Below are 72089 nucleotides of genomic sequence, written 5' to 3'. Positions count from 1 at the left end.
AATGGTTATCTTGGTGAAGATGAAAATGGATTACACCTAGAAGTTGAGTGAGTGCATAGATTTTTCAAAGGACTAGCCTCCAACTACACATGGGTTCCGCCTACATCACTAAGATTTGGAATCTATTACCATCATTAGAGGACACCTCACCCTAGTATACAAGTCAATATCCACATCATGGTGTCATTTGGATCTTACACAAAAGCTTGCAAGCATGGACCCCTTATGTCACATGCTTATATATATATATATATATATATATATATATATATATATATATATATATATATATATATATATATATATATATATATATATATATATATATATATATATAAGGAACTAAATTCAAAGCAGCTTTTGGAAGCCATTTTTTTATAATCTCAATAACTCCCAAGGAAAAGAGAATTTCAAGAAAATTCCCGTATTGCCCGATTGGTTTTGACCTAGTCTACAAAGTTGCAGAAGAAACTTTTTTCAAATTCTTCACGGATTTGAAGTTAAGAAGGCGCAAACTGCTAGCTACATGCAATTTTCTTCTCTCTTTCACCACATCAACTTTCCATTCTATCCTTCGTGTAAATATATTATAATAATGTGCTTTGGACATCCACCTCTTGTAATCTAGCTCCCTTTCTCTATTTTGTCTACCACCACCCTTGGTTTCTTGCATGATGACCAAGGTGGGGACTTGTCCCATCCACTATTCTCCATATTTTTAAAGATGCCATACATCATCTAGCTAACAAATAGGTCCCAAGAGACCCTAGATTCAGAAACCACCACTTTGAGGTGGCTCCCGGCAAACACACCATTGATGGGACCACAAATGGGCCTGCACTAGCTATGGCACTAAGTCGGACCTCATGCATACAATAGACACCTCCACCACCACCTAACCTCGTGGTCCAAGAGCATCTGTAATAACTAAATGCACACTAGATACATCTAATATTGTGTTTGTAGCTGGATAAAAGTTCAACGGTACCTTTCCCAAAACCCCTCAGAGGGGGTATCCCACACATGTTGGCAATAAGTGCCATGTATCACACATGAAGGAGGCACCCCACTGGCTGATTGTCGTGACCCCACTACAGGTCTCCTACATCTTGGGGATTGGCCCCTAGATGCATTGCTTTTACATATAAACACATCTGCACAAGACTCCTCTCTTTGTTAGTGAGATCTAGGAGATACCATGCTTCTTACCAATAATTTTCCCCAAGAAACGAATGACTAACCTACGGCAAGGGGAGTCTCACCCTCTCAAGCGTGGGTCGAGTATAATTCAAACAATTGCTATGTATTTTCAAGAGTTAATACCATATGTATGATTAATGCAATAGTGGATGTCTCATCGTGCACAAACAGTTATGTTTCAAAATCAGCCTATGTGCTAGTATGCAAACAATCTTTCCATGAATTCCAACTAATACGCGTATCTGCTTCATTGCAAGAATCTAGCACTAAGGCGAACCTTATGCGACTAGATCTCTAATTTTCAAATAAACCGTTTCCTAAATACTATGCATAGAAAAATCAATCAGAATTTTGATTATTTCAACCTCAAACTGTTGCACAAAATCCTACTCCCCCTCAACATTTAAGTTTTCCTTCATTGCATAGGTGTATAGAGGTTGTTTTGTCATGATTTAGTATATAAATAGCAATAAATCACATACTATAATAAAATTATAGGGCAAACTGAGGCCAAACATCATGCTTTGCCCCACCATACATCCACAACAGCTTATTATATTTTTTTGTATTTTTCTAAGCCATATTCCTATTTTTTCTCTTATTTTCTTCTATTTTTCTCTATTTTCCTCTATTTTTTCAATTAACAATTGATATATTTTCAGAGCTATGGCTCTTGATTCTTAGAAGAGCAGAAATGTAGATTACATTAACATTTTATCCCATGTGTATTGGTTTATCCCACCCAAAACACACAAAAAACCCCATTTTCCTCATGAAAACCGTGTTTTACGGGTTTCTAAAAATTATTTCCAGCATTTTAACTTAATTGTTTCTGATTTTTTCATCATGGCATCATAGAAAAAATAGTGAACATCATTTCTACCAATTTTCACTCCATAAGAACAACATTGACTCAATCAAATGCCAAAAACAAGCAATTTTCCTTTGTAAAATAGAATTACCGGTTTTTTTTTCCTTCTTTGCGGGTCTTAAAATCCGATGTGGGACTGTAGATCAGCCCTCATTCAATGCTCATCCCATCTTTGAATAGCAAACTCTAACCCTCCACCAATCAGACCATACCGGTCTTCAATGGATCTTCAATCCTCTTCATGGGCATGAATTGCCTCTTAAGGGGAGAGAGAGGGAGGAGAGAGAAAGATTGAAACTGCATCTCCACAACCGGGAAGCCATTTGAGGATCGGAGACCGGCAATGAAGAGCGAAAAGAGAGTGTGGATCAGCCATGTAATTGATTGGGGGGTTGTTTGCAGCACCTCTAGCCCCTCCATCATCAAGCATGGAATATGGCACCTTCTCCCTGATCAGCATGCAAAAAATGGACCCCCCTCCCCCCCCACGAAATTGATTTTGTTAGGGGGCCCCCAAAAGGCATACCCTTTGGGACTTTTAAAGTCCATTTTCACGTGGTCTTGGGTCTTAGCCTCCCGATCGGCCTATCTCTTGCATTCGGTGTTCGATTTGAAGTCTAAAAAATTTTGGCAATTCATCTTGAAGTCCCCCACTATTGGGAATCTCCTAGGGTCTCGGCTGTCATGCCAAAAATTTATGAAAATTCATCGACCGCTGTCCAGTGGCTCTTTTAAGCACTTTTTGGGCATTACCGCTTAAAATCATACTGATTGCACTTGCTGTCTTTGACGAAGTCTATTTTTCCCCTGAAATTCAAAATTTTTGGATATTTTTAAGCACTTATCGGCGTCAAAAATCATCTTTCAATAAGGATAAACCAGTATATGGACAAAAGGATCCCATAGATATTCACTTTGTAAATATCTCAGATATTTAGAGATGAAGCTCACCTACCTCATTTAATGTACCATATATATATATACAACCACTAGCAATGAAATGTTCAAGTGCAGTTCACTCCATTTCTATATTGCCTCTATCTCTTTCCCTTATTGTGCACAATATCCTCTTATCTACAAGTTCCTGGTTTCCACTACACTCAGAAGAGCAAAAGGGAGCCAGTAAGTAAGTCGATTGCAACTAGAATGCATCAAACCAACCCTAGGGGTAAGCCTAACTCCTTAGAAACTGAGTCTATAGAAAAATCCAAACATCTAACCTTATACATAGACCCAAATGTAAGAATTGATGCCAAGATAAATGAACATATACAAAGCTATGATGGGATTTGAAAATCTTATTGCATGCAAAAGGGTACTAATCAATGGATTTGACTCCCAAATGTCCCCACAATGCTCCCTACTAGAAAAACCACAAAGACCGTGACCCCACAAGTGGTTGTACAACCATCTTGTGCAAACATCCTCCAAGCAAAGGAAGCACAAGTACGCTCAAAATAGTACTGAGTGTAAACCCTCTATTGTACTCATTCCCTCTAGCAAAAAACAATAAGCTATGATATCTAGTCTAGCACCACCCAAGAGTACTACAATGGCATCACAAATTGAAGATAAGAATGCCAATGGACCATCAATGTCCTAGGGGGTATCAGTGCTCTTTTGATCTCATCATTCTAAAGACGAGCTTCTTGAGACTTGTCCGTGAGATTGTGCAAGACATGCACCGCACATAAAGCAAGATGTGGTTTTCAGCACAAGGTCAAGATAGACTTGATCGTTTCACAAAAGAATGTCTTCATGCTCTACAGTGTGCTATACAAAGGCATTTTTGGTTGATTTGATGACACATTTATGAGCTCTTCAATTGGTTCTTCTCCCGTGTATGTGATAGCAACAACTTGTGGATTTGTATCTTCATTGCTCTCCTCCTCTAGGGGTGTATCCAATGTAAGGAGGTAAATTGCCAATGTGCAATCACACTCCACAAGATCCAAAGGTGTTGTAGTTGGTGCATTGCCCATGGGAATAGTGAATACTCTATGCAAAGGATCCACGTGGGCCAAACACCTATTCACTACTTTTTGGTTATTCTTTCCTGCTAAAATACCATGAGTTGTTCCAAAGGCATCCAAGTCATGTCGGATCCCTCGATTGAGTATGTGCAAGTAGCAATGGTACTCGCAAAGTCTTCCAAAACTTGAAGGGGAGGATCCAATGATGAGAGCACACTTTCAAGGTTGAAGTTCTTAGAGAAAACCTGAAATATCTCGTCACCCTGGCTAGCAAGATAGTCTTGCGGATCCACTCATCAAAGTGTGTGCAAGCATCCATTGTAGCATGTAGGAGGGACGCGGTGGATATAAAGAGATGAAGAGAGAAAGTGTGAAATGAAACAATGAAACAATGAAACAATGAAATAAGAACTAAACTAGTTCTACCTTAAAAACCTTAAGTTTTAAACCATTAAGGGCTGTTCATATACGATATTTAGTTATGGCTTTACTTATGTCTTTGTAAAGTTTACATACATACGTAAATGGGTTGATGTGGAAAGTGTATAGCAAGTGTATGATTTTGTATAAATACCATAATTTTTAAGTTTGCAAACGAAAATATTCTATTGGCCAAAAAAATCCAAAAATTTGCAAGTGTTGGATATTACAACTTGTGGTGTTGGAATTTTCAAGGAAACTCTACAATTTCTAAAATATGTGGAGCCACACACTTTCCACTAATAACAATATCCTCAACTCTTGGCTTCGAATTTTCCTACCATCTAGTTTAAAAGAGAAGCTAACAGGTGGATTCTGCATTAACATTGTAATTTCCTGGCGCATTATACTCAAGGGCCAATCATCCTCCATTTGCAACACTTGGGACTCATGGCCCTTACAAATGACAATAACATCCACAACTACACTTTCACACATGTCTTGATCAAGGCACAACTATTTACCCTTGAGCATCCTCCATCTATGATCCTCCATCTACGATACTTGAAAACTAGGCATAAAGTCTGTCATGTGACAAAGTACCTATAATTGGAAAGGAAAATTAGCCAATCCATCCCAAAATAAGATAATCGTCAACTAAGAGAGAAAAATTTTACTTGAAAGCCATGTCCCTTGTTGTGACTCGACACTCCACTATATGAAGAGGATTGTGAGTCATTTTTTATGTCTAATTTTTGCCTAGAATCCTTGTTACATAATCCTCCAATGCACTTTTTATTACATACGTGCTTCTAGTACACCTCAAACCCTTACATTCCTTGAACATATGTGCAAAAATTGCAATCGGTAGGAACCAACTTAGATGCACATTCTTTGAGCAGGTGCTCGGCTTCATAGAGCTTAATAAGTCTGCTAAGGGTTCCATATTCTCAACCCCCTTGGGGAATATGTACTTGGTCATAGATAAAAACAAGGTCCTTTGCAAGATGCTTAGCTATACACCCCTCAAAGAGAAATCTACCAATTTCGAGGTGGTAACACTTAAAAGAACCTGTGAAACTCTCAATATTTTGCCATTCACAGCAATTCAAAGGGTATACTTTTGTAAATACGAGACAAGTAGTTACATAGATATCATGAAATTTCTCATTCTCAATGAGTTGCAAATACTTACTGTTTGCAATGTTTTGTTAAAAGGGCATAGTGGGCGCAATATGTATTTGTTTTTTCATGAATACATGTTGTACAAACGCCTCTATTACAAGGTGAGAATCAACATTCCTTTATCTGAGAGCTAAAATTTTACCCTTCCAGTGCTTTCATACATCTGCAATTGCAGATGCTTTCATCCTGAAAGCTCCCTTCATACTTGGACGCATATGTACCCAAGAGAAGCAATGCTACGTATCAGTGATCCAATTCCCTTCTTCATCTTTTCTGTTACGTACTTCTATCGAGAGAATTCTTGTTCTTCTCTTAGGCATTATAACCTATGCATTAGATGTAAAGAAGTATGTATTAATTCCTAAATAATAAGCATTTTAAGTCTGTCTAGTAATCACCAATATGCCATACAAATCAACATGGCATTAAGAGATGTTTACACTTTTGTAAATAGACACAAACATCGATATTGAAACATATGTGGATAAGTATGTCAACACAAAGTATAAATTAAATTTCAAGGCATCACTTTAATCATACCATTTATATGAAATATAATGAAAAGAATAGCACAAGAATACTCATAGAATTTTGCCAAAATAAATTTTATTATAATGAATAGGAGTCTGATTTGACTCAATACATTGTATGAAACATGGGTATTATAGAGTAGTTGCTAGAAGAATAGTAACCATATGGCATGAAAATCTTAATAGGCACATTGGATTGACACCTAAGATATTCTATGACTCAACACATTGTGCGTTATATGGATGATATGATACAAGAGTTTCATGGATCATTGCCAATTGGAATGAAAATCTGAATGGACACATAGGACCAATAAAGCAGAGGATTTTTTAACCATCAACTTCTAGCAGATCCATATCATCCAGCACAAAGGAATCACTCACCACATCAAAATAGTCGATTTAGAATTATGTGCTTCACCTAAACCTTGTACAATATCTGCATATACAAAAAAATTCTTGCACGGATCCCTTTTAACAAAAAATATCTAGATAATTGCATGAATAGAAGTAACATAAAATAGGGCCAATTCACCTATAAGCTAATCTGTTGGAGATAAGATTGAATCGTTGTTGATCAAAACCCATTGCAAATCATGGACAAAAGAAAACATCAATCCCATCAAATATAAAAATCACTAATTAAATGAATAAGTTTTGGCACCACAAAATAATATGGCAAATTTACCCATAAATTGAGCTACATAACCTTTGCTCTACCTTGTGTTAAGTGCTGCAACAATAATTAATCCTTAAGTTAGAACTAGCATCAAACCCTATTGTAAAGATAGTAGAAAAGGGATAATGCAAAGAGGAAGAAAGAGAGAGTGTGTGAGTATGTGGGAGAAAGAAAGAAATGAGCACCTATCCAATCTTGCCTAAATTGTTCTCTGCAAAAGACAATAGCAAGAGTTAGTATTTACATGAAGGTATACACAAAAAACAATAGAAAAGAGGAAACATAGAGAGAGGAAGAGAGAGGAAGAGAGAGATGAACACTTATGCAATGTCACCCAAAATGATATCTACAATAAAACAACAACAAGGGTTAGAACTAACATCATGTTCTATTGAAAAGATAGTAGCAAAAAAAAACCAAACAAAGAGAGAGACAAACACCTTTGTCTCTTGCTCCAAATAAACTCTACAAGGAAAATGACATTTAGAACCAACATCAATTTCTATTGAAACACAACATAAAAGAGAAACAACCGTTGCTCAACTTTTGGGTCAAACTGATTTCGTGAGAGGGAAAAAAACCAAAATTGAAAATTCTCCAAAAAAGGGGGAAAAATATGAGGTGAGAGAAACTCAAATTTTGTGTACCATTCATGCTCCCTTTTTTTTAATCCCCCACTACCACTTTTTTAATAAAAAACCCAAGATTTGGAGAGAGAAGATTCACTCTCCATGGATGTCTACATCTAGCCTTCCTAATGGACAATCCAAAAGGCCCACATCTTAAACTATATTATTTTTAAGGGCCCATTTGTGAGTTTATTTTTTTCCTAATGATAAAATGGCAAACATTAAAAGAAACTATCCTTGGGGTCAAATGGGTAACCATGAAAGAGATCATCACAACCATAATATCCATGTGTGCCATCCATAAAAGCATGCACTTCAACACTAGTGCTACTCGGATCTAATGGAAAGCCCTCCATTGGATCAGAGGAATCTTCATGGTTGGTATGCTCCATTTTTGGGTTAGCATCAATATGAAATGAATTTCCTTCATGATATTCTTGTTCATCTACATCTTTAATGACCAACATATACTATTCCAAGAGTTACAACTCTTTAAAAGTAGTATCTTGCTATCCAAACCTTTAAAAGTAGTAATCAACTCATCAAACCTATTGTCCATCTTTACCATATATTTATTTAGTAAATGTATGCCCTCAAGAATCCCCATATTCATGTGATTTAACTCATTGGATAATTGTTGGTAGTTATTTGATCCTTAAGACACATGCAATGCTTCATCCTCTTGTGCTGACTATTTTGAGTATTTATTGCAATTTCACCTTTATCCTCTTGGTGTTGGTTTAGTCCAATATTTTATCCATTTGGATTTAGATGATACGTCTCATATTCTCATTTATGATTTTCAAAATTTGATCCTTTCATTTGTCTTTAGCCATGTTTTCTATTTGCTATCCACTTTGACTAGCAGATAGAAAATTTGCAATATCTTTTGATACAGTTATCCATTTAAATATATTTTTGGATCTATATCTCCATGATGAAGTCCCCTATTCACTTATAATTTTTTTCTTTAGAATATGTTGGGGGTAAAGGCGCCTCTGCCTAGCCGCCCATGTAATACTACACTGACAGTCACCGCCACTGCACACTGCAGGTGGCGGGCACCCGTCACTGTCACTTTATTCTTTATTCTTTTAGTGACAGTTTGAATAAAGGAAGGCCCAGTCACACATTGTGACTGTTGGAGTTCCCATTTCTAGTCTCTCCCTTTCTTGCTCTTGCTCTCCCGCCATAGCTCTCGAGTCCAACCTTCGATCCGTCGCTCCCTTTCAACTGGTATCAAAGCTTTGCTTTCCGACTCTTGAGCTTGGTTCATGGCATTCTCAACATCCCATCAACTCCCTACTTGCATTGGGTCTCCTTCCCGGCAGCCATATTCGACTCCTTCGAGCTCCCGTCACTCCTCGGCTTCCTAAGCACCTTCTCGGCATTGTTGGGAACCTTCAGGGCATTACATCAAAGGTATTTGATCATTTTCTTCAAGGTTTACTTCAAATCTCAGGTCTCACAAGCTGTACACAAGTTGTGGGCAGTCATAGCTCACACCTCTTTGAGCTTCCTTCACCTGGATCTTCCTTCCATCATATCAAGGCTTGCTGAGACTTGGTGTAGGCCTTCTTTGGCCCTCATTTGTGCCCCCTTTGGGCCCCATTGTTGACACGTGGGACAGCAGACCCCCTAGCCAGCTCACGTTTTTTTTTTTTTTTTGCGCCTATTTCAAAATCTAGCCCAAAAATCACTCTTTTTGTCATATCTCAAGCATTCGGAACCCGATTCATGCAAGGTAAGAGTCTAAGTTGGGATTTTGGCACGCTCCAAATGAGATGGTGATGTCGGATTTGCCAAATTCTGATGACATAATATTTTGCAACAGATTTCAGGTCTGAGACAGCATGTATTTGTTGATTGGGGGATTGAAACTACATGTAATGCTATGATTTTGGCCTAATTTTGGGGCTAGAAATACATAGTTTATAACAGTAAATGCATACTGAATACTCTTGGGCTGAAGCTATCTTTCATGCTTTGGCATATGCCTATTGGTTCCCGATGTATGTCTTGGGTTATTCTATGATGTATTGATCATCGAGGGATGACTTTGAGCTTATCATTGAATCCGGATGCTTTTGGAAGCTTGAGCTTATTTCAGCCTGCACTTATTGACATTGGTATATGCTTTGACAATGATACTTCTTGGGTTTATGCATACTCGTTGCCTATGGCTTGATGCTCATGTCACGGTTGATTACCCTATGCATACGTTGAGCTTGAGTGCTCATTGAAGCTCCACCTTGGATGCATTTTGGATTATCTGGAGTAGTCTTAGATGTTACTTGGCTTGTCAGAGTTTGGATTGGGATGTATTTGATATCTTACATGCTTACGGATGCTACATACGAATGCTACATATGGATGCTCTACTGCCTACATGTTCAGGATGTACTATTGATGTATTGTATTAGACTTATGTCATTGGCACTATGTCTTGCCTTGGCTTGAGATCTTGAGCTCATACATATGGCTTTTTGTGCCAGTGGGAGCATTCTTGAATGCTTATCAGACATTGAGCAAGTGGTACTTTTATGCATTGAGCCGTTACATGCTATTGAGCAGTTACAGACACTTGAGACTTTGGGACTTTTTACCTTTTGGGATGATACATCATATGTCTTGGTTCAGTGTATGCTTATGAGCTAAGTCTCAGTTTTGGATCTGTACCTTTGTGAACTGACACCTACTTGCGTCAAGTTTTGGTAGTGGCAGGAACACTTTGCCCCGTTGCCTGGGGAATGTGCCTACTCATTGGCAGATGTTTGTATGACATACTTGGGTGTTGGATTCATGCTTATCGACCTCCATATGCTTATTCTATGCCCACATGATACCGGCTTTGATCTTGGTAGTATCTGATTGCCTTGGGATCCGATTTTGGCACTGTTAGCTCTCTTTTACTAAAATCTGAAATTTATTACAGCAAGCATATATGTATGGATTGACATGGATTTTTCATGTTGAAACACTCTAAAATGATGTACTTTCACTAGTACTTGGTGGGCAGCAGCTTTGGTTCCACTTTCTTCACCATTTTTCCTCGATTTTGATGATTTTTTTGTCATTTTCTGCAGTAAACAGCAAATAATTTTGAATTGTCTACAGTCTTCCAACCTGCATTATGGCGAGTTTGTCCAACTGATCATGCTATTTTCAACATCACTAAGCTTGATGGTATGAATTACTCTTATTGGAAGAGCCAGATTTGCCAGGTGTTGGTGAAGAAATCGCAGATCAAACCTTTAAGGTTAAGCGGGTATCCACCTGCAACTATGCCAGATGAGGAATGGCTTGAGCTTGATGAGTTATGCAAGTCCACTATTGTATTGTCTCTCACAGAACAGGTTCACTATAATGTCTTTGAGGAAGAACAGAGTGCATGGCAGTTGTGGAAAAAGATCAAAAATCTCTATGACAAGAAAAGTCCAGCGAGTCAGATGTATTGGCTGAAGCAGCTTATGGATCTGCGCATGAAGAAGAATGTGACTATGTCTGCTCACTTGAGCCAGTTCCATGCTATACTCAAGAACTTAACTTCGTAGGACATCACTTTTGCAGAGGATGTCACTCCTCTTTTCTTGCTTGGTACTCTTAATGAGTCATGGGATGTATTCCGCACTGCATTATGTGCCTCTACTACTACCTTGAAATTATCTGATGTTGAGAGTGCTCTTTTGCAGGAAGAGGTTAACCGTAAGAATTTGGATGCCTCTCATGTGTCTCATGCTACGATAGTTAGAGGCAGGAATGATGGATATGGAAAGCATGGAAGTGGTAGTGGCCGTGGACGGGATTCTCAAAAATCTCGGTCTAAGTCTCGTGGGAAGTCACGTAGCAAATTCCGTGGCAGGAATGCAGATGTTACTTATCACCATTGTGGGAAAAAGGGCCATATTAGGCCACAATGCCATGAATTGTGCAATGAAAGGCGCAAAGATAAGGGGAAAGACAAAGTGCAGGATAAGTCTTCTGATCGCAGCATAGTACCTGTAAAGTCCAGTGTTAAAATTGAAGAGATCAATGTTATGCAGCCTGAGAATGTTGATGATGATAATTATATCCTAGCAGCTTCTTCTAGTGCTTCGCAGATGGCAGAGATACACTCTATGTATACATAGTGTTGGCTCTTAGACTCAGGTGCATCCTTTCATATGACACCTTGCCGAGAGTGGTTTCATTCATACTGTACTATTTTGGGTTCTGTGCGCGTGGGTGATGACAACTCTCTTGATATTGTGGGCATTGGTGATGTTAGGCTGCAGTTTCCTTCTGGCAGCAGTTTTGTTATGCGCGATGTACTTCATGTACTTGCTTTGACGCGCAGTCTCATGTCAGCTGGATAGCTTGATGACACAGGATATCATGTATGTTTTGGAGACTCTGCATGGAACATCACTCGTGGTAGACTTGTGATTGCGAGAGATGCCAAGGCTGGCAATCTCTACCCCTTAATTGTATCAGCTTCTTCCCTTGATCATGTTTTGTCTGTGGGTTCTATCCCACATGTATCTCTTTGGCATGCCCATTTGGGCCATATGTCTTTGAAGGGAATGAAAATGCTATGCTTTCTAGTTTACAGTACTTACCGCCCCTTGATTATGCATGTTTTGATTCATGTGAGCATTGTCTTTATGGCAGGCAGACTAGGTCTACGCATAAGAAGTCATGTAGGCCACACATGAGTGAGCCCTTGGCATTGGTACATTTGGATGTCTATGGGCCCATGCATTGTCAGTCTATGGGTGGTGCAAAGTATTTTGTTACGTTCATAGATGATTTTTCACTGAAAGTTTGGGCTTATCCCATTAAGCTGAAATTTGATGTCTTAGTTGTGTTTCAGAGATGGCTTGCATTGGTTGAGAACCAGTCTGGGTATAGGCTAAAATGCCTAAAGACAGATAATGGGGGTGAGTATGTCTCACATGATTTTGAGCAGTTATGTGATGAGAGGGGTATTAAGCATTAGTTGACCACCCCTTACACCCCCCCCCCCCAAGAATGGTTTGGCTGAGCGGATGAATAGAACCATCCAGGAGCGTATACGTAGTATACTTAGCCATGCAGGCCTACCACAGAGCTTTTGGGCTGAGGCAGTTAGTACAGTTGTGCATGTCATAAACAGATCACCCTCTAGTGATTTGGATTTCTAGGTTGCATAGGAGGCATGGACTGGAAAACCTCCCTCTTATGTGCATCTCCGTGTCTTTGGATGTGAGGCATTTTGCCATGTGCCCAGGGACAAGAGAAGTAAGCTGAATCCCAAGAGTGTCAAATGCATTTTCCTTGGTTATGGGGATGCAGGCGAGATGGGTTACCATCTCTGGGATCCGCAGGCACGAAAAGTCATCCGCAGTCATGATGTAGTCTTCCATGAAGACAAAATGCATAGGCAGCCTAAGAGAGTTATTGAGATCCACAGGGTCATATTTCAGGAGGAGCCGAGAGCTCCCGCACAGCCAGTTGGATAGCCTACAACTGCAACAAATGCTCATGGTCAGGGTATTGGACAGGCAGCTGGGCAGGTAGCAGAGCCTGCCGTGAGACAGTCTACTAGAGACAAACATCCACCTGATAGATTTCACCCCCCCTCGATGCATTATGTCTTGGTTACAGATGCAGGAGAGCCTTTCACCTATGATGAGGCTATGCGCAGGGGTGACAGTCACTCCTAGGAGAGGATTATGTAGTCTAAGATAGAATCCTTGCATAAGAATGACACTTGGGATTTGGTTTCCTTGCCTACGGGCAAGAAGGATTTACCATGCAAGTGGGTGTACAAGCTAAAAAGTACCCCTGGACACCCCAAGTCGGCATACAAGGCTAGATTGGTAGCAAAGGGTTTTAAGCAGGAGCATGGTGTGGACTTTGATTAGGTCTTTTCTCATGTGGTTAAGATGACCACCCTACGCTTAGTCTTGCCTTTGGTTGCTCAGCTTGACTTGGATTTATACCAGATGGATGTCAAGATGGCTTTCTTACATGGGGACTTGCATGATGAGATTTATATAGAGCAGCCTAAGGGCTTTGCAGAACTTGGCAGGGAGCACCTAGTGTGCGAATTGAAGAAAAGTCTTTATGGCTTGAAACAGGCACCTAGGGAGTGGTATCATAAGTTTGATGCCTTTATGCAGTCACAGGGCTACAGCCGGAGTGCTATGGATCCGTGTCTTTACACGAAGAAAGCTCGTGATGGTTCTTTATTGATTTTGGTACTCTATGTGGATGATATGTTGATAGTAGGGAAAGCTCATGATGAGCTAGATGCTCTTAAGGCTCAGCTTAAGAAGAGCTTTGAGATGAAAGATTTGGGATAGGCCGCTCACATACTTGGTATGCGTATTAGACGCGATAGGCATCAAGGACTCTTCTACTTGTCATAGAGGGAGTACATTCATAAAGTCCTTGAGCACTTTCGTATGCAGGACGTAAAGCCTATTGGCTATCCATTGCCTTCTTATGTGAAGGTATCACAGGCTGATTGTCCATAGACAGATGAGCAGAGGGTCGAGATGGCCAAGCTTCCCTATGCATCCGCAGTGGTGGGCAGTCTTATGTATACCATGATAGCCACTTGTCTAGATATTGCCTTTGCAGTTGGTATTGTGGCACGCTATATGGCTACACCTAGCAAGAAGCATTGGGATGCCGTGAAGGGTATCATGAGGTACCTGAAGGGCACTGTAGATATGTGCATATGCTATGGCAGCCAGGATACAAGAGTCATGGGGTACACTGACTCTGATTATGCAGGACTAGTAGGAAGTCCACTTCCGGCTATGTATTCACATATGCTGGAGGTGTTGTTTCTTGGATGTCCAGGGTGCAGAAATGCATAGCCCTTTCTACTACAGAGGTCAAGTATGTTGCAGCCACACTGAGGCTTGCAAGGAGGCCATTTGGTTGGGTCATTTAGTTGCTGACCTTGGTATTGATGCTATCCCTACACTGTATTCGGATTCTATGAGTGCTATTTAGTTAGCCAAGAATCCGGTCTTCCATGCAAAGACGAAACAAATTGAGGTGAGGTATCACTTCATACATGAGGTCGTTGAGGACAAGTCTGTTGATCTTGTCAAGATCTCGACTTACCAGAATCTTGCAGATCTGCTCACGAAAAGCCTCTCTATAGATTCCTCTGCCTTCCTCAGGAGGTTGATGGGCGTGGGATGAGATGATGTCTTTCCTCATCCTATTGTACATGTATACATGTTGTACTGCCTTTTTTCTTTTTCTTTTCACTCCTCAGTGGGGCAGATTCACCTTTAAGTGGGAGGTTGTTGGGGGTAAAGGCGCCTCTACCTAGCCGCCCGTGTATTACTACACTAACAGTCATCGCCACTGCACACTGCAGGTGGCGGGCGCCCCCGTCACCATCACTTTATTCTTTATTCTTTTAGTGACAGCTTGAATAAAGGAAGGCCCAATCACACATTGTGACTATTGGAGTTCCCATTTCTAGTCTCTCCCTTTCTTGCTCTTGCTCTCCCGCCATAGCTCTCAAGTCCAACCTTCAATCCGTCGCTCCCTTTCAGAATCATAATGACCTATTCTAGAACCATGATCTATCCAAAACTATCCATAACCCTATTTGATCTATGTTTTAGCCTGTAAATCTTATTGTAACCTAATAAGTCCTTGTAATAACTTGTAGTGCTTCTGGAACAAGGCTTTAACACCTATAAAACCTACTCTTGGTAGTATAAATATTGGTAATAAATGAAAAGAAGACTTTGGGACCTATATGACCTATTTGTTTGTCATGTTTTTAAATGAAAGATCCCTGTAAATGAGAGTATCCTATTGAATACCAATGAGTCATTGAATTAGCCCCAAATCAAAGGCAATTTCGGCCCCAATTTAGTGGTAATTTATTCATGCTTTTGGAACTCTAATGGTGTACACATAACTGAGAGTTTACAAAGTTTCTCTTGGGTTGAGATGGCACACCCATTCAAGGTCATAATTCATAAGGGAGGGTCACCTTTATTTTGGCTTATCAATGTCTCCTAACATCCCTATTCCTTGTAAGAATATACATGGAAAATATATGCTAAGTCTAAGCAAACATGTGTAAAATGTAGGGCTAAAAAGAGTCTTTATGATCTTCAATAATATGCAATTGTTGATTAGTACAAAAGGGCTAAAATAAAATGTAAAAGGTGTAGGGAATTACACTTTAGTAATGACTCACTACTTTACACCTTCTCCTACTTACCATCGTGATTATTTTTCCAATCATAGTGATCAATGAATCACACAAACAAAGTAAGACCCATGCTAGGCATTAAAATGATGCCAATGAATCAATAGAGCACTGAAATTAGTGGGGTAGGATAGATGAATGCAATCATAACCACAATCAATCCTAGGAGAGGTGATATATGCTATCCAATGTGAATTTTGATTATGGATGCCTCTTAATCCCTCTTTTTTGGCAAGTGGATAGGCTTAAAAAATGGATGGAAAGAGAGTTTGAAGAGAATAGACACAAATGTACCTCTTAATGAGCAATGAAGAGTGTTGAGAGTCAATCAATCAATTATACTTCTTCAAAGAATCCAAGTCTTCAATTATTGATTTGATAATACCCTCTTACCAAGTTTGACCTATATTTTGATAAAATACCCTATTCTTAAAGTACTATTAGATGCTATGTGTTATCCATTTTTGTCCACAATAGGAGAAAACTCCAAATCTTGATAGGATGAACCAATGTTGTGGTGAGTTAAGTGTTTCCTAGCCTTAATCACACTCCTAAAAGCATAGAAATGCTAAAAGCCCCATCAAATGCACAAGAATAGAAGATATTTCTGAGCTTCACTACTATCTATAGAGAAAGAAAGGGAGAAAATGATTTCATTCTTGTAAGAATGCCTCAATCTTGGTCCAATATTGATTGCTTAGCTTCATATGTATTCTCGGGAGTAAAATGAACCAAAAGTCCCTTGATTAGACCAAGATTTTTGTAAAAATTTTATGTTGCCTTACCTTTCTAATGAGTAATCCAACTTGAAGTATAAAGCTTATGGACCCCTTTTCATTGTTAATATCTTCAATGGATACAACGGAATCCTCAATGAGCCAAAACTCATGTTACAATGAGCATAGAGCTCAACGCATGACAAAATCTGAAGTAGACTATTGTTGCCCTATTATTACAAGTTCAAGAAAGGTTGAGCAGGATTCAAGTGGATAAGTAGGATCTTTAATTCTCAATATGGAGGCTTGCCAAGGCTATTAGTAGTGTATCCATGCTATCGAGCAAGAAGAAGGAGACATATTTAGAGACATGTCCATAGATTCATTCCTCCAATTCAACACAAATCACATTGTCCACAATAGTACTCCACACTTGTAGAGCTCGATAAGAATGGTATGCCATAGGCTCCAAATGATTCCTAGAGACTAACTCAAGGGTCCATTAGCAAATAAGAAGCCCTAGGAGCAAGGTATAAGCCACATACTCTCCATGGATGTGTTAAAGGAAAGATTGGAGAAGAAAGGGAAAACCCTACTTCAGAAAGTAGAAGAAAAGATAGTCTACACTAAGTCCATTGAGCCTTTATTTGTCCTCCAATCTTCAAAATTGGTCATGGCTTGCTAAAATGGCAAGAAAACCACCATTTCCTCTACAACTTATCCGTGTCCTTAAAAATTACCATGATTTACTATAGCATAGTGAGCCTAGTTAGGGTTACATGAAATAACCATGCAAAGACTAGATTTTCAACTATTGTAACCAATATTTCATGTATATGACTTCCCAATTAGATCCAAAACTTACTTTGATACCAATGTAAGGAAGGTAGTTTCTCATGAACAAGAAATACATAAAATGTTCCAAGAAATCATAGAATCACCATGACCAAGGTGGCCATAGTGCTAATCAACAAATTATCATATAAAAGGATTACAATGGGAAAATTGTGGATGGCAACAAGATACACACCTCTTGCACTGGTGAAGCAAGTTACTCACTCCTTAGCTATGGTGGGAGGTCCAAGAATGTCTTTTTGAAGAAGGGACATATGGAAAAATTTTGGACCATTAATTCTTTGTTTGACTAATTCAAGTAAGAGCTTTTTACATATAAATGAAGTATTATTTGGATATTTTTCCAAACCCATAATAAAAAAGTGAGAAATAAGTATATCAAAACAAAGGGATTCTTCATCTTCACAAGGATTTTGAGCAGTAATGAAAAATAGCTACCTACCTAAACTACTTAGGAGTAAGATTGGACTAGGTGAGGAAATACTTCACGACCCTATGATCACTTTGTACTCTAAATCAACTGCCATACGAATAATGATGTCATTTCTTTAATGCATATAAGATAGCCAACATCTCTTGGTCATAGATATTCATAGCCATTTTTGAAAGGCAAGAAGGATCGAAGCTTGCACTCAAGCTATGGCGGGAGAGCAAGAGCAAGAAAGAGAGAGACAAGAAATGGGAACTCCAACGGTCACAATGTGTGATCGGGCCTTCCTTTATTTACTAGTCACTAAAATGAATGTAAAGAATAAAGTGACATGACGGGCACCCGCCACCTGCAGTGTGCAGTGGCGGGTACTGTCACTGTAGTAATACACGGGGCGGCACGGCAGAGGCTCCTTTACCCCAATGTCAGTGTAGTAATACACAGGGCAGCACGACGGAGGCACCTTTACCCCAACAATCTCCCACTTAAAGGCGAATCTGCCCCAATGAGAGAGAAAAGAAAGGAAAAGACAGTACAACTATACATAGGTACAAGGGATGAGGAAAGGCAACATCTCATCCAAAGCCCATAAATCTCCTGAGGAAGGCAAAGCGCTCAGTAGTGAGGCTTTTCATGAGCAGATCTACAGGATTCTCATCAGTGGAGATCTTGACAAGGTCAATAGACTTGTCCTCCATCACACCACGTATGAAGTGATACCTCACCTCAATGTGTTTTGTCTTCGCATGAAAGATCGGATTCTTAGCCAATTGAATGGCACTCATATAATCCGAATGCAGTGTAGGTATAGCATCAATCCCAAGGTCGGCAACTAGACGGCCTAGCCATATGGCCTCCTTGCAAGCCTTGGTGGTGACTGCAACATACTCGGCCTCAGTGGTAGACAAAGCCGTACACTTTTGAACCCTGGACATCCAAGAGATAGCACCTCCAGCATAGGTGAATGCATAGCCAGAAGTGGACTTCCTACTATCTACATGTCGTGCATAATCGGAGTCACTGTACCCCACGACCCCTGTATCCTAGCTTCCATAAAAAATTCACATATCTGTTGTGCCCTTCAGGTACCTCATGATACCCTTCACGACATCCCAATGTTTCCTGCCAAGTGTAGCTATATATCGTGCCACAACACCATCTGCAAAGACAATATCTGGACGAGTGGCTATCATGGCATACATCAAACTGCCCACGGCTGATACATAAGGGATTTGGGCCATCTCGGCCCTCTGCTCATCTGTCTGCGGACAATCGGCCTGTGATACCTTCACATAAGAAGGCAATGGACATCCAATAGGCTTTACGTCCTGCATGCGGAAGCGCTCAAGGACTTTATGAATATACTCCCTCTGTGACAAGTAGAGGATTCTCTAATGCCTGTCACGTCTAATGTGCATACCAAGTATGTGAGAGGCATGTCCCAAATCCTTTATCTCAAAGCTCTTCTTAAGCTGAGATTTAAGAGCATCTAGCTCATCATGAGCTTTCCCTGCTATCAGCATATCATCCACATAGAGTACCAAAATAAGCAATGAACCATCACGGGCTTTCTTCGTGTAAAGACACGGATCCATAGCACTCCTGCTGTAGCCATGTGACTGTATAAAGGCATCAAACTTATGATACCATTCCCTAGGTGCCTGCTTCAAGCCATAAAGACTTTTCTTCAACTTGCACACTAGGTGCTCCCTGCCAGGTTTTGCAAAGCCCTTAGGCTCCTCCTGAAAGATCACTCTACGGATCTCAACCACCTTCTCAGGTTGCCTGTGCATCTTGTCTTCATGGAAGACTACATCATGGCTGCGTACTATTTTTTGTGCCTACGGATCCCATAGGTGATAGCCCATCTCTCCTAAATCACCATAACCAAGAAAGATGCATTTAATGCTCTTTGGATCCAACTTATTCCTCTTGTCCTTGGGCACATGGCAGAATGCCTCACATCCAAAGACATAGAGATGCGCATAAAAGGGTGGCTTACCAACCCAAACTTCCTCTACAACCTGGAAATCCAATCCACTAGAAGGCGATCGGTTTATGACATGCACTGCCGTACTAACTGCCTCAGCCCAAAAGCTCTGTGGTAGGCCTACATGGCTAAGCATAAAGCGGACACGCTCCTGAATAGTCCTGTTCATGCGCTCAGCCAAACCATTCTGGGGTGGGGTGTAAGGGGCGGTCAACTGACGCTTAATACCCCTGTCATCACAAAACTGCTCAAAAGCACGTGAGACATATTCTCCCCCATTTTCAGTCCTAAGGCATTTCAGCCTATACCTAGTCTGGTTTTCAACAAGAGCAAGCCAACGCTGAAAGACTGCCAAGACATCGAACTTTTTCTTTATGGGATAAGCCCACACTTTCCTAGAAAAATCATCAATGAAGGTAACAAAGTACTTCGGGCCACCCATAGGCATACACGGCATGGGCCCACAAACATCTGAATGCACCAAAGCCAAGGGCTCACTCATGCATGGCCTACCCAATTTCTTATGCGTAGACCTATTCTGCTTACCATAAAGACAATGATCACATGAGTCAAAACGTGCATAGTCCAAAGGCGGAAGATACTGCAAACCAGATAACATTTTCATTCCCTTCAAAGACATATGCCCCAAACGGGCATGCCAAAGTGATACATGTGGGATAGAACCCATTGCCAAAACATGGTCTACAGAAGACCCAAATACAACAAGAGGATAGAGGCTGCCAGCCTTGGCGCCTCTAGCAAGCACAAGTCTGCCTCTAGAAATCTTCCAGGCAGAATTCCCAAAACAGACATGAAACCCTGCATCATTCAACTATCCTACAGACATAAGACTGCGCGTAAGCGCAGTTACATTACGTTAGTACATCCCTGAGCAAAAAGGAACTGCCAGTGGAAAACTGCAATTGAATGTCTCCACAGCCCACAATATCAAGAGACCTATCATCTCCAAGTTTGACTGATCCAGATACAGTACGATAAGAGTGAAACCACTCATGGTAAGGCGTCACATGGAAGGACGCACCGGAATCCAATAACCAACACTGTGCATACATACTAGGTGTCTCAGTCAAGTGTGAGGCATTAGAAGAACTAGCTGCAAGTATGAACTCATCACCACCATCGGAATCCTCGGTCTGCGTGACATTAATTTTCTCAATCTTGACATTGGACTTCACAGGTACTATGCTGCGATCAGAGGACTTCTCCTGCACTTTCTCTTTCCCCTTATCCTTGCGCTTCTCATTGTGCAACTCATGACATTGTGGTCTGATATGGCCCTTTTTCCCACAATGATGACAAGTGACATTAGCGTTGCACCCATGTGACTTTCCACAAGATTTAGACCCGACCCTTCTGCAAGTCATAGCCACGGCCATGACCACGATCATTCCTGTCATTCCTGCCTCTAACTGTCAAAGCATGTGAAACACGAGAGGCATCCAAGTTTTTGCAATTAACCTCTTTCTGCAGAAGAGCACTCTCAACATCATTCAATTTCAGAGTAGCACTAGAGGCACATAGGGCAGTGCGGAATACATCCCATGACTCATTCAGAGTCCCAAGCAAGAAAAGAGGAGTTACTTCCTCTCCAAAGGTGATATCCTGTGAAGTCAAGTTCTTCAGTATAGCATGGAACTGGCTAAAGTGAGCAAACATAGTCTCATTATCCTTCATGCGCAGATCCATAAGCTCCTTCAACCAGTACATCTGACTCGCCGGACTTTTCTTATCATAAAGATTCTTGATCTTATTCCATAGATCCCATGCACTCTGTGCTTCCTCAAATACATTATAATGTACCTATTCAGTGAGAGACAATACAATCGTGGACTTGCATAGCTCATCAAGTTCAAGCCAGTCGTCATTGTTCATAGTTGCAGCCTGCTGCCCGCTCAATCGAAGTGGCTTAATCTAAGATTTTTGCACCAAGACCTGCCAAATTTGACTCTTCCAATAAGAGTAGTTGGTATCATCCAACTTTGTGATATTAAATATGGCATTATCAGTCGAAGAGGACGCCATAATGCAGGCTGGAAATGCACAGACAGTCTAAAACTGCTTGCTATTTTACTGCAGAAAATGCCCAAAATCCACTGAAATGAGCTCCAAATTGCGAGAAAAGTGTGCCAAAAGATGCTGCCCACTTAGTACTAGGTGTGGTACACCAAATCAGGATATTTCAGCATAAAAAATACTGCTCAGTCCACCAATAAATGCTTGCTATAATAAATTTCAGAACTCAAATAATGAGAGCAAATTGTCCCAAAACTGGATCTAATGTCAACTAAACAATGCTAGGTCCAAAGCTGGCATAAAGAGGACAAAGCAAAGCCAAATGATAGTGAAAATACATTAGCATAACACCGAGAGATGTCAAATAGCATCTGCCAGTAAGAGGCACACCCCCAGACAATCTAGGCAAAATGTACCTGCAACTACCAAAACCTGACACAAATAGGTGTCTGCTCAAAAGAAAGCGAATCCAAAACTAAGACTTAGCTCATAAGCATCCTGTGAACCAAGAAATATACTCAATGCAACATCCAATTGTTGGAGTATAATCCATATATTTCAATGCTCTTTGGCATATACTAAAGAACTAGTCCCTATTACTCAAGATTCAGAAATCGCCACTTATCAATGGCTCCTAGCAAATGCACCACCTGTCATGGGACCGAAAATGGACCGAAAACTAGATCTAGGACTCTAGTTGGGCCTCCTATGCTCACCAAACCATCCTCACGGTCTCGTGGTAGCTAAGAACCTCTAGAGGATATACACTAATCTAGCTAAATCATGCATTTGTAACATTTGTAGTCCAACAATTTTGCCCATCCTAACTCTAACAGAGGGAGTATCCCACACATATAGGTAATCAATACCTCGTTGCACAAATATACAAAGCATCTCTCATCCAATCCTTGTGGCTCCTATGGCTCTCCTACACCTCGAGGTTTGGCCCTAGGATACACCATTGTTGTGCTACTACGTGGACACAGTGTGAAAAATCCTAGAGTGCATCATCATCTGGCTTTCTTATTGATCTAGAGACTCAATGTGATATTGGTCATAAGTGTTAGTATCCATAGTATGGATAGTTCCAAAATACACAATTTTTTGTTAAATTTAGCCTATTTTTATATTTTAGATATTATTTCTTATAAATATCCTAAAAAAGTGTAGAAAACTTCTAGAATAGGGTGGCATACAAAAAGCAAGAGGCTTATCAACCATTTTTGAGAGATCTCATGCAAAAAGAAGGGGCTTCCGAATTCATGCGGCACGCAATCACAGTTTACAAACAACAAATAGCACTCCGAAGAACGAGGAGAAGAAGAGGGAGCAATCTAGGAGAATTTTGATCAAGTGTCTTAGGGTTTTACCCCCCTTTCGGAGGCAATGGAACTATCAAGTTTGTGATCTGAGCAACAGAGAAGAAGCTAGTGTTTGGTGCACATTTTTGGTCTACCAAGGAGCTCTGGGAGATCTAATGCTTGGCTAAGTAGTCCCAGACAAGGATTTTGTTTATCTTCTCAAGTTCTATCAATACATAGTTCTTTGATTCATTGAGCTTTATCTTTATCTTGTGTACCTCTTGTCTTTTCTTTTTCTTCTCTTCTATCTCATATTCTCTACTTCTTTCTCTCTCTAATCCCTAGTGGATATGACCTTTCGATTAAAACCCCTCTAGTACTGTCTAAACATAAAATACAAGCTTAACATTGTTCACTCTCTTGGTAAAGCATTTTAGGAGATATTTTTGTTTTCTCACCTAATTAGTCCCCAAAGGTAATCATTCTATCCTACATCTCGGGGATGCTCATACTCTTATCATTGGTCAATAGTTTGAGCAATCAAGTGCTATGCATCTAGGAGATTTTCTCTTAATACCATATTTAAATGTAGATGCAATGTACAATGCTATATAATGCTCAAACAAAGTAGCCATAAATCAGCACACATGTCATGTGAAAAATATTATTTTAATGATTTTTCTTCTAATGAATTGTTTTTTTACTTAGAAACAACACTGGGCTAATATGTGCTATTGTCCTCCCTTTAAAAATATTAAACAAACCCTATAGGATTCATTTCAATACACAAGCACTTATATTTCTATGTTAAATTCTTGATATAAAGCATCCTCTAAATGATCACTTTAATAACAAATGGATGTACATTAAGGCAAACCTCATGCTCTACAATCATTCTATACTGACGAATATTTTTCTCTAATTTTTCTCATCTTTAAACTAATTTTTCTATTAAAAATCCATTTTAATAATTTATTTTAATATTAATTATTGATTTTTTAATTTTTTATATTTTTAAATCTTGTCTAGATTGTGATTAGCATTATATTTAATATAACTTGATAGGAACACCATTTAAACTATAAAAACCCATGGAATTATCATTTTTCCAATTAAATCTCATGTTGAGGGCTTTACTGTTTTAATTACCATTACATGAAATGCTAGAAATTATTGATTAGTTTATGATTTCAAACATATTCAAGCATATTCAATCATTTTCCATAGCAAGAATGAAAGCTTCATCATAAAAACTCAATAAAATGTGCTTAGGCTATAATCTGCATATACATGTATCGCATTTCAAAAACTAGAAGCTGTTGATGCTTATTTACATTTGTTGACACCTCCTTTGCACTTCCTTAATCCATTTCTTGCATTTTGTCACCAATTGGTACCCATTCTCTCAACCTATATGAACCATGTCTATGGAGAGAGAGAAAGTGTCAAGTCCAAAACTGGGCCCAACACTGGCTCTAAGGCTCTAGCCAAGCCTCTATGCTAACCAAAACATCCCACAACCTCGACACTAGGAGCATATAGAGACTACATGCACTGATCTAACTTATACACGCATTTGTATCGTTTATACTCTAACAGGGATCCCTTCCCAACTCCTCATAGGGAGTACCCAAACAGATCAATGTGTAGCACCTCATAGCACATACACATGGAGCACCCCTCAATTGACTACCATGGCTCTAGTACGGCTCTCCTACACCTCAGGGATTGGCTCCAAAATGCACCATTCAAACATATAACAAATACGATACATAGTCCTCTCTTTTAATCGATCATTCCAGGAGATAGTTTGTATCCTCACTTTATTAGTCCCCAAAGGAAACGGATCACTAACCCTATAACTTGGGACTTCTCACACTCTCAACGTGGGTCAACGTTCATAAAAGCGAGTGCTATACATCCAGGATATATATTACCAATACCATGTCATGAATGCAATGTAAGAGTGGATGATATATCATGCTCAACCATTTTATTCATTCAAAACAACATTGTGACAGTGCACAAACAGTTCTCTTCATGCTTTTCATACTAACGCAATTGCTTCATTGCAAAATAGGGAACGACACTAAGTATACTTGTGCTACTGAACCCTTTAACTTTCAAAACAAACTTGTCCTATATGTAAAGTACATTAGAAAAAATCATATTTCAATCTATATTCAACACTCACAAATTCCCCTCTCCCTAGCATTTAATGTTATGCTTTACGATGGTAGGCGTAGAGAGTGTTTTATGTAATTTTCTTGTTTAAAAAGCAATAAAACACCCACTATAACAAGGAAATGGGGCTAAGTTGAGGCTAAACCTCGTGCCTTAGACCCATCATACATCCACACACACATTGGTATTTTTTGGCACATAAAATCTATTTTTTATTTAAAACTTTTTTTAGTTTTCTTTATTTATTTATTAATATATTGTTATTATTATCTAATTTTTTTATTAAAACTTATTAGGATTACTGATATTCACCATTATCTTTCATTTCATCCCACAAGAATATGATTTTCCCAAACGAAATGAAAAAACCCCTTTTTTTCACTTAAATACCACATTTTGGACTTTAAATTATTAATAACAACCACATTTAATTATGATTTCTATTTATTATCACTTGCAACCCTCAAAAACATTTCAAACAAGGTTCATACAAATTTTCATACCACATGCACTTCATTTGGATCATAAATTGTCAAAACAAGCAAATTTTCTTCATAAAATGGACATATTGCTAAATTGTGTGTTTCGAGTCACAAAATTGAATATGTGAACATCCATCCATCTCTACATAACAAGAAACATCAATTCTCAACATCCTCACAATCTTGCATCAATCCAGTGCATTGGTGGACAAGCATTCTTCATCCCATTCTTCTCTTTCTATTGCCCGCATGAATAGCCACTTGGAGGAGAGAGAAAGATTGAATTTTGATCTCCAAAATTGAGCATCCATTTCTCACATGAAGACCAGTGAATCAGAGCAAAAAAATGGACAATAAGGCTGGCATAACTTGATTAGGTGGTTGTTCTTCAACCCCAACCACCCTCATGATCAAAACATCGCCATGGTGTCATGTTTAGGGGGGGTTTCTCACATCAAAAAACAGTCCCCCCCCCCCTCCCCCCCCCCAAATCATGTGAAATTTTTGGGCCTTTGGGTCCCAAGTCCCATGCCTTTTCACATCTTGGCCATAATTTGATCTTCAAAGCGTCTTCCGACCTTTAGTTCCTCCCACGTTTAGTGCCCGATTTCGTGTCTGGAAAATTTTTTGCATCCATCTTGAAGTCTTGGATGGCCGAAAACTTATCTTGCTTTGATCTAACACCCATAAAAATTATGAAGAAATTGTAACCATTGCAAAAGTTGATATTTTAAAGTAATTTGAATTCCTATCTTCCACAGCTACTTAAAATTGTCGAATCCACATCTTCCGCTTCCGTCGGTCTTTAAATTTCACTTTAAATTTGCATCATTCAGTACTTATCCGACATTTTCTTTGTGTTTAAATCCTACTCTTAGAAAGAGAAGAGAGAAAGACTAAAATTTGACATTTTCATCCAATGCATCAAATTACATGCAGTCTGGAGTGATTGGGAGTGAAGAAATTGAGGAATCCATGGCTAAGACCATGAAGCCTAATTCCAAACAACCAAAAAAACCCATTTTTCATGATTTCAGGGGTAGTTGAAAAAATACCCTCCTCCCATTTGTTGAGTTTCTTGATTAGTTTCTTCTTCTAATCAACATTAACCATTAAACCTCAAAAAAGCCAATTCAATTATTCGCGTTTACACTATTTGACAAGTGATTTCGAGCCGAAATGGAGGGGCAAACGACCTTGAATTCACAATTCGACTCGACGGGAAGCTCTCTGGCATCATAATCAATCACCTTGGCCTCTGTCACTTTCTTTCTAGCTTTTGCTTCCAATAGCCACTTCATAATGTTAATCCTTACAACTTCTAAATGGGGGGTCAAATAGACTCCGATCGATCAAGGGACACTTATATTGGATTCCCAATAGTGTCGAAATGCATCTAGGAAAACACTAACTCCTTAATCCATGATCGTTCCATTTTTTTCCAAAAATGCCACTTTTACGGCTCTTGGCCCACTTTTGCGCTTTAAAGTTGGCTTTCAAATTCAGCTCTCAACTATGAATCTACACACAATCTCCATATCCAAGCAAGTTGCATGTCTTTCTATCTATAAAGGTGAAGATCCTTGGATGCACATCATAGAATACCAAAGACAATTAGTACAAAATAACAAGGTGAGCAGCACTGAGTAATAATAGAACTTAAGGTGAGCATTCCAAACCACCCAAAAACCCACCTAAGGTAGATATAATACAAATGGCCCACTACCAAACACACTGAAATAACCTTGAGCCCATGGAAAACATGGTTCTTAGTCACTTTGCTCCATCTTGAAACACCATCTCTACCTATTTATGCATCCATAGGAAAATCTGGTGCGCAGATCGGATGTTGTACGCTTGCGTAGTGAATGCCGGAAGGTCCCCAAGAACAATAGAACTCTACTTTTTGCACAAAATTCAATGTAAAAAGCATGAACGACATGAAAAAGAGACCAATTGGGTACAATCTCCCCCCATGCCTTCTATGAGCGCTCCACAAAGCATGTATTTTATGTATTAATCATGCCCAAATTACAAAATAGCAAGCTTTTAGCTTTTGAGTTTGCTTTTAGCACAAATAGAAATAAAGCTAACGGGCAGTGCCCAAAGAGTCTAGCATGCCCAATACAATGTCCAAGTACAAATAACATAATCGTGCGCCCATGCGCATACAAAATAATAAATAAATATCCAACGCCTCAATAAATAGGCGCGACAAAATATAAGCGCCATGCCTAAGGTATGCGCCCATCAAAATATAAGTAATAAATCGAATACTCGCTATCCTCCAATGCTTTCCTCCGCCACTGCTGCTATCTCTACACATCAACTGAAGCATTCACAATCGTTAGTAAAATAATACAATTAAACCGACAAAAGTGAATACCTAGCAGTCTTCAGCTACATAAATAAATCAACTAGTTAGAAATCAATCCTAACCTTAATTTATTACGAGTGCACACTCTAAACTCATAAACATTTATTAATTTAATATGCATTTTGAGGAATCACCCGCTATGGAATCACCCATGTACACACTAAATTAATGAAACATCCGAAAAGGATAGGCGTCCCCATCAACTTCTCGTACAAAGAATCCACTTTGTGTATGAGCCCCGGTCACCTTGATTAAATCTTCTAAAATTTGAGTTGAATTGCTTAGATCCATAGTTACCATTGGCTTGGAATTGCTGTGGACGACTGTCTCTTCCTCGCAGCTTGTCTTCAGTGTCATGAGCTAATGAAATTGCATCTTCAAGAGTTGTAGGCTTGAACATATTAACTTCAGCGTAGTAATGCCCAAGTAGTCCAGACATATACTTGTGCTTGTGTGTCGCCTCAGGTACGTCTTCAAGCATGCATAACTGGAGTAATGCATTCCAAAAGCGCTCGGTGTACTGAGGAATAGGCTCACGATCCCGTTGCTGAAGAAGGTCCCATTGCTTTATGGCTTTTTCATGGAATTGTGGAGAAAGGAAATTCTGCATAAACTTCTTCTTGAAATTCTCCCAGGTAGTGGGACAATCTATACTTTTGCGAACCACAGTCCACCAAAGAGATGCTCTATCCACTAAATGATTAGTGACACACTTGATTTTATCTTTTTCTACATAGGTTTCCTCATGAAAGTAGTCATCAAACTGATTAATGAATGCAAAAACAGTTTTTCCCTCTCGAGTGCCATTGAAAGTACAGAATTTGAAATTTCTTTTACTTATCTTTGATTCCTTGCGGATGGATTGAGCTTCGAGAGTCGCATCGATGGTACGTCGGATAAGGTCTTCAGATTGAGGTTCCTCTTTGTCGGTAGTTGATCTTTGTAAATTAGCCAATTGAACTTGCAATGCTTGCCTAGCCCGTTGATCTTCATCCAATTGCATCATAATTAAGTCCAACTTTTGCTCCATCGTAGGTGCAGGTAGGTCACCTTCAGCCATTAAATCATCCATATGTGGTTCCGTCATCCTGTAAAACTCAAAAGGCCTCTCACTCTCAAAATCACGTTAGCGGGATGAGCGTAGCTCAAGATCGGGAATACAAGGCTTATATATTTTTGGATGTGGCTTTCACAATCTTCATCTTCGACTATTGCGGGATTTGTAATCTTTGAAAAATCTTTGTTTTGATCTTCTGCATATGCTGAAAATGCTTCAGCAAACCTGCGTATGCGTAGAGTACCTTCCAATGAACAACTTTGCAGTTCGGAGTTTATGCGCAGGAACAGCCCTTCTATGAGTTTTGAACAGAAGTCAGTTTTGTCTTCAAGTGACTTGTCTGACTTGCAGAGTTGTAGACTTATGTGACTTGCAGAGTTTGAAGACTTGCAGAACTTGATTGCTTTATGTCACTTGCAGAATTTCGACTTGATAAATTTGCATAACTTGAACTTGAACTTGCAATACTTACTAAGTTGTAAGACTTAACTGACTTGGAGCTTAAGTGATTAAGCTTATAAGCTTAATGAGAAAAAACGTTGAATCGTGGGGGGGGGAGGGGGGGGGCGTTTTTGCAACACGGCAAAAATCATGGAAGCCTCCTCAGATACCTCGCGAAGAAATTTTGAAGCTTGAAGCTTCTTTAAGCTTTCTAAGCTTTACTACTAAGCTTAATAAGAATAAAATCTTTTAGGCTTTTAAGCTATGGAGTCTTATCTCTGTGTATGAAGACGACTTGATGTAGGAGACATCCACGTGGTCCTCAGCCTCTGCAAGCTGGTCCTTCGCAGTCTGATGATGGAAACAGAGGTTCTTGACCGCCAGGAATCCACCCGTATCGACCGTTCACGACGAGATTGACTGTAGAGCTCGATCATTCCAGGAGCTCTGCCTTTGCACAAGATGGGTAGCGATTGGAAGCTCTTGATCTCAGCTTCGCTCTGATACCACTGGTGCGCAGATCGGATGATGTACGCTTGCGTAGTGAATATCGGAAGGTCCCCAAGAACAATAGAACTCTACTTTTTGCACAAAATTCAATGTAAAAAGCATGAACGACATGAACAAGAGACCAATTGGGTACAATCTCCCCCCATGCCTTCTGTGAGTGCTCCACAAAGCATGTATTTTATGTATTAATCATCTTCAAGCTCAAATAATAGCCCAAATTACAAAATAGCAAGCTTTTAGCTTTTGAGTTTGCTTTTAGCACAAATAGAAATAAAGCTAACGGGCGGTGCCCAAAGAGTCTAGCATGCTCAATACAATGTCCAAGTACAAATAACATAATCGTGCGTCCATGCGCATACAAAATAATAAATAAATATCCAATGCCTCAATAAATAGGCGCGACAAAATATAAGTGCCATGCCTAAGGTATGCGCCCATCAAAATATAAGTAATAAATTGAATACTCGCTATCCTCCAATGCTTTCCTCCGCCACTGCTGCTATCTCTACACATCAACTGAAGAATTCACAACCGTTAGTAAAATAATACAATTAAACCGACAAAAGTGAATACCTAGCAGTCTTCAACTACATAAATAAATCAACTGGTTAGAAATCAATCCTAACCTTAATTTATTACAAGTGCGCACTCTAAACTCATAAACGTTTATTAATTTAATATGTATTTTGCGGAATCACCCGCTATGGAATCACCCATGTACACACTAAATTAATGAAATGCTCGAGAAGGATAGGCATCCCCATCAACTTCTCGCACAAAGAATCCACTTTGTGTATGAGCCCCGGTCATCAAAGTTTACGAAATCCACCGTAAAACCTCACGGAATCCACTGTGAAATATGCCTCCTGGCATCAAAATCTAGGAGAATGAAGTCAATGGCCCAAGCCATGGCACGTCTCCTCTTCTTATACTCAATGACAAGCTTCTCTGTGCCTACAAAGAAGCTATGAATCTTGCCAAAGCCCTCATTTCTGATAGAAGAAGATCCAAAATCTTTACCCATAGATATGTAATCACTGATGCCAAATGAGTAGAGAGTAGGATCACAATTGTGACTTGCATGTGGAGGAGAGGATTCAAGGGACACATGGTGGGATGTACCAAGGTGTACAAATTGGTCCCCTACATAAGCAAAAGAGAAAAGAACAATTCCAAAAGAAGTGGAGAGAATTACACTAGATAGTTACAAGAAATTTTTAGAAGTAAACGTCTATCAAGAAGCTCTCACAAAGGTAAATCTATCAAAGGCTAAACAAAGCCATCATGTACCCCAGCTCTGTCAATAAAAAATGCAACAATTCAAATTGAACTCCTTACATTTCAACCAAAAATAAAGGAATTCATTGAGTATCTACCAGTCTCTTTATGTTTCCCTTGTTGTGGAAACTTCTCCTTCCCTTTTGCAACCCTATCTCCCCTCCATACTCATCTATAAGGGAAAAAAGATGAAGGATCTTTTAACATATACATAATAGAGGTGCCACAAAAAAGTTCAAATGTCAAATTATTCTTATCTCGTACTTGAAAACCAAACCCATCACCAAGTCATTTGAACTCATCAAATTTATATCTCTCACTTGGCAAGACATTAGGTTTCGGCATATCCAATCACCATGGACAATTCTCAATCTCATTACTAGAAAGCCCATCCACATCATCTCCATAGATAGTGCATTCCTTATTTGTAATGTCAACCCATGGCTTACAAGCCAATGGTAATTTCACTATCAACTAAAGATCCCTCCATGCATGAAAATAGTAGCAAGGATTCACTCATTGTATTTTTATACGTGTAGAGAAATTGACAAGAGGTTGCATCTAACTGACGTTGCGTAGAATTGTCATCCCTCTTTTTGGTCATGTCCTTCAAGCCAACCTTCTTGATAGCTCCAAAGATGTATTTTTTGCCTTCATAACAAATTTCCAAGTAATCATGTAGAGAGGGCTCAGCAAGAAGGGCATACGGATTCCCCATAGTTGCTACCAATTTCACCTTATCCGCTAACATTCTCAATACATTTTTCTCTATCATATCCCGAGTAACACCTATCTAGATAGCCACCAATACTCAAACTAACTCTAAGCAAAAAATTCAAAGAATGCATTCATACTAACTATAATTTAGATTTCCAATCAAAGGAATGGGCAAGATCTTACGTTCTAAATTTAGAATTCGTGCTTGGCATCCCACAAGCACCCCGCACTACTCTTGAGCTCTCAAGCATCCTCGACCATTTGCTCTATTTTTCAATGGAAACTAAAGAGATTTCTATCAAGTTTAGCTTTTCAATGCCCATTATTGTCTCAAGGCCATCAAATATCAGGGAAAATAAAGTCTCTATCCACTCCTTCCCCAACAAAGGATCGATTATGTTGAGAACTTATGGATGCCAAATGATCCAAGCAAGCAAATAAGCACATGGAGGCTAGTCGGTGGCTTCTGCACACAAGTAAAAAGCTTTCATTTTGCATATGATCATTATATTTGTGCTTCAAATCTACCAAAATCTCATGTTCCTTGATCAACTTCTAGTCCTCGCACTAAGATTCTTTGTTGCCTCTCCAGTATTTATGCACAATTCTTTCTGGAACTCTACCTATAGACCTAAAGATTAAGACTATTCAATCCTTGAATTTTTAAAAGCTTAGTGTACAAAATAGGAATAGTTGATAAACTAATTTCCCTTGTCCAATGGATACCATGATGGGGACCTTTTTGCCTCAAGCTTCTTCTTTGCCTCCAATGTCCTAGCAACATATGATGGTTTTTCTTGCAAGTACACTTTTATGTCATAGTCATAGACATTGGCAACATTAACTAACGTGTCTTTGAGATTTGTAACTATGACTACATGCTCATTCAAGCTTGAAGACAGAAAAATTAGAGCCATTATACAAGTTATATAACCCAAAAGATATATGAACAATTCAACAATTATTCATGTGCAAAAGGTTAACAAACAATGCAACCTCATTTAGCCTAGTGGGATCAATCATGGTGCTTAAAACTCTCAAACGAGATGACCGCACATCTTGAAATTCTTGAAATAGGCTCTAACCAATCCGTTATGTCATTCAGTCAAGAAATGCACAAAAAATTCCAAGTGTTGGCACTTGGAGTATGTAGAATGAAGACCATGTTTATAATGAAGAACAAATTATCTACCCAAATGAGGTATTTAGCACAAGGCTAACAAGATAACCAATCAATTGGTCTATAAAGTCAAAACATATGGGGTATCCCCTAGTAATGTGCTAAAAAATCCAATGCATGTAAGGCACATAAAAATTTTCCTCTTAATCATGCGATGAGCCATTTCATTCTTCAAAATCACCTTCTTGTATCCTTTGTGATGTATCATCTACATCTCATATTTCCATGTGGCACTCTACTAACTTTTGGACACATCATGTAGCTACCATTTTATCTAGGATCTTTCTTTGAGTCCCCTCACACTTTGTTTTGAATCATGATTTGAAGTTTGGGAGTTTTTCTCTAAAGTAGCAACCCTTGGTATGATTAGCTGTTGGGTGACAAAATTCGCTAGCTCATTGAACCAACCTCCCTGGATCAATCAACCTATATCCGCCTCAAAAATCTTCATCACAATCAATTCTCTTTAGTCCCTCTTGCTATTGAATTATTTTCTTCTCTCTACTTCTAAGAAGGCTATTAGTGCTCTTCACCATTGTACTACTGAGGCAATGGCTTTAGGTGACAGCTCATAATCAACCTCGCATCAGCTAGCTAGCAAGGCCGATACTACGACCCTTTTCACAAGGCTAAGACCTATTGGCTAACAAGGCCTAGACAAGTATAGTTACATAGTCATGCAACTTGAGTCTTGCTCAATTTAAGGCCAAGCATCGGTGCTACATAGTCCTGCCCCCATCCACACACAAATATTGATATGTACACAAAGTACTATGCTCAAATGGATGATGTCAAATGACATGTCCCTTATATGCTCAAATGAATTATGTCAAATGACCTGTCCTTTATATGCACGATGCCATGGCCTTAGACCTTTTTATAAGAATCTTTAGTAAGCAAACCAAGGAAAGAGTATCATCAAACCAGTGTTGGTTTTGTTGTGATCCATGCATGCCTTTTGTCTAGCATTGTAGCTACGTAAGTCATTTTCTTGATTTGAGAAAATTTTCTTTTCTAATAGATCCTAATTTATGGCCAAGCACATATGCTTGGCATTGCAAGCACTAATTTAAATTATCTAACTAGAGATCAAGGCACATACCATGTAAACATATCATAAACTTTGAATTTTGTGGCTCCAAATTTTTTTCATCAAAGCAAGATTGTAATCCAAGAGCCTAACTCTTAATTGACCTGAAGTTCATCCTTGTCTATCCTTGCATCAATACTTCTAATTCCTTTGTGAGGATAATCAATATCTTCCTACTTTAAAAAAGAGTTCCCACTAGGTCCAAGCTCTCTGATTGTGCATGCTGATGATGCCCTTAGATGCATATTGGTTGACATTGTAGTGTCTTGCTCTCTACAACCAAGCTCTATTCTGACATGCTTTGGTTGAGAAATGCTAGCAAATGGTCCATCACTTGTTGCGATGACCCTAGATTCTTTTGTATGGTGTCCTCCACTACTACAAGAGGGTCCCTCCATACCATTTAGTCAATGTGCTTAAACCTTTAATGTTGCACTTCATGATTGCATTAATCTATAGTCCTAATCCTAATCTTAGAGGTAGATCAAGGCTTGTCCTAGGCATATGGGGTCTCAATCGAATAGAAAATTTTAAGCACAAAAACCATACGTCAAAGATGAGGAGAGACTGCAAACAATCATTTGGCACATTTCATAGATTGAAGCTCAATTAGCTTCACCTTCACATGAGTCCAACTGATCTAAGCTCCTACCTAGTTTGAGGCCAAGCACCAGTGCATGGAATTGCAAGCACTGAGCTAACTCTCAAATCAACATCTCTACAAGTGTGATGAAGTGAGGCAAGGCTGCCTTGATTGGAGCTGTGAGACCAAGTGTCGATGCTTAGCATTGCAAGCACTAATGTATCTTATCAAACTCATCAAATTAATCTAACTTATTTTATTGTGAGCTTACGTTAGTATCCCTATGATGATCTTTGTCTCTCAGCCATATCATGATCTCTGTCCGTGCAACCCTATCACAATCCTCTTGTCACAATCTTCGTTTCATCTCTATGACACCAAGTGCCAACACACAAGCAATCTGAGCCCTATGAGGCCAAGTGTCTGAACATGAGCATGAGTAGGGAGTCTACACAAACTCAAAACTGTATGTACACATACATAGGTGTTATTCCCATGCATACACTAAGCATTACACACACACACACACACACAATTTGCATACTTTAGCTAGACACAGTCTATTGCACCCACACACACTCCAATCCACACATTATTTCAAGATAGTCTGGAAGATCCTCTCTCATGGAAAGAGGAAATGTGTCAATGTTGTGTGAGAAAGTGTGTCAATGTACTGTGAGAGGCTAGAAGAGTAAAGGGTGCAAACCTTTACTCCAACAAGCTGAGGTAGAAGTGTAGCAAGTCAAGACTCTATATCTCTTCATGATTAAACAAAGTGTTAGTGCTTGAAAGTTTGAAGAAAAAAAATTTAGGCTTGAAATATTTGATACAAAGCTTGAGTATGCTAGTAGAGCACCTATCAGCTCAAGCGCAATGGCACTTTGTATGATTAGAGTAAAGTGGAGTATCTTCAATCGTGCTTGAGCATCCATGGGGGATTGCAAGCACTAGTACTTTGATCAAGTCTCGGTCATTGAGATAGCGATGAGACAAGGCAAAAATACCTAGCATTATATCTAATAAATGGCCTTGCTTGTGCATACCTAGTGACATTAATAATGGATTGGAGCCAAGATGAGTATTGCCATAGGGTAAGTTGGGAGAGTGGTGAAGGAGAAAGTGTGCAAAAGTGTGTCAAGAGAGGAAAATGAGAAAAAAGGGCCTTTGGGGAGTACTTACACACGATGAGATCCAAACCCACATCTCCTCTAAGCTCTATCCATGCATGTGTGAAAGTGTGTCTAGGCTCATAACTTCAAAGTGGTTAGCAAAGAGTGGAGACTTTATTCCTCTTTATTGGCAATTATGCCTCTTGGAAATATTGAAATGGGTTTGCATCTATTGGTGCATCATTTATTGGATATTTTCAAATGTATTTTCTCCTTTAACTCAATATTCGTATACCACCTAGGATTGTTTTGCTATGTATGTTCTTGTCATCTTGTACCTTGTGAGCCATATCCAACTACTAGAAATGGTGCACACAATAAACCTTAGGTGTGATACCTCTATTTGGTTTCTCTCTCTACATTTTGACTCAAATGAGATAACAATAATAGAGAAGGAGCTACATGAATGCTTTGACATCGGTGGTAGATGCTTGTCTTCACAATCCTACTATGAAAGAGTCCCTAGATTCGAACAAGCAAATAGTGAGTTTGCATTTCAATTAACCGCTTCCATACAAAGAAATTGTATTCTCTCCATCCCTACTTATAGCCCAACAAGCATAGACATGGGCAGTGTTGGAAATTACTTTTCCTTAACATGTACCTCCCAGTTTTCATTTGTGGACCCTCCATGCCATCCTCCATGGAGGGCAAGTAGAATAGTATCCTTGATCTCCTCAAAATGCTATCTTTGAATGACTCACTGCTTGTTGTAGTGATGAATGCCTCCACTATTATGCAAGTTGCTGGATTTCCTTCTCAATATGATGGAGATGTTGTCTTTGAGGTATCTACATCCCCAAAGGGAAAGCCATTGTCAAAGATGGAGCAAAGACATTATGGTCATGTTTGGGTGGAGTACAAGACTTGCACCAAATATAACTTTAAAGGCATGGTTCATCGACATAGCTCCTATGCAAGAGGATACTTGAGATGTTTTAATTTAGAGTGCCTATACTATTGACACACCAAGCAATACAATCAAACACAATGGAAGGGCAAGTTATGCCAAGTTCCCTCTATCGGTATTTTGACACAAGCAAATGGGAAACTTGTGTGTCATCATTGTTCCACCAACCTAGAGTATCTGGATATTTGTGAGTGTTGCATATGCTATTGTTATCCTACCAATAGATCCAATACCACCAAGTGTGCGATACACATGGGATATCACAATCACCCTGTCTCTAATGGGGTTTGCAAGAAGAATATAGCAACCATGAAAGTCTTGGTGAAGGATAAAGCCATCCTAAATCTTGATGTAAAGTGCAAAAAGGTGGAGACAAGTGTTGCAAGGTACTTGGTGATGGAAATGATTGAGGGGGGGAACAATGAGACCAAGGGTGAGCATGGTGTTGGGATTCTATTGGAGAGAGTCATAGCTCTTATCCAACATAAAAGTTTAGATTTTTTTATAGGCATTGTCATTCATCACGGAATTAAATATTGTTCTAACCTTTTATGTCTTCATAGGATACAATGGGCCATGGATATTGCTAGATGGAACATAAAAGTGTTAACTTTAATCCTTGAGGCACTATTAGAGTTGAAGGATAGAACAAACAAGTAGTATCCTTACTTTCATAGCATCTTGTTTCCAAATCAAGTAGCCCACACAGAGTAGCCACATGTTTTTAAAATGTTTATTGTCGGTCCTAAAAGACACTTGGATTTCTTAGTGGGAGGTGATAGGGTTCCACTGGGCAAGGTGGATACTAAGTCAAGGGGATGGAGGCCACTTTCTACCTACAACCGATCTTTCCAAATACAAGCATGTATCCATGAGTGCAACTCTTGGATATGCTCTCCAAAGTTAGCTTGTGCAGTGATTGGGCGTTGCAGACCTTGCTATGTCCATTCTTCAAAGTGCCCATTGCAAAGCTTATTTGACAAGAAGACATGAGGGCTCTTGACCAAGCCTTAAAAATATACATAATAGATATATGGTGGGAGAAGAAGAGGTGCTAGCAAGAAACCATTTGGTGGATCTAATATCAATTGTATTGGAGGAGGAGAAAATAACGATTGATTTGCAAAGTGGTGTTGAGGAGCGAAATGTTATGTGAAAGAGGAGAAATGTGCATGCAAGCATTGTATTGGACACTAACAATCATAGGCCAAAGTATGATAATTTCATTATACATTGTCCAATACAATGCTTTAGGGACAACATTCTTTAGAGGCATTCCTAGAGAGATTGATGTGAATGTGAAAGAGTAGGCGATTAGTCAAACACCAGCAAATTATTAGCCCACATGTTGGGGTGTGGTGTAGGGCAAAGAAAAACAATGCATACATCCTTTGAATATGGTTGCCATGGATGGTGGAAGAGTTAAGGGTGTCCCTACACAATGCTTGAAAGGCCAAATACAATATAAGGATAAGGAGAGTTGGCAAATGTTTTGGTTTTGTCCCTTAAGTGAGGTTCACTCAACTAGGATTGATAAGAAAATGCAAAGCTTCTGTGGAGCAGTACCATTAGTGTGAAAGGTATCCAAGGGGATATGTTTAATTACATATATATGAGACATCTAAATTGGTTTTCACATTATTTCTTTTAGAGGGTATAGAGCACATGGTACTAAAATGTGCAGACAACTCCTAGAAATGTGTGCCCCTCAAGTAGAGGAGACGATATGGTTTTTAGATGGAGAAAGAAATTAAGGTGGGCTAATAATGAGTGCATTGGCTGTACTCATCTATTACAAGGGAAAATTATCTGTGAGACTACATTTGTTCTTGATGAGTCCGGCATTTTTTGGGTTTTAACAATGGAATCAAATAAGATAGGGATTGCATATGCTATGAACCTATGTGAGTTTCCAAGATGCTCATGCCCTATTTTTGCTTTACTATAGTCAAAAAAGGAGGCTTACATGCCCTGTGTTCATCTATATTTTGTGATCATTAGGGTTCTTGGAGTCCTTGATTTGCAAATTTATGCATCAAGCAACTCTGAAAATATTAGAGATCACCCAAGCACTATCGAGGCATCACAATGTTCCTTATGTGCATACTCTGTAGGTAATGATTGTATTTGAAAGAGAAACTTGGGATTGATGGTAAGTGTGCAATGTATTCCACATTTTGGTCTAGTTGGGCTTGTTGATGGATTTTGAAGGGCAGGCATACAATAAAGTTTTTTGTGTCCTCCTATGTCTAGCCTATATATGTATTGGTTATCACAAGCTTATATGTTCGGTTATGTGAGGTTAAGAATGCATTCCTCTTAAATGGAATTATGTAGAACTATAAATATTCTTTCAACATACATGTATGCTTTTAGCATGTATAGAAGAGTGAATATGTTGTTCTTGAAAAAGTGTGGTGTAAGGATAGTCTATCTTGCATTAATTCATGTGCATGATTGGTCAAGTTGTGCTCAATTTCTCAATTTTCTCACTATAGGTTTGCTCAATTTATAGTAATCCTCACACAATGGAATGTAGCAACTCTCTCTAAAAGCTTCATACACCATACTTGACCAATCATACCTTTTTTTATTTAATACTTTTCCAATCTTCTAACTAAAATATCTTGTCTAAAGTTTAACCAACCAACACATGATATTGGTGGTGCAAATGAATGAAGCTAGAGATATACATTCAGTTGGCACTAAATGAAAGCTTCTAAAACAAGCTACACTAAAACAAGAAAAATAGAGTTTCTAGAACTATTGGAGATCATTAGTCTCATGGATTCCCTTGAATTTTGGTTTTATCAATGCTAAGACATTAGGCTTGTTGGATTCTTGTAAACTCATCATGATTTTAGAAAAGCTTGTTCAAAATGGGGGATTTAAAAAAGAAAGCTCTCAATTTGGAGTTTTTTCACAAAATTTTCTAAAACTTGGAGTTTTTCAATGTATTTGCCAAAACTTGGAGTTTTTTCACAAATTTTGTAACTTTATGAGGGATAATCTTGTTACCCATATTGAAAATTTGTATTAAACAAGATATTCAAGGGGCCATGTTTTTCAAACTCTCAAAATATACCGAAGAGAGGAAAATGAACAAAATTGGGATGCTATCACACATCTCAAAACGTACCCTTATCAATCAAACTAATCTTTAAAATAATGAGTCAATTTAAACAAAACACAAAAAGAACTCAATATAGGAAAATATAATTATTTCTCTTGCAACTATTTAGGTAAATTATGAACACCACTTATATATAACTATTGAAAGGTGAGAAGGATCGAAGCTTGCACGCGAGCTATGGTGGGAGAGCACGTGCAAAGAAAAGAGAAAGACAAGAAATGGGAACCCCAACAGTCACAATGTGTGACCGGGCCTTCCTTTATTCAAACTGTCACTAAAAGAATAAAGAATAAAGTGACGTGACGGGCGCCCGCCACCTGCAGTGTGCAGTGGCGGGTACTGTCAGTGTAGTAATACATGGGGCGGCACGACGGAGGCGCCTTTACCCCCAACAACCTCCCACTTAAAGGTGAATCTGCCCTAGTGAGAGAGAAAAGAAAAAAGAAAAAATAGTACAAATGTACATAGGTACAAGGGATGAGGAAAGGCGACATCTCATCCAACGCCCATCAACCTCCTAAGGAAGGCAAAGCGCTCAGTAGTGAGGCTCTTCGTGAGTAGATCTACAGGATTCTCGTCAGTGGAGATCTTGACAAGGTCAACAGACTTGTCCTCCATGACACCACGTATGAAGTGATACCTCACCTCAATGTGTTTCGTCTTCGCATGGAAGACCGGATTCTTAGCCAACTGAATGGCACTCATAGAATCCGAATGCAGTGTAGGTGTAGCATCAATCCCAAGGTCAGCAACTAGACAGCCTAACCATATGGCCTCCTTGCAAGCTTCAGTGGCTACAACATACTCGGCCTCAGTGGTAGACAAAGCCGTACACTTCTGAACCCTGGACATCCAAGAGACAGCCCCTCGAGCATAGGTGAATACATAGCCAGAAGTGGACTTCCTACTATCTACATGTCCTGCATAATTGGAGTCAGTGTACCCCACGACCCCTGTATCCTAGCTGCCATAGCAAATACACATATCTGATGTGCCCTTCATGTACCTCATGATACCCTTCACGGCATCCCAATGTCTGCTGCCAGGTGTAGCCATATAGCGTGCCACAGCACCAACTACATGCGCAATATCTGGACGAGTGGATATCATGGCATACATCAAACTGCCCACGGCTGAAGCATAAGGGATCTTGGCCATCTCGGCCCTCTGCTCATCTGTCTGCGGACAATCGGCCTGTGATACCTTCACATAAGAAGGTAATGGACAGCCAATAGGCTTTACGTCCTGCATGCAGAAGCGCTCAATGACTTTATGAATGTACTCCCGCTGTGAGAGATACAAAAGCCCCTGATGCCTATCGCACTTAATGCACGTCCCAAGTATATGCGAGGCCTATCCCAAATCTTTCATCTCAAAGCTCTTCTTCAGCTGAGATTTAAGAGCATCTAGCTCATCATGAGCTTTCCCTACTATCAGCATATCATCAACATAGAGTACCAAGATAAGCAAACTGCCATCACGGGCTTTCTTCTGTAAAGACACGGATCCATAGCACTCCTGCTATAGCCCTGTGACTGCATAAAGGCATCAAACTTATGATACCATTCTCTAGGTGCCTGCTTCAAGCCATACAAGCTCTTCTTCAACTTGCACACTAGGTGCTCCCTGCTAGGTTCTGCAAAGCCCTTAGGCTGATCCATATAGATCTCATCATGCAAGTCCCCATGTAGAAAAGTCGTCTTGACATCCATCGGATATAGATCTAAGTCAAGCTGTGCAACCAAAGCCAAGACTAAGCGTAGGGTGGTCATCTTAACCACAGGAGAGAAGACCTCATCAAAGTCCACACCATGTTCCTGCTTAAAACCCTTTGCTACCAATCTAGCCTTGTATGCCGGCTTGGGGTGTCCAGGGGTACTTTTCAGCTTGTACACCCACTTGCATGGCAAAGCCTTCTTGCCCTTAGGCAAGGCAACCAAATCCCAAGTCTCATTCTTATGCAAGGAGTCTATCTCAGACTGCATAGCCCTCTCCCAGGAGTTACTGTCACCCCTGTGCATAGCCTCATCATAAGTGAAAGTCTCTCCTGCATCTGTAACCAAAACATAATGCATAGAGGGCTGAAATCTGTCAGGTGGACGTCTGTCTCTAGCAGACCGTCTCACCGCAGGCTCTGCTGCCTGTCTAACTGCCTGTCCAACACCCTGGCCCTGTGGAGGAACTGCTGCAGGCTGTACTACTGGCTATGCTGGAGCTCTAGGCTCCTCCTGAAAGATCACTCTGCGGATCTCAACCGCCTTCTCAGGCTGCTTGTGCATCTTGTCTTCATGGAAGACGACATCATGGCTGCGTACTATTTTCCGCGCCTGCGGATCCCATAGGCGATAGCCCATCTCTCCTGACTCACCATAGCCAAGGAATATGCATTTAATGCTCTTTGGATCCAATTTACTCCTCTTGTCCTTGGGCACATGGCAGAATGCCTCACATCCAAAGACACGGAGATGTGCATAAGAGGGTGGCTTACCAGCCCAAACTTCCTCTGCAACCTGGAAATCCAATCCACTGGAAGGCGATCGGTTTATGACATGCACTACCATACTAACTGCCTCAGCCCAAAAACTCTGGGATAGGCCTGCATGGCTAAGCATAGAGCACACATGCTCCTGAAAAGTCCTGTTCATGCGCTCAGCCAAACCATTCTGGGGTGGGGTGTAAGGGGCGGTCAACTGACGCTTAATACCCCTGTCATCACAAAACTGCTCAAAAGCACGTGAGACATATTCTCCCCCATTGTCAGTCCTAAGGCATTTCAGCCTATACCCAGTCTGGTTCTCAACAAGAGCAAGCCATCTCTGAAAAACTGCCAAGACATCGGACTTCTGCTTTATGGGATAAGCCCACACTTTCCTAGAAAAATCATCAATGAAGGTAACGAAGTACTTCGCGCCACCCATAGACATGCAAGGCATAGGCCCACAAACATCAGAATGCACCAATGCCAAGGGCTCACTCATGCGTGGCCTACCCGATTTCTTATGCGTAGACCTATTCTGCTTACCATAAAGACAATGATCACACGAGTCAAAACATGCATAATCCAAAGGCGGAAGATACTGCAAACCAGATAACATTTTCATTCCCTTTAAAGACATATGCCCCAAACGGGCATGCCAAAGTGATACATGTGGGATAGAGCCCACTGCCAAAACATGGTCTATAGAAGACCCAAATACAACAAGAGGATAGAGGTTGCCAGCCTTGATGCCTCTAGCAAGCACAAGTCTGCCTTTGGTGATCTTCCAGGCAGAATTCCCAAAACAAACATGAAACCCTGCATCATCCAACTGTCCTGCAGACATAAGACTGCGGTAAGCGCAGGTACATGACGTACATCCCTTAGCAAAAAGGAACTGCCAATGGAAAACTGCAACTGAATATCTCCACAGCCCACAATATCAAGAGACCTGTCATCTCCAAGTCTGATTGATCCAGATACAGTACGGTAAGAGTGAAACCACTCACGGTAAGGCGTCACATGGAAGGACGCACCTAAATCCAATAACCAGCACTGTGCATACATACTAGGTGTCTCAGTCAAGTGTGAAGCATCAGAAGAACTAGCTGCAAGTATAAACTCCTCACCACCATCGGACTCCTCAGTCTGCGTGACATTAATTTCCTCAATCTTGACGGTGGACTTCGCAGGCACTATGCTGCGATCAGAGGACTTCTCCTGCACTTTATCTTTCCCCTTATCCTTGCGCTTCTCATTGCGCAACTCATGACACTGTGGTCTAATATGGCCCTTTTTCCCACAATGATGACAAGTGACATTTGCATTGCGCCCACGCGACTTACTACGCGACTTGCCACGAGATTTAGACCGACCCTTCTGCGAGTCACGACTACGGTTATTACCACGATCATTCCTGTCATTCCTGCCTCTAACTGTCAAAGCATGACTACCACGAGAGGCATCCAAGTTTTTGCGATTCACCTCTTCCTGAAGAAGAGCACTCTCAACATCTGCCAATTTTAGAGTAGCACTAGAGGCACAAAGAGCAGTACGGAAAACATCCCATGACTCATTCAGAGTCCCAAGCAAGAAAAGAGGAGTTACTTCCTCTCCAAAGGTGATATCCTGCGAAGTCAGGTTCTTCAGTATAGCATGGAGCTGGCTCAAGTGAGCAGATATAGTCGCATTATCCTTCATGCGCAGATCCATAACCAGTACATTTGACTTGCCGGACTTTTCTTATCATAAAGATTTTTTATCTTATTCCATAGATCCCATGCACTCTGTGCTTCCTCAAATACATTATAATGTACCTGTTCAGTGAGAGACAATACAATCGTGGACTTGCATAGCTCATCAAGTTCAAGCCAGTCGTCATTGTCCATAGTTTCAGGCTGCTCCCCACTCAATCGAAGTGGCTTAATCTGAGATTTCTGCACCAAGACCTGCCAAATTTGACTCTTCCAGTAAGAGTAGTTGGTACCATCCAACTTTGTAATGTTAAAGATGGCACTATCATGCGAAGATGACACGATTATGCAGGTTGGAAATGCCCAAACAGTCCAAAACTTCTTGCTGTTTTACTGCAGAAACTGCCCAAAAATGACCAAAACGGGGTCCAAAGGGCGAGCAAAGTGTGCCAAAAGTTGCTGCCCACTTAGTACTAGGTGCGGTACACCAAATCAGGATATTTCAGCATGAAAAGTATACCTCAATCCACCAATAACTGCTTGCTGTAATAAATTGCAGGTATGCAGTCTAGAGAGCAAACTATCCCAAAATAGGATCCAATGTCAAGCAAACAATGCTAGGTCCAAAGCCGGCATGAAACAGACATAAGCAAGGCCAATGACAGTGAAAAGAACATGAGCTCAACACCGAAGCATGTCAAAATAACATCTGCCAGTGAAAGGCACACCCCCAGACACTCTAGTCAAAGTGTTCCTGTAACTGCCAAAACCTGACACAAATAGGTGTCTGCTCAAAGAGAAAGATCCAAATATGAGACTCAGCTCATAAGCATCCTGTGAACCAAGAGTACATCAATGCATATCCATAAAGATCGGAGTATGATCCCAAAGTCTCAATGCGTATGTAGCTGCTCAAGACATAAACTGCTCCAAATACATGTAAGTGCTCCAATAGCATGCAACTGTCAAAGATCAAGCAAGCATGTAAAATGCTCCCACTGGCACAAAAGGTGTACAAAGCGAGCTCAGAAGCTCAAACAACCCAAGAGAAAGCACCAGTGATAAGGGACCCTGTCAATGCATCAAGCGCATCCAAGAGAGCATGACAGACATGAAGCATCGGTCGTATTAACCATGAAGCAATACATAAGCCCAAATAAGCTCTCGGTCAACTCAATGACATCCAAATAGCAACCAAGATCAGTGATCAAGTAAGCTGGGAATGCTCAAATACATCCAAATCCAAGCTCCAAATGTCGGTATGGCATACACGAACCAAATAGCATATGTCACAAACCAAAGCATGTAATGCAAAAGCCTAACTGTCAAGCAGAGACATGAGGCATAGGCGGTCCACGAGCATGCCAAGTTGGTCCAAATGCCAGTGAAGACGGAGCTTATGCGAAGCTCAAAAGCATCCCATAATCTCATACATATGCTCCAAGTCGTCCCCAAATGTCAGAGACATCATGCCAAAGCTCAAAGCATACATCCGGTATCGGTAGGTAAGTGCCAAAGCCTGTAAAGTACCTTCAGCCCACTGTTATTCTAGCATGTATTTACTGTTCTAAATAGTAGATTTCAGCCCCGAATTCAAGCCAAAATCATGGTCAAACCAAATGCATACATCCCCAATACATCTGGGTAGGAAGTAGACCGCATACGGGCATCAAATAAGGTAACCGGAGTAGAGTATAAGCATCAAATGCCAATGCCAAGTGTGGCTGCCCTGTTTCCAGCACTGTATAACAGTAAATAACAGTCCCAAATCAGCCAATATTTCAGGCCAAAATCATGGCATAATCATGTGCATACATTCCCAAGGCACTAGGCATCATGTAGACCGCATACGGGCATCAAATAGCACAACCGGAATGGAGTATAAGCAACAAATGCTAATGCCAATGGTGCTGCCCTGTTTTCAGCCTGTTATGACAATTTATGACAGTCCCAAATCTGAAGAGATCAGCCCCGAATGATCAAGACCAATGCCCAAAGCTTGAATGACATCAAACATGAAGTCTATAGCCCTCTTGATCAAGGTAGAGAGCAAGAAGCAATGGCCAAGTGTGGAGCTGAAGTAGATGAGTGCTCACAGCCTGGAAAAAAATGATGCAATCTGCCCTGTTGGTGCTGAACTTGCTGCTGCTCCACATGGGTTGAAAAGGGGGTAATGGGGGGCTCAAGAAGGGCCTATCAAAGGCCTATGACAAGCCTCTTTGAGCCTTGATAGGTGTAAGGCACAATATGAGGGGAATAAGCTTCAAGGGTTTGAAGCCATGGCTGCCCTTGCTGTTTGCAACCTGTAGACTGAAATAAAACCCTGAAAGAATGATCAAATGCCTTAGTATCAATGCCTTGAAGATGTCGCAATAGGCTGGGAAGGTGCTCGGGAAGCCGGGGAGTGACGAGAGCTCGGGGAGATCGGATATGGCTGCCGGGATGGAGACCCAATGCGTGAAGCGAGTCGATGCGAAGGTCGGGAAGCACCGAGTCGAGCTCGAGCAAGAGAATGCCAAGCTCTGATACCAGTTGAAAGGTGAGAAGGATCGAAGCTTGCACGCGAGCTATGGCGGGAGAGCAAGAGCAAGAAAAGAGAGAGACAAGAAATGGGAACTCCAATAGTCACAATGTGTGACCGGGCCTTCCTTTATTCAAACTGTCACTAAAAGAATAAAGAATAAAGTGACGTGACGGGCCCCCGCCACCTGCAGTGTGCAGTGGCGGGTACTGTCAGTGTAGTAATACACGGGGCGGCACGGCGGAGGCGCCTTTACCCCCAACAACTATTATATAGTATCGATATGTGGACTTGGCAGCGACAAAGGTCAATATCTTCCTCATCTTCTTCACTAATCACTCCAAAGCTTCTCATATATGCAATGGTTGTAGGGAGCTTTAACTCTAACATATCTAGAAGGGATATAGACAACCCTCTAAGGGGAATTAAAACAAAGTGATCAGCAAGCTTTATGGAACAAAATCAAGATTACCTTGAGAAAAAAATTGTCACAATAACAAAAATGAACTTGGAGCATCAAAACTAAGAAAAAAAAATTCTTTGTACACAAAATAAGAAAAATTCTTTGTACACAAAATAAGCATAATTTATAATGAGATCCATCACCTACAAATAGGTAGCCCCCTCAGTGAATACCAAGCTTTATGGATGTATTCTTCATAGCAAAAGGCAAACAATAAACTTCCATACTTTTCATAATAGGAGCAGAGGAGCAAGATCTAGATTACCTTGAAAAAAATTTGGCTCAAACAAAAATGAAGTTGGAGCATCAAAATCAGGAAAAATGAAATTACTTTGCATACTAAATAAGCATAGTTTATAAAGAGATCCCTAACTTGTAAATAGATAGCCCCCTCAATGAATCAAAAAAGCATGATCAATAATTCCACTTTTAGATGCTCATCCAATCACGTCCACAAATGGACAACTGGTCCATGATTAATAATGTCTATTTTTACTAGAGTTCTCATTATGCTCAAAAAGAAAAATATCAAATATGTGGTCCCTTCATATCATGTATCCAAAATGAATGTCCACCTCCACTTCTTCATATGCCCTTTAAATCTTCCATTCACTAGTGCATGGTTCCCATCTCCTTGAACAATAGCCAAAATAAAACTCTCAAGTCTTTGATTTTAATTTTATGCGTCGAGAAAGGGCAAGGATAAAATTTAAATCAGTTTGCTTAAGGGAAGGTTGATGCATCATCATATGTTGATTTTTGTCCATCCCAAGCACACAATTGTCAACATAATACATGTGCTTGCAGGCCAGGAAGGGTTTACTTTCCAACTCTCTCTTTTGAAAGTCAGGATATGTGCAGAAGGGCTTCGGATTGACATGCACCTCATACAAATGCTCTGACATAACATAAAATATAACTTTCTCATTTTTCACCACTACTTTCTCTTCCATGAAAACTACATCCAATGCCTCAGCCAATGCAATTTTTCTTTCTGCATCCTTAGAAATACCATGTCTCCATTTTTTGCTTCGCTTGCCACTTGAAGAGGTAAGTGGTCCTCTCCCATGGGTTGTAGTATTTTTGGGGGTAAGTGGAATGCCATCATGCTTGAATGCAAAACCTCCTTTTATAAGAATCGAAATCTCCTTTGCAGAAGCATTGGTGCCCTTGTCAATAGACCAAATCCTTGGTTGCAAGGACAAATGCTAAACTTGTTTATCAACATCCCATGTATGCTCCACATCATGTCTGCAAAACCAGAACCATTGTGCAATAGGCTTACCTTGAAATTCCCTCTCTAACCAAAATGAAGGGCATAGTAACCCAGGTTATCTACTTTCTATCACATTGCAACACTTCTTTCTATTTATAATACCAAAACATTTTTGTTTGCAATGAATGGGCATTCTTCAAATGGCCCACAAACTTCTATGCATTTCCTCCTCTGAGACAATATCAGTTGGGAGATCCATTTCAATTGGCACTGCATGCACATCATGGTCCAACCCTACTTCTGTAGCTTGGTCATTTCTATTTTGAAAATTTATCTTGCGTGGTCGTCCTTTTTGTTTTCTATCCCTTGACTCCATTGCATAGCCAAGTTTATGAGAGCTACAACCATCTAGAGATCTTCTTTTCCTTTGAATTGTTTCTTTGTTCCCAAAAATGAAAGGCTCTCCATACATGGGGGTGCCAAGAACTGCTCCTTGAACTATTCGAGCTATGAATGCAGGTGAAGGGGTGTCTCTTGCAACCACCCTATTAATAAGAGAATCCATGTCAGGACCACTTCCAGAGTATCTTCCAGTTGTGAAGGCCAGTTGCCTTGAACATTGAATATATGAGTTGATCAATTCAGTGACGCATGCATCATATAAACCAATTTTCTTCTTTCCATCCTCCCCTACCAACCAACTTGCATGCATGCTCTCAAAAAGATTTGTGTTGGGAATACAAGCCCTCTCCCAAGGACTCAAGGAAGCCTGCAACCCAAAAAAAAGTCAACAATTCCTCTTACATGTCTATTTTGTTCTCATACTTGGGTATTCCCACCCCAATGATATTAATATATGTGCATGTAACAAATAGAAACAAATAAAAACATTTACATGTGTAGTACTACCCCAATGGTCTATCCTATTCTCCCACCATTTGATCCATCTCTTCAATGCTACTGCACTATCTGGAGGTAGTCCTATTTGCTGCCACCAATTTTGTATAGCTGTGGCATTCCTCTTGCCCTCTTCAATGGATTTTGGAAGGCGCCACCTCTCACATAAATTCAAGTGATGCTTCCGAAGGTTTGAAGGCACATATTTTGTTGTGGGCTTTTGTAAGCTTTGTTCCCAGTGAAACAAACATGATCACTCTCTTCCTTCCAATACATTCTCAGGTCCGCATTGAAAACAGTGTGGATCGCCATCCAATTTGCACCTGCTTCATCCACCATAAAACCTGCAAAATCTATAGGAGGGTGCCCACACTCGAGCATCACATTATTAAGGCATCTCCAAAAGAGAATTTGTGTTTCTGTATCCTCTTCCTTTGTATCACAAACAGTAATCACCATGATCTCCTTCAAGCTACAATAAAAAATGTAGTGATTAGAAATTAAAATATGTCAATGAAAATTGATAACAAGTAAGGTTCCCGAACGAGCCATGGATCGTACACAAAACAAGACATTGTTGCCCAATAATCTATTCTGTGTGTAAAGTCAAAGTGAACCCAAAACTTGCAAAGGTCTCCATTTCCTAAGCGTCGAATTCGATTTACCAATTCCACTTCAGAGCCAAGTCCTTTAGTAGACATCTTGAAACTGTAACTGTTTTCACACACCCCTCCTTGCCCTGGAAATCTACTGCCATGAAAAAAAGGAAACATGCATCTTTTTTTCAACTCCAAAATGTTATTAAAGCCATCTCCAACAATACACGTTTCCGTTTTTTTCTGGCATGTCACGATACTATTGAACCTGTAACCTCAACAAAAGGAAGTTTGTTAAACCAATAGCAATGCTATAAACCATAGTTTGTAGACTTGAATAACCAAAACTAAACCTTGATTTTGAACTAATGGCATCAACTCCTCCAAAAAGTTTGTAAGCTCTTGTTCTCCCTCCACCTTTGAACCATTAGTTGTCAAAGACTCAATGATAATTTGTTTTGCTACAATCATTTGAATCTTCCTAGCACCACAATGTCGATTCACTTGCAAAACCAAGTGAACTAGAGATCTAATTTTTTGTATTGCAACCATTGAAGTCCCTGGTTGCACATTGTGTGTGTGAGTGCCTACATGAAGCATCAATCTCTCCATGCTTGTGTCCTTTGGCAAAATATAATAAAAAACTTTGTAATTACAAGTTGCATAGCAAGTGACAACTTTACTACAATAGTGACAAGCGATGGAATGTTTTTCTTCACTTCCAAGTAGCCCCTTGCTCAATGTGATGTTGAGATAACCATGAAAATACATTTTATTATGTTGATTGTTGCTCTCATAGTAAGGATAATTGACTCGGTGACATTGCAAATCTCCAAGGCAATGGCTAATTCTTGAAGTAGCATCAGGGAAGATATTAGTTGGATGGGGTCTTGTCCCCAAACATGGCCATCATACTGTTGCTGCATCCCCATCCATGTTTGAAGATGTGCCATATGTAGGCAGAATAAGAAAAGCAACAAAACCATTGTACTCTCTTGGAATCTCACTAACAAAAAATGGGCCTTCACTTATCTACAATAAAGCCTTCAACTTCTTTCCTCTGGGGTTATTTGCAATCCAAGGTAAAATCTCTTTCTTTATTGATGGAAATGAATGAGAACTATCAAGTCCATCATCCAACTGTAAGTCAATAGCCGGAGTTGGTACAGGTGCACAAAAAGCATTTGTTATAAGTGGCAAAGAAGTTTGAGATGACATCTCTGTGAAGGAATCGAATGAAATGTCTACCACAGGTCCCGAAAGTGAATGAGCTTGTTTGCTATTTTCTACAGTGTATAGTCCTTCACCATAGTCCATTGTGAAAGTGATATCACAATGTATAATTTTATATTGACATGAAAGAGAAGAATTGAGCAAAAATTGCTCTACACCATTGATATCTGACTAGCCATGAACTGCAATCTCTTCACTGTAAGCATCAAGTTGGAAAATAGCATGCAAACCTACCAACTTCTGGTCAGGGGGTAGAAGTGATTGAAGAAAAAAAGAGCTCACAATAATCTTTCCATCCCTCAGGGGCACAATATGTTCTAGTGATTGGGAGCCGATTGACCATTGAAGAGTAACTTTTGCCATCGTCTCTCACAAAAGCCGGTTTGAAACTCAGCAAACAATGGAGATGCGAATGCAAAATATTATATCTAATAGCTTGCCTATTGTTTATCAATTTCTTTAACCCGAGAAATAATAGTCTGTTACCCCCAGCAAATATGGATTAAATGAGCTCTTACTCCATGGGCAAGTTCTTAGTGATGGTTGAAGTTGCAAATCAATCTATTAATGAACCAAATCATTACAAAAGGCTACATATTGAAAAATCATAACAGTTAGTTAAAATAATTTTTTTAAAAAGCAAGTCTTTCCAAAAATAAATTTAGCAAGTATTTATAAATTGTTTTCGAGGTCATGATGTAGCACAGATTTTTATAAGCACATTTTATTTTGTCAGATGTCAGGCGGTGTCATCATTTACATATTTTAATAAATAAGTTTTCGGTGTTTGAGAGAAACATTCTCTCGTGATGGATGTTCAATATGCACCTACCTCTTACATTGGGAGTTGTGTGTCATAGTTTAAACATATCTTCTTTTTTGTCTTATGTTTTATTGCTTCCTCCTCCTTTTCCTCCTCCTCTTTCTTCTTCTTCTTCTTCTTCTTCTTCCTCCTCCTCCTCCTTTTATCTTTTGTTTCCCTCTTCTTCTCTCCCATTGCAAGTTGGAAGGCAAAAAGAAGAAGCAAGAAGGAGAGCAGCTGCTACAACAAGCTCAAACAAGACCAACATTCTCCATCAAACTCATCGGGTAAGCTCCACACTACATCCCCGTGTGACTGAAAATCTATATTTCAAGTTTTATTTTTCTCCATGGCTAAAAAAATGTAAGAGGAGGTAAACAATGAGAGGACAAAAATGGGAGGGGATAGAAGGAAAGGGGAGGTAGAGAAGGAGACAGCAAACTGAAAAAATGGGAGGGGAGGAGACCTTTGGGACACCCGGGACTATCTGCGTCAATGCAGACAACTATTCGGGATTGGGCGCAGCCCCCTTTGGAGGGAGGAGGAGGAGAGGGAGAAGGTGGGGAGGGGTAACCCTTAGCACCTCCCAATTGTCTATCTGCAGGGCGTTGTTGGTGCAATTTGGGCAGTTCTTGGTGGCGGCATTCTCTATATCTACCACTCCCCTCTCAGCCTCTCCTCCCTAAACCAATGCGCCAAGTTACATGCAATTTTTTGCTTCGGGAGTGCTTCCCCCGAACCCTTGCCAAGGGGGGCCTCAATGGCTGTTGTCGGTCCCCCCTTAGAACCCCCTGGCGACAGTAGTAGGGGGGCTGATGCCCCCCCTCCATATAGAGTCGGTGTAGACTGTGCAAGTCCAAGGCATAAAAAATTAAAGCATTTTTAAATCATACAAAAATCGTTTTAAAGAAATAAATGTGACATGATTTTATTTTTATGGATTAGGAATTGTCAGAGACTCAGCATTGTCTGCGTCAATGTAGACAGGAACAAGGGGTTGGGAGTATCCCCTCTTTGGGGGTGTGGGGATGAAATTGTTATAAGGAGGTTCAAATGATTAACAAAATTTAATACATTTATCAAAACCAAATAATAAATTGTATAAAATTGTGTTATCCACATTAAAAGGTCATATTTTGGTAGAGATTAATTAATACAACATGTGATTTAGTTAAGTTGTCTTCATTTTTAAAATCATTTATGATTTGTTTTAGTGCTTTTGAGCATGGCTAGAGGTCAACGTGGTGGTGATAGGAGAGGTCAAAACAAAAGGGGCCATCCAGGTAAGTCATTCAATCACTCTTTTAAATTTTCATATTCTATTCTTAATGGTTAAACAGCTCTTTTAATATTCCATATAAATGGTATATTCTGTTTTCAAATTCTATTTTCAAATTCTTTTTGTAGATACTCCACTTACAAGGTTAAGATCTGGTCTATGCAATAGACTAGTAAGTATCAATCAAGAAGCATCCTCCCATGCATTCTCTGAATCTCCAAATAACAAGGGTGTAAAACCAAGGACAAAATGTCCTTTTATTAATGACGAAGCGCTTGAGGATAGCATGGATGAAGCAAGCAATGATATCCATGCTCATCCTATGGGCACCCACACTACCACTACGGAGTATGGTGAAACAACACAAGGGAGGTCTTTAGATTTGCAAACTGTACATGAGGAAAATGAAGAGGTGAATGAGGATGTTGCTAATGAAGAAAAGAATGAGGTGAGTGAGCATGATAGACACATTGGAGAGAATGTCAAGTTTAGGCTTATGTCAGATGTGTTGACCTCATTTTTTTAAGAAGGTCTACTTCTCCTCCTCCTATCCCTTTGTGTAGACTTGTGCCCTATGAGGCTATAAGGCTTGCATCTAGTTCTGCTACATGGTTGATTTCATCTTTCGATAATGCTTCATATATGGAAACAATGGGAAAATTTTTGGTTTCTTTGAGAAGGCCCACTGGTGAGCTAATGGATGTATCTCCCCAAAATTTGGAAGAATGGGGCCCCCTTTGGAGAGAAGTTAACCAAAGGTTTGAAGATGAATTGGCTGATGAGTGGGCTGATTTAAGAGGGCACAAGTTTTTGGTATGGGATGGTAATCATAGATTGAAGACATGGATGAAGAGGATAAAGGAAGGTAACTATGCATTGTCTTGTTTTCTCTTATTTATTGTGATGACACTTCATTCTTTGACTAATTATTTATTTTATTCTTTGATGTATGTAGTTTATAGTGAAGATATTTCACGACATGTTAGAGTTCTATGTCAATTCATTCAAGTGGAGAAGAAGAAAGAAGGAGAACTATTGTTAGCATTGGATACATCAAATGCGTAAGTATACTTATCACTATTAACTTTTTTGAATGGGTTAATAGATTATCAATTATGTGTGAATGCCAATAGTTTTTATTTATGTGTGAGTCTCAAAATATAAAAATACTTTATGTGTGAATTTCAAGAGATTTTATCTATACCAATAAGGTTCATTTACGTGTGAATGCCAATAGGTTTCATTTATTAGTTATGTGAATGTGAATAGGTCTAATTTAAAATTTAAAAACAATTTTCAATGTTGTAGTGTAACAAGAGCACATGTAAAACCCAACCTAGGCCATGAAATTTTCATGTTCCAAAAGTTTGGCATCACCAATAAACAAAGCATTTTGGAAAGGATGAGGCCTTCTCAAAGACGGTGGGCTGAAATAGAGTATGAAATTGAAGGCAAAATTAACCATGGCAATGATCTATGGTACAAGAACCCATGTTTGCTAATATCGCTTTTGGTGTGGAAGGTAAAAAAATTGGTATAGTATTTTAGTTTTCAACGTAACAAATTGTGGTATCTTAAATTTAACCATAACTAAGAATAGTGTATTGGTTTTTTGTTTAGGATGACCATAGCTCTGCCATACTCAAAGAGGAGGCCCGCCTCAAGGAGCTTACATTGCCAAAGGAAAATTATGAGGCAAAAAGAAAACAATTCATAAACAAAGAGTAAAATAAATTAAGGGACAAAGGATACAAGTACCTTGGAATAGCTAATCCTGCACATGGAGAGGATTTCTTTTCTGTTTTTTTTGCATTGGGATGAAAAGAACATGATGGCCATTGCCAAGGACAAATTGTATGCCATTTGTTGCTACGGAGAGGTATGTTTTCCTCATGGACTAATGTTCTCTTATTTTTTGGAATTGAACTTAATTTGGTTCAACAATATTGAAATTATTTTTTGTTCAATAAATAATATATTAGAAAAAGGGAGATTTTACTTCTCATGACTGTCACAAAGGCAAAGGACTCCACTATGTCACACTTTGCGGATGTAAGGAGATTTTGCAGCTACATGAAGCAAGAGGTGTATTGGTTTCATATGATTGGAGAATGCTCCTTATTGATCAGGAGCTTACAAGTTGATGGCACTGAGATTCCAAGAGGCTTTGATATTTTTTTAAAAGGCCAAAGACGTTTATATATTTTAAAAGCATTTGCAAATATTTTTGGTGAGATGAAGAATGTTCGAGACTCTGAGAAGGTTCCAGAGCTCACACAATCAAGCAAGAGGGTGGTGTACATGTATTTCTAATATAAAGAAATCATATTTTCTAAATAGCATATGTACAAATGTATTCTAACTTAAGAGTGCTTTTGTTGTTTGTTCTTATGTTTTTGGAAAAGATGGTTGTGTAGTCTACAGGAAAGTGGGGTGCTAGAAAGCCTCCCTTCTCTAGTGGAGGAGTGGATGGACTTGGGATGTGAAAATTATATGTTCTCAAAATCACTGGTTGAGAGGGGTCTGTCAGGATGGGAAATGCATGTTTGTCCATGGTGGATAGACTTTCCATTGGATGACATTCCACGGCAAGAGATTGAATTAAGAGAGAGTAAGAACTTTGAGAGCCAAACATAGTAAATATGTGGTAACTCTTGCTCTTAGCTATTTGTTTTAGTAATATTTGCCTTATATGCAGGGTTCCTGGAACAAAATAGAGTAATTTCTATGCACAAAGAAGAGGATGAAGAAAATGGTACTTTCTAAAAATGTATTTGTTGAACATGAAAGTTATCATAACTTTTTAGACTTGTGTGTTTTCTTAACTTTTTTGTTTTTGCAAATTAGAAATGTCCAATACAATAGACATGGTCCCTCCTCATGTTGTGGGAATAAAGGTGACTTGTGGTGGTAGCATGGCAAAGGGTATATTGGATGGAGTGCAAAGTTTTAGTTTGATCCAAGTAGCCTTGTTTCTAATTTGCATGAATATAATATTGTATTTTTTTGAATTCACACTACTTATGTACCATTAGTGATGCAATTGTTGATACTATAGTGAAGAAAAAGTCCATAAGAAAACGAAAGGATATCTCCACGATAGATGATACGATGGAGCATAGCAAGGGTAAGACAATTTGCATGAATAATAGAGTTTAGGGTTTTCATTCGACGAGCCAATTTATTAAAATATTATTTTATCGGTTCTACATTGCCTAGGTAATATAAGTGAATCAAATGAGGTTGGTACAACGAAGCGAAGGTCTAAACACAAAGACAAAGTCGTTTCATTGGATGAAGAAATAGAAGGTGAATCAAGTATCATTTTTTGGAGTATTGGAGTCATGTTAAAAGTATATTTTTTCTATTTTTTATAAAGATAATATAAATTATAAACATTAAACACTAAATAATTTGCTTTCTTTCCTATTTTTCTTTACAAATTTAGGCAAAAAAGATGGTTTTGACATGCATGGCATTTGGAAAGAAATGGCAAAAAGTAAGGGTCACTTTGAGGGATCTTTGCGACATACTACACCTTCTCGGGGTATGTTATTCATGACTTAGTCTCATCAGAGCCTATACAAGAGTCTTGTAGACCTCCCACTATACGCAAGACAGGTATGTAGGTTTCTAGCTTTACATTCTATGCTTAACATTTAGCCAACATCAACATTTGTAAGTCAACTTTATTTTAATGATAGGATTTCAATACCAAACTATTGTAGATGCTCTGTGTTGGTAGACGTGACATCAATCGATGATATGGGTATATTTTTTACCATCCTCTATATACATATATATTGTAATGGTTGCTTATGCTTTGTTATTATGTTTCCAATTTTAGCATTCAGTGCTTCATGGAGGGAAATACCATCAACTCTTACCAGCGTGATGGTGTCCCATCATATGAGGTTGCTAAGTTGTTGTTTGCGGATTTTCCTACATCTTTGCTTGTTGTTGGCCTTGAGGCAGAAGGTATATGTGCTTGCATTAGTTTAGTTTATAAACTCATGTGAAATTGCATGGTCTTATATATCTTTGCATTTGAAAGGGATTCCCGAATGGAATACATTTTCTATTGCACTTGTCAAAGGTGTCATGGACCTAGCCCATAGATTCTTGGGGCAGATGAGGGGTTCTTGGTAGCTTTGGGACTTGCACAACACTTTGGAAAAGTTCTTAGAGGAGCTCATGCCATTGGATTGAAGCTCCATCGCACATGGACTCTCGTGTGTGAGGGTGGATATAGACTCCCTGATACTCAAGAGGAGGTAAGTGTGTTGAAGACAAATCTGTAACTTTTTAAAATAAAAGTTTAAATAGGTAACAAGATGATTGTGTATTGCTAGGTCATGGACCTTACTATTGGCTTATTTTATCAAGGGATGTGTATCCCTTCATATGATAGAGAGGCTGGCGAGAGGGTTAGCCCATACAAGTTTCCGCCTCTCATAGCTTCCTCTTCGAGACAAACCTCCAAGTCACATTATTTGAGCACACTTATGTGGATGATGTAGAGCTTTGAGGGGGTGCAGAAAGATCACTAGCTTTTTATAGGTGCATTATACACTCTTAGACTGGTTTATACTCTGCATTGAGATACACCATGCTTTTGTTATGGATGATAAAATGGTTTCTTTTGTAGGTGGCTCCTTGCTACATTCACAAAGGATCTCGACTATGTGCTAGATATTTTTTCAGGTTGTGGCAGCCTTGATAGAGCATGCACAGAGATGCATCATTTTTGCATGTACATTGAGGGTGATTTTAGCCTCTACAACTAGTGCTTGGTTGATGTGGCATGCAGACCGCCATCTGTTCACCCTAGTGATGATGATGTGGCATGCGGACTGCACCCTAGTGATGATGATGATTTCACATGATTTGTAGTTGCATTATTTTTAATATGATGCCTTGTATTGGTAGTGCATGCCACGGGGCTTGATGATGCTTGGGAATGATGTATGACTCTATGGATTTTGGATCTCACTTAAATTGGGATTACTTCATAAACTTATAAAATGATGCTAAAATTTTATGCTTTAGAAGTACTTGCATACCTATTTTTTGTTGGAGATCAAAGCATTCAAGAGTTTACAATTAGTTTGCAATTCCACATCCTAACATAATTGATCTAATTAGTTTGCAATTACAAAATAATTAAACTCAAAGTGATAACATAATCAAACAAAAAGCTCCATAAAATAACCAAAAAAATCCAAGTGATGACTCAAAAAGCTTCAAGAAGCACCTAAAAAGCTCCAAATGAAGAGCTTGCTAAATAATAGTACTCGTTAAAAATGATGCTAAAAGAAAAGCAATCTCTAGGATTGGTTAACATTCATGTACACAATATTTTGATAAGCACAAGTTGTGTATACTTATGCATTATACTTCATTATGAACCAAAATTGGATTTAGAATTTCAAATCAAATGATTTTAATATTGACTTACTTTGTTTGTTGATCCCTTTGTGATGTCTTCTTGTGTCTTCTTTTTGCAGTCTTCATTAGAGTCTAATTGTTGGACTCTCATTATGAAGGTATCTCATCCAAGTGTTGCATTTGTGATTTGGCCCATGCTTTGAGTGATACATGACTAGTCTTCATCATTTGGTCCACACAATAAAGAAGTGATATAGAGTGGATTTTATGTTTTGCACAAAATTTTGAAACTATGTTGAAATGGGCTAAAGGAAGCTTATGAAGTATAGTTTTCAAGTCCAACTTTCACCTACTAAAAACTTGCAATGCCTTATATAGAGGTACTTTGATTTGTCACCTAACTACAAGATACGAATACAACAAGCAAGCAATTTTACAAATATTAGGTGCACATTTATTGGGAAAATCAAAATCAAAGTTATTCAGGTTCTCAAAAGGACATTTGTATAGCTTCTTTGAACCATTGTAACAAAATATACATGTAGAGGTTATTCTAGGCATGATTACAAAAGGATGTTGCAATAAACATAATAATTTACATTAAGTTGTAGTTTTGTTTTGTAAGCCCACCATGATTTGGTAAAAATTCAACCAAGCTAACCACATGCCCAACATCCTTGAGTAACCTACTAAGCCAAGGTAATTTTTCTACTTTGGTGATTTGGTAATAATGTAGCATTTAGAGAGTAAAAGAAAAAAATAAAATCTAGTACATGAGTGGTTGTGAAGAGAAGTCCACAACAAAACCTAGAATGAGCTTCCATATTGTTACTTTGCATGTGCTTAAGTTATGTTGTGTATGCTACTTGAGTTGTTGCTTTGTATGTGTGCTATCTTGTGGCTATTTGTTTATAGAGATGTGGTGTTGTGCAATTATTTCATATTTTCTTTGTTTGGTCTATGTTTTGCACATTTATGACTTCATGCAATCTACCATCAATTGTTCTTATAGTACTAGCACATATAGTTGTGTAGTGGGTACTACATGTCAAATCTGCCAATGCATGCTTATGCATGCATGCACTACTTCTAGTAGACGGTGACATTAAGCAACAATATTGCATGATCTCAGAGTTTCAATTTCTAAGAGCTTACTGTTGCAAATGGTTGAAGCGTTAAAGTATGTATGAATTTCTAGTTTTGGGCCTTTCTAAGAAAACCAGCACCAAATTTGGTAGTTTGTAGTACCAAATTTACTAATTTTGGATTGTACAAATCTCTACCAAGACTCTGCATTACTAGAAAATTTTGCTTTATATTCACATACATTTGAGCACTTAAAAAGTTCTTTTTTTGTCAAAATCATTATATAGTAAGCATTGTTAATTTTGTTAAATAGCTAGGGCATGTCTAACTCTAAGTATTATTTCCTACCAAGATTCCTTGAAGCTCCATCCTCGTGGGAATATGGAAGGTACTTGCCATGTTGATTACCTATCATAGGTTACAATGCATTTACTTAGACATCTCATGGAAAATCTCTAATACCCCTAAGTCAACCATTTTCCTACCAACAAATCTACAAATTGCTACTCCTAGAAAATAAGCAATGTTCATGAGTTTGGTACAAGTTGGTAAAGAAAATAGCAAGATGAGCACAACTCTACACAAGCAACAAAAGCTTGACCCACATGTAACATGCATCATATGGATACCCAAGCATGGTAGACATCTCCAACCACTGTCTTCAAAACACAAACATACCATTAGTTCTACCTCAAAATCAATACCAAGAAAAGGAAGCCCAAAACTTGATAATCTATATGAGAGAGAGCCCAACACTTGACTCTACATGGGTTGAAAATAAGCAAGAGAGCTCAACACTTAATTCTACAAGAAGTGGTTTGAAAATTGAATGACTTGAATTACAATTGCACTACCTTCATATTTTCTTCCTTTTTATGTTTTTTCTCTTTTTTAACCTGGTCTTTTAAGAATATAAAGTGCAAGATCAAGATTCTTAAATTGCCACTTCAAATAGGGAGAGAGATTCCTTTGCCACATAGAGACACATTAGAGACATATACAAGCCACTATTACATGATCAACCCCATGATACTACCTACTAGATGTGTATATGTCTGAGAAAGAGCGAGAGAGAAGCAAAGCATTTCTTATTTTCATTATAGTATTATATCAATGCAAGTAAATAGAAATGAATGTAACTATTTACAATGGTTGATGGACCAAGGCCTCAATACTCAAAACACTCTGACCACTATTAGTGGCAAACCCTTTATAAACTACTTTAAAGACATGTCTTTTCTTTTCCAAAACCCTAAAAATAGCTAGAAAATATTTCCTAATATCTTGATATACTCTTTCTTCATCATCGCCCAATTTTGATTGCTCTAGACATATCTGATCGCTACTACTTTGACAATATTCCAAATCTTCAATGATTCTTTGTCTAGTCCCCCTAAATCTCCACACTAAGTTGTCCTCATCTTCACCATGTCATTTAGGTCTATTAGATATACTCAATGTCCCACCCTTGTAAGTTGCCACCAATGATCCATGGTGCTCTAAGTTGTAAAGCCTTTGTTATGAGAAGAAGCCATGTGTGAGCCTAGTGGGTCTTGACTTGTATGCCAAATGAGGTCTATACGATAAGATGGAAAAAAGGTGACCTTTGTGGATCTAGCCTTTAGGTTAGATAGAGTAGTTATGCTAGTAGTAACTTGAGGCATAATGCATCGAGTTGTAAGATGTGGGAGTTATCACGTACCCCTATTTTGGGAGTTATCACGTACCCCTATTTTGGAATTCGAGGGCCATGGAAGTGGCAAATGGCTAGGGGATCTTAGGGAGGCCACCAATCCCCCTACTTGATAATAAAGGGAGTATTCCATGGCCAACAAGGGAAGGTTCATAATATGGTCAAACAAGCCAACTAGACTACCTTTATGGGCTATAAAAGGAAGACTCCTCCAAAGCCATCATCAATCTATCTTTCACCAAGTTAAAATTCTTTCACCTAGCCTTAAGCTCTTCACCTACCATCTATCTAGATTTCTATCTAAGCTTCATATTAGTTCATTTAAAATTAAAGTAATTTCTATTCTTCTCATATTTATTGTGTATTTTTTACTCCATGCTCAAATTCTCTTTACTATGTTGTGTAATTTTTACATGCTATCAAGGTCCACAAGGCTCTAAGGAGTGAAGAGTATGTGAAAAGCAAGGTTTTCAATAGCGAAGAACAGAAATGTCAATTACTAGTTTAGGTAGCCATAGTGACGCATTAAGTGGCGATGCTACTATACCAAAAATTCACACATTGAGGATTCATCCACTAACCTCAATGAAGGCAAGTTAGATAATACAAACTACACTTTGTGGAAGTTTAAAATTACAAGTATCCTTGATTCTTATGAGCTTCTAGAGATGGTGTTAGGGACTAACCCGCCCTTGACCCATCAAATTCGAGTGTTATGATTCCTCCAAATGTAGATCTTCTATGGGCTTGGAAACAAAGGAATACAAATGCATTGTATGGCTTAGCTACAAGCTATAAGTTATTTTAACACTATTGAATACAACCAAGGCATCAAATGCTTGGAACATATTGAGGATTCAATATGAAATGCAAATTTAAATAAGGATTTAGAACCTAGAGAATCAACTAACAACAATGGAATTTGTTTAAGAAGAGACTACTAAAGCATTCATCACTCGAATCAAGAATTTGTGCAATTAGATGGTTGATACTGTGATAAAAAAGACTAATGAGGAGCTAGCTTAGAAGTGTCTTGGAAATTTTTCACCAAAGTTTGATGGATTGATAACTAGCCTAAATGCTCAAGTGAGAACCCAAATTTCCACATTTGAGGAATTTTTTGCATAATTAATAGAGGAGGAGTTATAGATTAAAGCCCAAGAAGATAGTAGTAGTGGAAATGTTGAATTCTTTGCCCAATACAAAAGGCAAAGGTGGTTCCTCTACTAATGGTGACAAAAAAAGGGTGGTAAGAAAAAGTTTCAAGGAGAGTGCTTCTACTGCAAGAAGAAGGGACATGAAATTGTAGATTGTTATGTGAAGAAGACCAATGAAAAGAATGGTACCCTAAATATTAAAGGGAAGGAGACAACCACCAATATAGCTAAAGCAAAGTTGGAGTTAATCATAGCAACCATTGAGGAAATGTGTTACCTCAATGCAAGAAGTATCTAGCACATTGACTCATGGGTATTGGATAGTGACACCTCTCATCACATAGCCAACAAGAAAAGTTTATCTAGCTCTATATAGTCTTTGTAAGAATCTATCATGGTGATGATTGGGAACAATGCAAAATGCCTTGCTAATGGCCCATCTACTATTTTATTTGTTGTTGCAAATGGTGAACTCAAAAAGCTTTCAAATATATTGTATGTTTGATAGATTAAGGAAAATCTATAATCATTTACTTCCATAATTGATCTTGGCTATGAAGTGAGATTTTCCAGGAGAAGTACAGAAACTCTCGACAATACTTGCAAAGTTATCGACAAATGAGAAACAAAGATCAACCTATATGACTTAGTTCTCTTATAGCCACTGCTATTATGGGCACAAGTAACTTTGACATAATAGATTTAGTCACATTGGATTTGCAGTGGTAAAGGAGATGCATAAACAAGGTATGGCTACTCCCCTACTTGCAGTAATTGAAACGAAGGAACCATATGAAGCTTGTATGATGGGCAAGCAATAAAGAAAGAAATTTTCACAAGAAAGCAAGAATAGATCAAGGGCTCCTCTAGAGTTGGTGCATGTTGATCTGTGCAATAAAATGCCTACACAAGCCTTAGGGAGGTCTTCTTATTTTATATTGATTGTTGATGACTACAATAGGAAGATCTAGGTGTACTTCCTTTATAATAAGGCTCAAGCTTTTGATAAGTTTGAAGACACAAGTTTAGAATAGGTGGCAATGGTGAGTTCAACTCAAAGGAGTTTGAAGACTTTTGCAAGAGAAAAGGGATGGTAATCCATGATGCCTCATATATCTCAGCAAAATGACATTGTTGAATGGTGAAATCGCACCATTATGGAAATGGCAAGGTAGATGCTTAAGGGTAAGGGATTGCCTAACCAATTTTGGGCAGAAGCTATTAATACTACAGTTTACATCCTCAATTGGAACTAGATAAAAATTCTTAAGGGGAAAACTCCTCATAAGGCCTATATTAGTAAGAAACCATCCATCTCCCAATTTAAAACTTTTTATTGTGAATGTTGTGCACATGTTTCAAAGGATAAGAGACACAAGTTAAAATAAAAAAGCATGAAATGTATCTTCTTGAGTTATAGTGATGAGAAAAACACTCGCAAATCATATGACTAAGAGGCAAAGAAGATCATAGCAAGCCACGATGTGGTGTCTAAGGAGGAGCCACACACAGTAGAGGAGGAGAATACAAGTTCTTCCACTTTATCATCTAGTGAAGAAGTAGTCCACTATGAACCTATTCCAAGTGCTATCCCTATACTCAAGGAGGAGAAAGCATCATCTTCGGATGGTGAGGACAAAGTTCACAAACTTGAAATCATGCCACCAAAAAAGCCATTGCCACGATGGGTGAAGCATCTCTATGATTGCAATGATCCTATGCCTACCACTTTTTAGGAAAAGATAGATGGACCAATGAGGTCTAAGAGAATAGAGGAGCAAAGAAAGGCTTCTAGTCACATAGTCAATATGGACATGATGATTGAGATTATGAGACAAGTAAAAAAACCAATAAACTTGGAAGAAGAACTAGTTGATCTAGCATGGAGAGCAGCTATGCAAGCTGAGTATGACAGCATAATGAAGAATGATACTTGGGATCTAGTAGATTGCCCAAAAAAGAGGAAGATTCTTGGCATCAATTGAATCTAGAAGGTAAGGTATAGGGCTGATAGAAGCTTGGAAAAGTACATAGCTAGACTAGTTGCATAGGAATTTTCATAGGTTGAAGGATTTGCTTTTCAAGAATCATTTGATCCAACTGCAACTACCAAAGTAACCATTATTCACATAGTACTTGCAATGGCTACTCATAAGAAGTGGCTAGTTTACCAAATGGATGTTAAATTAGCATTAAATAGTGACCTTAAGGAGGAGTTGTAAGTGGCTCAACCACCAAGATTTGAGTCCCCCCAATTTTGAGAAAAAAGGTTGCAAGCTAAAGAAGGGATTGTATGGTCTAAAACAAGCCCCTAGAGCATGCTACCAATGGATAGATAAATTATTTTTAGGTTTAAATTTCAAAAGATGTGCCTCAAATGCTAACTTGGATGTTTATAGGGATGATAAAAAGTCTATAGTGATTGTCCTATATGTGGATGACCTTCTTATTTTATGTTAATATGAATATATGATCCATTAGACTTGAAAGGCTTTAAGCTCAGAATTTGAAATGATAGACTTGGGCTTGTTACACTATTGTTTAGGAATTTAAGTCCTTGAAAAGTCTTCACCTCTACAAAGAAGTATGCATGGGATACCTTGAAAGCATTTGGCACGACCAAGTGTAAAGAGATAGCTACACCTATGGAGGTCAATGTGAAGTTATCCATCAAGGATACATCCACACTAGCGAACATTAGAATATATTAGTGGATCCCGAGAGAGACACCAAGGAAAAGGGAATTCTACTGCAAGAAAATCTATCTTGTAACATCAACAAGCCTTTGTTTCATTATTTAGAGAACCACAACAAGGAAAAGAACACCATTAGCAAGAAATCTTCACGCATCATCATAGAAACAATTCTCCCACGGTTTTATCTTCAACAAAATTGATATTGCTCTTCATATTCTTCATATTTTTCATCAACCAACAAAGAGAACACAAAAGAAACACCACTTTTAATGGAAACAATCACATAGTATTCATCTTCATTGTCTTCATAGTTTTCTCTCACAGTCTCTCATAGATAAATATATTGTTTGGCAAAGAATTGACTATCTCTGACTCTCTCTTTCTCTCTCAATCAATAATACATCATCTCCTTACTACAATACTCAATAATCACTCATAATAATCCTTCTTTGGTCGTGGATGCCCCTTCTAAAAGGTGTGTCTGATATGAAAGGTCACCAGAGCCACTACAGTAACTCTTCATAGCTCACTACTGTCACTTCACTCTAGTCTTCTCTTGAGTCTTCAGCAACTGCTTCTTTGACTTCCTTGAACTCTTTTGAACTTAGATTCACCTCTTTCCAAGGCTAGAAAACTTCCCCAAAATCACACACACATTCCACAGAACACTTATAGAAGATCTACAAAAACAAAACAAAATAGAAATAGAAACATAAGCTTTATAGAAAATTTCATAGAAGGTCAACAGAAAGCATCAAAACCTCATAACTCATACTAAAAGTATTCCAAAATATAAAATTTTATTCAATGAGCTTGCAAAAGACCTCAACTTCCATTCAATCATCAATCCATGCTTCATATAGAAGAAAACCAGACCAAAATAGAAGCTATCAGAACCTCAACAGAATCTCTCAGAACATCATAGAACCTCATATGTCTATTGACAATCATCATGAGCTTCCACAAAATAATCAATCTCATTCAAAACACTCTCAAAAACTTCCAAAACAACTAGTCATCACTCAAAATCCATCAAAAATCAACCATTCAGCCTTTAAAAACAACAAAAATTAGTCAAAAAACCAAGTCATTTTAGCATTCAACATATCCCCACACTTAAAAAGGGAGTGTCCTCACAACTTAAGAAAAAGGGAATACAAGTTCATTAAAGAGATTAAATCGATCTTCTTCAATATCTACAATAAAACACTCAACCATAAACCCAACTTATCACATGTATCTTAGAAAGCATATAATGAAAGGAAAACACTTTATCTATTAACAAATCTTATAATCAACAAAAAATTATAGCAAATTCATAAAGGATATAAAAGGTTGCTTCCATCCTTTAATCAAATAGAATCACAAACCAACATCCATCAGCATCTCAATCAGGTTCATCTTCGTCTTCAACTCCACTTAAGAGAAAAATAATACATACGCATACATTGACACTCGACACAAAACCAAATAGTCTGAAGGGCATACGCTTTCAAAAATGGGGAGCAAATGAAAAGATTTTCAGTAAGAAAAAAGATGATACAATCATGAAAACTCTCTTCTACTAAGCAAGATGAAGATGTTTTTTCTTAAATTGCATACTCAGTTTAAGATATTCCAAGGCTTTTGTTCTCATCTACAAAGTACTGAGGTACATTTTGGAGGAACTAGAGACAACACATCCTTTCCAATAAGATGATAAACCTGGTGGGCAAGGCCTGTGCAAAGTAATATAGTACATCCATTTGAGCAGCAGCTACATCCACATTTGGATCTATGATTAGCTGGGGGATACTCTTCTGAATATTCAAATGAGATTGATGATGCATGAAGGCAAGATATCAACAAAAGTGAGCAACAAGATGAACAGTAGTATCCTCAAAAGTAACATGTAGTCTGGCAAAATGAAGATAAGAATTTGAACATGCCATAGCCATATCCCAGGACCCTGGAATAAAAGGCCAGGTCCTGTCACAAAAACATGCAGCGTCCATCGTCATCGATGAAGAGTGTCAAGATCATAGTCAGGTCTATCCAGCACTATCTGGGAGGAAGATTAATATAATCAAATGAAAAGAGGAGTGGAATAAGAGGAGAGGAGGATAAGATAAGTCAATAAATGAGGGTAAATGAAGTGATAAGGAAGGTGGAAAAGATGGAGAATTCAGCAAAAAGGTTTGAAGGGAATCTGTCGAAAAAACAAAAGGAATAGGAATGGTAGGAAGAGGTTCATAAGAGGTAGGAGATATCGTTGGATCAACAATAAAAGGACACATGGTAAACACAGGAATGTGAGGCGACCCATAAGGGGTAAAAGATAAAAGAGGAATGATATTAGGTTTAGATGGAAGAAGAGAAACATATAAAGGAAAACGATAAGATATGAGGGAATAAAACAAAAGATCTACAAGATCCAATGGATAGAAAGAACAACGAAAATGAAGATTCTGAAAAAAGGAATTAGTAAATATTGGATTATCAGCAAGATAGCTCAATAACTAAGATTGTAAAGGATGGATATCAAATTTATGGAATACACTCTTGAGACAACAAGGTTCCAAAGCAACAATCTCCAAAGGTGGATGCCATGCATGTCCTTTACACCACGATGTAAGCTCATGATAAGTCTTCAAACTTTGTGCTAGCAAAAGCTCCACTAAGTGCACATACATAACAGCTTGCAAGCTCACATCCTCCACATAAACATTTAGATCTTCCTCATCCGGGATCTGCAAATGGCAAATAAGATACATAAAAGATAATAACTGAACTTCATGGGAAACAAGCTCATCCATGAATCTATCAAAAATAGCTCTCAACAAATTTGCATACCAAAGATTTGACCATCCATCTCTGGATGTTCCAAATCCACATTGCTTAAGGATATCTATAAGGCAAATCTATGCTGATGATATTTAACCCAAAAGGAAGGAGGTGGTGACACCAAGTCAGTATAGTGAATAAAATCTTCCTACACACAATTCATGCATTGTTGGAGGCGTTCTACTTTAGCAGCAAATCCATCACACAACTTAGCTTTATGCTGCAAACTGGTCAAGCTCTTCCCTAGAAGATATGACTAAAGAAACTACAGGGGCTAGAGGAGGAATAGAAAGAGTGGCAACTTTCCAATTAAGCCCCTCAATAAACTTCTTTTGGGCCTCAACAATTTCTTGGGAATGTTGCAATTCACCTTCACAAGTTTCCAATTTACAAGTTGACTCTCACATGTCCTCAATAGCTGCATTCTTTTCAGTCGTTAAGGACAGATTCTCAACTTCTAATGTAGCTACTTTAGCTTCCAGCTCCCGAATTTTGACTTTCTGGTTATCCATCAAAACAATCGCCTCAGTCATTTGCTTATCAATGTCACTCAAGGTAGCTTTTTCTTATGTCAAATCCTCCAAGGCTTTACCCAACTAGTTGGCCAATGAATCCACCTTGTCTTGCAAGGAAGTATACACTCCTGTGTAAACAGACTTAAGACAGGATGTAAGGGAGGTTTCCAACATAGACTGGACACTAGAAACTATCTAAGAGAGCAATGGTCCAGCTATCAATGTCTGTAAGGAAGTAGGAATCTGTTGATCTAGCTGTCCATCCCTTCGAGCTGTAAATAGGTTAGGACATGAGAGGAACGCAAGAAGGGAACTACTAGAAACAGGAGGAGTAGTATCATTGACCAAAGGATCTGTAGCTGATACTGTAGAGGGACTAGGTGGACCTTTAGTACATCGGTGCTTAATTCGGGAAAATCTTGGAGGGGGCTCATCCTCTAAATCTGAGTTTGCATGTAATAGGGGAGGGGATGGAACACAAGGTGGTGGTTGCTTCGAAAGAGGAGCAAGATCAGCCACTAGCACACTACCACAAGGAGGGGTAGGAGTGATAATCTTCAGAAGGAAAGCACCATAAGACACAATACTGCCCTGACCTTTTTTGACGCGTTGGAAAAGTTGATCCATCTTGGCCAACATGAAGGTTGACCAATTAAATTTAGTCCCTTCCACGATCCAAACAAAAGCAATGAAAAGCTCCTTGGAGAGACATTTAGACGAAGGCTTGCCCGACATAAATCTATCTTGTAGAAACTGGCAAAGTTGATTCCATATTGGGGAGGTGATAGGAGCAACAGAAACCCCTGAAATAGTAATAACCTTGCTAGATACCAACGGGGTAGACGTCTCCTTCTGAAGAAGGGAAAGTATCTCTTTATTGTCAATAATTGGTTTCCACTAGGGACAAAAGAAGCTAAAAGGAGAAAACACAACGCATCACTGATGTTGGCTGTGGATAAGTAGAAGTGTCGATTATAAACCAAGATAGACCGGTTCTTGTATGACACCAGGAAGGAGTAGTAGATTGTGTATGGCGAAAACTTCAGGGCCACAAAAGGACGAAGACCAGCACAGCGAATAAAATCCGCCTCCAGAAGGAGGGAATAATCATATACCGGCAATGACACGTGTTGGATCACAAGTGGGGGAATAGATGAAGATGATGCCATTCAAACTACATAGGATGTCCACATGCACACAACCAAGGAAAAATAGGAAAAATTCTTGCAAAACCCCAAACAAAACCACAACTAAGAAGGATATCACAAAAAAGTCGCAACAAAAAAAACAGGACTGGACCAGACTTCCCCGAACAAACCACAAAACCTACAGAAAAAATCCGACATGACCTACGCACACGTGCGACCGAAAGCTTCATGATATGCATGACAATCAAGCACCCTTATCCCTGTAATCAAGCACGCAAAAAGAAATATATAAGTTTCAGTATATTGTAGCCTAGAAATGACCGAAAACAAAACGACCAACTCAGACCAGCATAGACAAATACAACCAACCTCTGGACTAAGGACGCCCAATCCCTGCAATCATTGAGCGTACACCTAAAGTGCGGTGAAGTGAGTGGGTGATCACTATCACATTCATTTTAATCAATGAAAAATTAGTTTGCAATTTATTTTTAGTTAAACCCTTAATGCATGGTGGATCTATTTCGTAAATCCAACCCCACTTTGACAAATTAACTAATTGATTGGACTGGGGATCTCTAAAAATGTAGTTCATTTTTACAATTATATGATATTTGGTGCAAAGCGCATGCATGTGTTACTTTAGGGGGTTTATTTTAATTACAATTTAAATGTGTCTTTAGCGCGTGTGCGCATGCACTATGATTGGATTTTAATTTACAAATTACATGGGTTATGGTGCAACAGTGTGCGTACAACTGCGGGATTCCTTTTATAATTAACGGTCGGGTTCATTTTAATTACAATTTATGATGTGCAGTGTGTTCATTTGGTGGATGCAACGGTCGATAGATTTTAAATTACAATTAATGGTGTGTTATGGTGCATGTGGGAGAGGGAAAAAGGAAAGGAACCTAGCCGTGGGTGGACACCTAGAAGGCCTAAAACGTACTCCACATCCAAACAATCTGCATAAAAGAGAAAACAAATCCACAAGTGGTAACGGCAAGGCAACTAGGGAAGAGGGATTGGAAAAATTTTGTGGGTCTGTTTTAAGATTTATCGACCATTTAATAGGATTTTGGGTGGGGTGTTTCGTTTAACATTAAAGTTGTGTATTTGGTTTTATTTTAGGTTGGTTTTTATGTTTTGTTTTTTTATAATTATTTAATTATGAAGATGGTTAAGGCTGGTTTTTAGGTTGCATGTTTATGGTTGTTGTTTTTTTTAAATTGAATTTATGTGTGGAGGAATTAAAGGGTTTGTGTTTGGATCGTTTTGTTTTTCAAGTGATGTGTGAAATTTTAAAATGAGTGTGAATGAATTAAGTATTGGATTTGGGGTTTTTGTTTTTGTTTGTTTATTTGTGCAATGTTTTTTTTTTAATCAAATGAGTTTGGCATTTATACATGCAATGTAAGCTCATGAAATATTGAAAAACGTGTGAAAGAATGTGTGGAATTTTTTTGGGATTTTTTTGAAATTTTTATGAATTATGAAAGGATTTTGAATTGTTTATCATATTTTATGTCATTTATTCATGTGGGTTTCAACAAAGAAAAATGATTCCAAAAAATCAGTAATTGATTAAGAAATTTTCAGCTATTTTTATGATTTTTTTTTTATTTTTATAGATTTTTTATGATTTTTTTTGTTTTTGTTATTGTTTTATGGTTTTTGGTGTTTTTATGGATTTTTTAAATGGGTTCGGGTTTGAAAAGTACATGTGAACAACTGCTAGCACGGAACCGCTACGACACGTGAACAGCTGCTAATGTCCACACCATCGCATGAATAGCTGCTAGCATGGAATGGCTATGGCGCATGAACAAGTACTAATGTCCACATCACCGCACGAACAAGACAAGACGCGAGTCCTCGCGCATGAGTACTCGCGAAATAGCGCACGAGCAATGCCCGAACACGACACAATAACACCCACACATGCAAGAACACCCGCAAGTGGGTGTGGTATTGGGTAGGGGTGGTTCATGCATGGGGGCACGGAAAATAACGTGGTGTCAAAGGCGATAGTGTCGACGGAAATGAAGGGCCCACAGGAACAGGGCCCAAAGGGGGGGGGGGGGGGGGGGGGTAGTGGGAGGTTGGGGGGTTTCTATGGGGGAACGGGGGGCTGAAATAGGGGTATGGGGAGAAAGAGGGGGAATGGGGTTTGAGAAGGGGGGAAGGAAAAAAAAGGGTGGCAAAGGGGGGTTTAGAAAGGGGGAGGAAAAAAGGGGTGGATAGGGGGGTGGGAAGGAAGGGGT

The sequence above is a fragment of the Lygodium microphyllum genome, chromosome 21 (genome assembly GCF_053477565.2).
Source record: "Lygodium microphyllum isolate KBCC chromosome 21, Lygodium_microphyllum_v1.1.10, whole genome shotgun sequence".
Classification (NCBI taxonomy): Eukaryota; Viridiplantae; Streptophyta; class Polypodiopsida; order Schizaeales; family Lygodiaceae; genus Lygodium; species Lygodium microphyllum.
Note: the sequence above shows the minus strand (reverse complement) of the source record.